This window comes from Marmota monax, unplaced genomic scaffold (genome assembly GCF_021218885.2).
Source record: "Marmota monax isolate L192 unplaced genomic scaffold, Marmota_monax_Labrador192_F-V1.1 WCK01_AAM20220418_F8-fsc01516, whole genome shotgun sequence".
NCBI lineage: Eukaryota > Metazoa > Chordata > Mammalia > Rodentia > Sciuridae > Marmota > Marmota monax.
The window spans coordinates 1-61,053 of record NW_026694823.1 but is presented as its reverse complement, the minus strand read 5'-3'; the positions used below and the strand labels follow the sequence as shown (position 1 = coordinate 61,053).

Sequence of the window (61,053 nt, the reverse complement as noted above, 5' to 3'; positions counted from 1 at the left end):
GAATGGAATTGCTAGATTATATGGTAAATCTACATTTTGCTTTTTGAGGAACTGCCAAACTGTTTCCCAAAGTGGTTGTCCCATTTTATAGTCATACCAACAATGCTAGGGTTGAAATTTCTCCTTATTCTTGATGAGACTTATCTGTTTTATTCTAGCCATTCTAATGAGTATGAAGTGGTATTTTCCATAATGACTAGCAGTGTTAAGCATCCTTTCATGTGCTTATTGGCTACACACACACACACACATACACACACACAAAAAAACACACACATTCAAATCCTATTCAAATCCTTTCCTCAGTTTTCAAAAGGCTGTATTTTTTTATATTTTTATTTTTTAGTTTTTTAGGTGGACACAATATCTTTATTTTTATGTGGCACTGAGGATTTAACCCAGTGCCTCATTCATGCTAGATGAGCTCTCTACCACTGAGCCACAACCCCAGCCCCACAATAGGTTGTAATTTTAATGTAAGTTTTTTTTTAATTCATTCTGGATACTAGACCATTATTAGATATATGATTGGCAAACATTCTGTTTTTATTTTGGCTTCATTTTCACTTCCTTGATAGTCCCCCTCTTTTGGGGGGGGGGGCACTCCATCACTGAGCCACATCCCCAGCCATATTTTTGTATTTTGTTTAGAGACAGGGTTTCACTGAATTGCTTAGTGCTCGCCATTGCTGAGGCTGGCTTTGAACTTGTAATCCTCCTGTTTCAGCCTCCAGAGCCACTTGAAACACACAAAAAAATTATTTTTGGTCAGGTTAGTGGTAAGAAAACTTTTCCACTTCCAACTGGGGTTTATTTGAATTTTCCACATCCAACTAGGGTACATTATGAATCTGCAAATTAATTGAGAGAATGTTTTCTATTGTGCTTTTGATGCCAATGAGACTGGGCTGTCTAACTTCATAGCAGCTAAATTTGCAGGAAGCTCTCTGGGAGATGTTGTGGTGTGAACTGATAAATACAACCAATAAGAGGGTAAATTATAAGTTATAGGTTAGTAAAAAATATAGATTATAGGTATAAGATTTTGATAAGTGAGATAAGACAATTATAAAGCAAAAACTGTTATAGACAGGCCTAAGACTCCATTTTGCTGCCTTCTGTAAAAATTGTTAGAAGAGCTGTTTCTGAGAAACTGAAATTAAAGCTGTTTTCTTATAAAAATTGTCTTTCTGTACTTTGTACCCTACAAATTGTACCCTACTCAGGATGCAGCGGTGGTCGGTAGTCATGGTGAGCTACATCCTGGGTGTGAATGCCCTTGTAGGTCTGCATGACTTTGCAATAGATTCTCACTCCTCCGACACCGCCTAAATTCAGGATGCAACTGTCTAGCACCTGATGAACCCAGGACTGTGGGCAACTGAACTGCAAAGCTAATGCTTTTTTTTTTTTTTTTTTAGCTTCTGGCTTGCTTGCTGACTGGAAAATTCCAGTCCTGCCTAGAGCCCACAGGTTCCACTTATTAATTTCTATGATTGGCTAACTCACATGGCGATAAGCAAGTCACTACTAAGTTGTGGTTTTGTCCTTATATTCTCTTTGGATGGACCAGGAAGCTGCTATCCTCCCACAGAGCTTGAGTCTCCAAGGTGGGTGACAGTCCCTGGCCAGGTAAATAAAGCTCTCTTTTGATTTGAAATTTGGACTTAAAAGTGCTGAGGCGTCTCCCCATAACATGAGAGTTAATGGTAATTGTATTTTCTGGTGACTGTTCTTTGGTCAGATAAAGGCATTTCATATATGATTTCCTTCTGCATTGTCTTTAGCTCAAATACTTTTATTTTAAAATAATCTTTATACCAACTCTAGGAGTTTTATCAGGTCTACATAAGTTTAACTTTTCTCCTCCCCCTTCTCCTTTTCTTTCTCTTCTTCTTTGGTTGGCATGCTTTGGGTTGATGTGTAAGAAACCATTACTTAATCCAAGTTCACAAAGATTTTTATCCATGCTTTCTTATAAAAATTTCCTAGTTTTAGTGCATACATTAAGTTGTTCCATTTATTTTGAGTTGATTTTTGCAAATGGTGTGAAGTAGGGGTCCAGCTTCATGCTTTTGCAAATGGGTACCTTGTACCAATACCATTTGTTGTAAAGGTGACTTCCATAATGAATTATTTTAGCACCACTGTTGAAAACCAATCAACCATTTGTGTTTTATTTCTAGACCCCTAATTCTAATCCTGGGTCCATAAGTCTATGAGATGACCAGGGGTGCAGGAAAGAGGGAGCCATAATTTTCAGACGCAACTGAGGCAGAAGATGACTGGATTGAACATCTGTCTCTGCCTCTCCAGTGACCCCAACAGCCTCCTTCCCTGTCTGGGCAAAGGGCCACATAGGTAGGCAGGGCCATTCCCCCTTACAGGGTGAGAACTCAGAGAGAAGCGTTTCAACATTGCCCTTCCCGCTCGCTGTTCTCAGAGGCAGGAACGTCAGATGCCCCAGCACCAATGCGCTTGTGGCGCGCGCACCTGCTCAGCCAAGTGCGCCTGCGTAGGTTTCGCTTGCGCCTGCGCATAACCCACTTTCTGTTTTTTTTTTTTTTTTCCTGAGGCGTGAAGGTTGGCTCTCGCAGACTGGGGTCTTTCGTCGACGGTTGACCGAGGCGGGGAAACTTGAGGGTTCAAGTTGTGTGTAATATTGTAGTGGGGGCGGTCAAGAAGGGGAAACCCTTGCGTTGGCTCTAGTTATAAACCGCTGCAGGTCCCCTGGGTGGGGCAGGAACCTCGCCGCCTCTCCCGGCAAGGAGAGGCCCAAACTTGCCCTTCTGGCTTCTACCTGAGGCAACGGTCTTTGGGGACGGAAGTGTACCACACAGCCGCTTCACTAAGCCACTCAGGTCCAACTGGAAGTAGGAATTGTGTGATCCAGGGGAGGATTTCTCACTTTAAAAATCAGTTTATTTTGATCGCGACACTTGAAGATGTAATGGCCCTTGTAGGCGCCCTTTTGTGTTTAGGATATAATTTGTATTGAGAAAAAGTGGCATGACTTCTGTTTTGGTTCCTAGAATAGAAGAACCCAGAGTATTTTCAGAAGGGTCTATTATATCTAGTTTCAAGTCAAGATAGAGAAACAAAGCAGAGGCAGTCCCTCACCTCATGTTTCCCAAGTTTTATTTTTACAATGATATTTGGAAGTTAATATTTACCTAAGTCCGATTTGCATCATTCCTTACTGGTGTTTATGTCTCTATGTATTATTGGGTAGGGAATTTGGAGCCGAAATGATCTTAATTTTAAGTTTGTATCTTTGCTTTTCACTCATGCAGTGGGCAAGTAGTTATTGAATTTGATTGAAATATATTAGGAGGCTATACTTGGAAAAATCACAAAAGCAAATACGTTGCAAAAGAAAAAAAATTACAGGAAAAAAAACCCTTTATTTCGTTTGTTGACATTGCAAAAACTGAGTGGAAATTTATCTTTATTTATTTATTTGAATATTAAGTGAGGAGTTAGTCTTTGATAGTCTCAAACTAATAGCCAAAGCATAGTGTCATGAAGTGCAACACAGACTATGGTCTCCTATGGCTAGTTCTGTACTTTATATTTCCTACCTGTGAGTTTGCCAATGCAGTAATCCATTTATCTGATTCAGAATTATGGTATGTCCTTAATTCTGAAGTAAATTGTATAGACAATATGAAAATATGCACATATTAGGAAGCAAGGTTATAATTATTTTGAACAGAGCTGGAAACATAAGTTTTGTTGCAAATACTTATTCAGAAGCAAAGGACTCCCTAAAATGTTTACATTATCAGATTTCAATGTAGCTTTCAAAGATAATTTTCATAATTAATATGCTGGGAATTTATTTTTGTTACAATATGAGTTACAGTGTTCTTTCTTTGAAGGTTTGGTCAAACATTCATTTTGTGAATGTAGAATGCAAAAGAAGATTATAGACTGATATAGAAAAAAATGAAGAGAAACTTAAATGAAAATTCAACTCGAAGTACAGCAGGTATTGAAAACTTCATTTTTGAAGCTTCTTTATTTTGTATATGCCATTTAAAGCTTGTGTAGTTTGTAGGTGAAACATTTTGGAAGGAACTTTAAGAAAGATGAAACATTGAGTCTTGCTTCTTTTTAGGTCCAAAGAGGTAAAGTAAAACTTACTCAACTAAAAGTATTTAGTGACAGAGGTGGGAGTAAAATAAAAACGTAGATTCACTCTGATTCTTCTGCAGATCCTATGTGCTTGAGTTGTTCTTTGCTTTTAAGATAAAAACAACTATATAGATCTATTTTTAGTTATATTTGTGACTGACTTGTTAAAAATATTTCCAGAAATACATATGTTTTCTAAGAGCTATTATTTCTATTTTCCTAACTTATTAGGTAATATAAGGACAGGACAAAAATGGTGAGAACCAGGTCAAAGAATCAATATGATGCACAATGAAGATAATAATAACTATTATTTATGGTGAACATTTTTAGACATTTAATTATTCATATTAATTTATTTAATTCCTCCACCAACCCTTTAAAAATAGATTATTATTATTGTCCCTGTTTTTCCTATAAGAAACCAAGACACAAAATGGTTAAACAAGAAATCTATTAAATGGTAGAACCAGGATGTAAACCTAAGAATGTGACTCTAGGGCTCATATCTTAATCATTATGTTATTCTCCATCTCAGTTTGTGTCATATTGGCACAAAGAGTTGAAGGAAATTGCCCATGTTTATACTTTGAAGTTGTAATCCAAATATATAATTATTACCTAGGTAGTCTCACTGAAGAGCTCACATAATTTAGTATTCCATTAGAAAGTTTTAGAGTCAGTATTCTGTAGTGTAGTGATCGCAGATAGCTAGATGATGGTCTAGTGGCCAGAGATCTGAACTAAGATTTAGGAAGCTTGGGTCCTATCTGGGTTCTTCCAGATAGTTTCTTGGAAGTGATAGGCAAACTTTTTGGACTTCTTTTCCTCTGAGTTTCCTTATAAGATTTAAAATCTATATATTGTGACTTGTGGCCTGACTTGAGATCCTATTTCTGCTACCTTAGTAAGTAGAGTTAGTTTTTTTTTCTTTTTTGTTTGGATTTGATAGTATCTCTCTCTAAGGCATTCTCAAAATTACATATAAAAATATCATTACAGACACTGGGGGTGCAGACTTTGGGTTCCAGACCAAATATGTTGAAATAAAATTTTATAAGAAAGGGTTTATGGTCTTAGTACTTGAGGTTAAGCAGAATTCTAGTTTAAATCTAAGTCAAACTAAACTGGAGAACCATACCCTAAAAGATGTGCTGGTATTATCCAAAGAGTGATTGGGGTTTTGAAAAACATGGTTCAGTGACCTCTGTTGTACACCATGGATTTTCTACAGTTGATAGGGTAATAGGTAAGCATATGAGAGAAATAAGGAAAACAGAAAGTGGAATGAGAGAAGAAATGGGAATAATTTCCAAACAGGAGGAGTTAAAGCAATGTTAAGATAGTACAAAAAAGTACTTTTTAGAGAGATAAATGAAGCTATTTAGGATTTCAAAAAGAATGTAAAAACCAATTCAAGGGCATAGAAATATGCCTATATTAAGTATATTAACATATGGAAGTAGACATTAAAATTGTGCATTATAAGTATTCTATAAGTAGATCTGATTATGTAGTAATTTATTTTCTGTTATGTACTAATTTATTGGTATATTCAATGTAGGCTGTTTGCCTGTACCATTGTTCAATCAAAAGAAGAGGAATAGACAGCCATTAACATCTAATCCACTTAAAAATGATCCAGGTATCAGTACTGCTTCTGACAGTTATGATTTCCCTCCAATACCAACAGGTAAGAAAAGGAGTAAGGTGAAATATTTCAGGAAACAAGAACTGGGATTGTAGAAAATTGCACGTTTTCTTTATAATGAGAGTAGAAAGATTTTTTTCTTCTTTTACTATCCAAATACAGAAATATCTTGGCTTTTCTTTATCATTCTGATACAGGAGTGTGAGTGTCTCTCTACAAGGGTTGCTTAGCATTTAAATGGAGTATCTTAGATTTGTTTTAATGAAGTAGTAAACTACATTGCAACATTTTTTCCTTTTTCAAACAGATATAGATTTTTGTGATCTGTACATTTGGTAATAAAGAATGGAGAAACTCAAGTTGCCTCAGGAACAGGGATAAGTATGCATGGAACACAGGAAAAAATTAGATTTTAGGAAGGGTAGAAGCCCAGGAATTTTTGGTGCTTGGTTCTGATTTCTTTTGTTTTTGCCTTTCTTAATTGCTGGTTCTTTACTTTCTGCTATGGTGTGAAAATTCATATATTGAAACTTAATCAACAATGTGATAGTAGTATTAAAGGATGGGGGTCTGTAGAAAGTGATTAAGTCATGAAGGTTTTGCCCTCATGCATGGGATTCGGGACACACACTGTGCATGTTTCTGAAGGAGCTTTTTACTTCTTCTATCATGTAAGAGGTGCCATCTGTCAGATACCTAATCTATTGGTGTTTGATATGGGATGTCCCAACCTCCATAACTGTTCAAAAGTAAGCTTCTATTATTTCTAAAATACCCAGTAAAGGTATTTTGTTTTAGCAACCTAAATGGACTAAGGCACTCCTATCCAGTTTGTTTTCTTATAGTTTCAACTAGCACATGAACCATGAACTAAGTTGCCATTGCTAGGAGTTTACATAATCTTTTAGTTCTAGCTTTTAGAGGTAATTGATTGACTGTCTTCTGTATCTCTTAATTAAGTCCTGGAGGCAGGGAAGGGAGGCTTTGGTTCATTTTATCATTTAAGCAAGACCACTAAAATCCTGGCTTAGCTTCTAAACCAGTTAGCTGTGGTGGTGAGTGCTGGGAGATATGTTTGCCAACTTTGTACTTCCCTCTGGATGAAGGCTTGGAAAGGCAGACATTTTAAGGTATATTTGGTGCAAGATGGCTGTATACATTTAAACTTGATAGATACTAAAAATTATTAATAGAATATTATGCAACTAGAATTTTTAAAGATCTTTATATACTTGTGTGAGTATATATACATGTGTATATATATATACATACTTGTATTGCATATATAATATATATATACTATATACTTGTATATGTAACATACAAGTATATATGTTATATATATTATATACATAAGTATATGTGTTATATATTACAAGTATATATAATACTATATATAATACAATATATCATAAATAATATATAATATATATTGTACAGAATATATATTATATATACTAATATTATGTATAAAATACATATTATATTACTAGAATTATACTATATTCAGTGTGTATATATGTATTATATGTTATATATAATATAATGTATTATATGTATAATTGTATTGTTAATTTATTATTTTCCCATAGACCTTAATGTAGCTCTAAAATGATTTTTTCTTTCATGTTAGAGGAATTCGAGGTATAAAGTTTCTATTATTCCCATTTTTATGTATAGAAAATTAGAAATTCACATGGTTAGACACAAGTCAGCATTTATCTAGTCATCCTCTATCATTTAAAAAAATTTCTACTATTCCTCTAAAGACTAGGAATGGAACCACCATTTCTTAGTATTTTTCCTTAAGAATTACAGTTACCATACTGTAGTGAGACATGTATAATCATGTTTATAGCAGCACAATTCACAATAGTCAAATTATGGAACCCACCTAGGTGTTCATCAGTGGATGAATGGATTAAGAAAATGTAATATATATATGCATGTATATATGCATGCAGTGAAGTTTTATTCATCCACAAAATAAAAATGAAGTTATGCCATTTGTAGGGAAATGGATGGAACTTCAGAACATTATGTTAAGCCAAATAAATCCAACCCAATTCAGTATGTCAAGGGTCATCTGTCTTTTCTCATGTGGAAGCTAGAGAGAAAAAAGGAAAATAATGTGTGGAATATGTGTATGTAGTGGGGGTGGAATCTCATGAAAATTAAAGGGAAATCAGTAGAGAAGAGGAAAGGGACCATGGAGGAGGAGGAAGAGTGGGAAAGGGGAAGTATTGGGGATTGATAGTAGCCAAATTATGTTGTTACATTGTATGTATTTATGAATATGTAACAATAAACCTCACCATTATGTACAACTATAATGTACCAATAAAAATATGGAAAAAATAAAAAAAGTTCACCACCACTTAAATTTTTTTCTAAGTAGCATGAATGTTGACCTTGAAAACTAATAAGTATGAACTACTTCATAAGGAAATGTTCATTTTACTGAATTCTGAACTCTTCAAGCTCTGACTGAGATTACTATTTGTCATAGAAAGATCTTACACTGGATAAGGAAAAGTACTACATCAGTGTTTTCCAAATTTTTGTCTTGCCTCAAGAGTTGGGCTGAGATATAACCAATCTGTAAAAAAAAGAAATAGAAACTAGAGTATAATAGAAAAGATCAGTGTGTGACATACATAATAAGGATAATATTTGATGGCGAAATTTTGTTATGTTCTCTTATCCTCTTTTTGTTTGCCTCTGTTCATCTCTCTTAACACACATTATGTATGTGTCTGTTATGGATTATGATGATGTATTTCTTGCTGTGGGGTGGAATAAAAAATTGGGATAGACTGCATTTATGTTATAGAGTATAAGAAACAATATTAGAATTTTTATGCTACAAAGTATAAGATTCTATATTAGAATTTATTATTTTTGCTTACAGTACAAGGGGGAGGAAAGATATCTATGAAAATCAATAAGGAAGGCTATTGGCAAATTCAACAATAAAGTGCTATTGAAAAGGATTCCTTTCTCTTAAAGTTTTTACATTTCCCAAGTTAAATAATAAATATGAATTAGTTATTTTGAACAATGTTACCTATTTTACTTTTGTTTGTGTTCTTATTGAGATTGGGCCTGGGAGGCTATGAATCAAGAGTGGGCTCCTTTAACAAAAACAATGAACACAAGGTATGTGGAGAAAAATAAAAGCTAATAAATGTGTGTCTGATGCCATTTTTCTGTGTGTGTTTTACATTTATTGATTTGAAAACAAATTATTTACATTTAACAAGACATATTTCCTTGAAAGCCAAATACCACCTTCAGTTTCTCATCCCCTGAGAAGTCAAGATTCTATTCCTAAATCAATTCAGTCAAATACTGCAAGAAGCCAAAGTGGTTGGAGGTGAGTCTACTTAAAATTTGTCTTCTATTCTTTTTGTCTTTTCTCTCTCCTCCTCTTTCCCCCCTCCTTTTACTTTTCCTAATTTTTTAGATAGAATTTCATTTAGGAGATTTCTATGTTAGTAACTATGGACATTCTCATTGTACTTTTAAATCATCTCTAGATTATATACAAAACTAATATAATATTAATTCTGTGTAAATAGTTGTCATACTATATTGTTTAAGAAATAATGACAAGGAAAAAGTCTGTATTTATTTAGTACAGATGTTATTTTTTCCAAATATTTTTGAGCTGTGGTTGGTTGAATCTGTAGATGTGGAGATCTATGAGTACAGATGGCTGACTGTTCTCTGCTTTTCTATACATATTTACCTTTGCCAGTGAGTTTCATATATGTAATCTCAAATTGCTTTTTAGCATCTTTCTGTTTCAACTTGAAGAACTCTAGTATTTCTTGTAATATATAACCTGTTGAGATCTTTCAGTTCCTTGGCAATTGCTGGTAATGTAACCTAAGCTTAATAAATACTTGTGAACCAGATGTTTCCACATTTACAGGCATTTGGTGAAGGGAGAAGAGAATTTTAGTTTCTTTCTCTTAAAACTAGCATGTTGTCTTTTATTTTGTATCAGTGTGCTTCTCTACTCCAGTAGCTTCCATTCTCTTTAATGATTTTGGCTTTGAACCTAAGTTCTAACTTCTCTAAGGTTTCTAGTCTCACTTCTCCAATAATTATGTCCAGCAATTTGCAGAATTTTCATAATTTTTAAATATGTTACACATATTCTCTTGGAGAATGTTAGAACAGTATGTATTATAAAATTTACAGTATAAATTTTAGAAAATGTTAAAATAATACACATGAATTTTTGGTTGATTTTTCATGATGTTTTATGGTAGTTTAAGGAGCTTTTATTTTCTGGCTACTCTGAATTGTGAGTGATTGAGTATAGTTCAGTAGGTTATTCAAAGTGTAGGAGGTTTATTTAGAATAGCAATCATCAAAAACACAAATAATAATAAATGTTGGCAAGGATATGGTGAAAAAGGAACTCTGTTGGTGGGATTGTAAATTAGTACAATCACCATGGAAATCAGTATGGAGTTTCCTCGAAAGACTGGGAATGAAACTACTATATGGACTGGGGTTTTGGCTCAGCGGTAGAGCACTCGCCTGGCAAGTGTGGGGCCCTGGGTTTGATCCTCAGCACCATATAAAAAATAAATAAATAAATAAAATAAAGGTATTGTGTACAACTACAACAAAAAATAAATATTAAAAAAAGAAACTACCATATTACCCAACTCTACCTTTCCTCAGTATTTATCGAAAAAACTAGAGTCAGCATACTGTAGTGATACATGCATACACATGTTCATAGCAGTGTAATTCACAATAGCCAAGTTATGGGAACTAGCTTAGGTATCTGTCACCAGAAGAATGGAAAAAGAAAATGTGGGATTTGTACACACTGGAGTTTTACTCAGCCATAAAGAAGAATGAAATTATATCATTTACAGGAAATGGATGGAACTTGGGAGCATTATGTTAATCAAAATAAATCATGCTCAGAAAGTCAAAGGGTCATGTTTTCTCTCATGTGTAAACTAGAGAGAAAAAAGGAAAAGAAAAACAAAAGGTAGAAGGAGCTCATGAAATTAAAAAGGAGATCAGTAGAGTAGAGAAAGGGGATCAGGGGGAGGGAGGAGGGAGGAAAATAGAGATACTGGGGAATTAAATTATGTTATGTGCATGTATAATATGCCACAAAGTATATCCCATTAGGGTCATCCACTATATTCTGATGATACATCTGGGGCTACAGGCCCTGGGTAGTGGGTGGCCAGTCCTACTTTTACATCCATATGGACTCAGCAACAGCTTGCTGTTGGGGATTTTGTTGACTATCTGGACCTATATTTTCTTCAACAAGAATGATTCAGGGGAGATGCTGCTACTTCCCTGCTTAGAAGCCCCTGCAACTTGGACTTTATGGTCTGGTTGGGGTGTTGAGGACATGGCTGAGTTGGATTGACTTCTGAGACACCATCTCTGTGTGGGCCCACTGCAAAGGTGAAAGGACTGTAGTTCTCTCAGGGATAGTTCCCAGGCTAGTAATATCTTAATGAGTAAAAATGTTGCTAATGTTAGATGTACTATTAAATAGTTGTGAAGCTAAAAGAAATCTTTCTAGACTATAAATAATAAAAATAATTTGAATAGCCATGAGAGAGGAAAGACAAAATTGTATTTCTGTACTCTCTACTGAAATAAAGTAACAAAATTGTTGTCATAGGAAAAGGAGGGGATCATTGTTGGAAAAAAGTCTTGAGTGTCAGGCAGTTAATAAATAATAATCCTAGTCATATTTTTCTTGGATATTATAATGTTTATGGTATAACTTAAATTTTTTAATTGTGATTTTTTTATTCCATCTTGTTCATATTTAATTTTGCACTTAATTTATTTAACTGTACTTTCCAAATTATTCAAGCTTCGGGTTCTAGAAAACCTAGATTTTTTTATATTACTAGAAAATCTAGACCTTCTTTTGGATTATTTTCTTAAACAAGAGATGGGTTGTATTGATTGTCTTCTTGTAATAATACTGGTGATATTTCCAGGAAAATTATTCAGAATTAAGAACTTGTGACTTGCACTAGCTTTTTCCTTTGGAACTTTAATGTTTAGAAAACACCCTTCTGATTTTAGCCTCATTAACAACATGTTCTGATCAACTGCTACAACTCCATTTAGATTAATGTAGTTAGTAAATACTATAACAGATTGATTAGTATGGCTTTTTAGATACACAGTAAAAGCACAAAATATCTAATTAGAGCTATCTACCCTGTGTATATTCATTTTGCTTGTGATTTAAAATCATTGATAAACCATGGCTTAACTTTAAAAATTTACTTTGTAGTAATTTAAAAATAAATGTATAAAGAATTAATAAGCAAAATCTTTCCACTTGGAGACAACCACTGTCACTTAAAGGCTGGCATAGTTTAAAAATATATGGTGTAGGTTTCTCTTGGTTCTAAACTTGTTAGTAACTTGATATATGACTTTGGGTACACTATTTCCTCACTAAGACTCTTTGTCCTCATCGGGAAAGAGAGGTAATTTATTGTAGAGTTGTCGCAATGATGTGTTTGGAATTTCAAACTAGTTAGTTACAAAGTAGTTTGTAAACTAGGAATTGCCATATAAATAAAATTTTTATGATTGTCTTTTAAAAAAGTATAAAGAAATAAATGTTTTTCCTTTTTCCCTTCTTTTTCTTTTTTCCTATTATATCTACAGAGATGACAACAAAAATACCAGCTTGAAAACTTGGGATAAAAATGACTTTAGACCTCAATGTAAAACAACAAAACTAGTGACAAATGATGGAAAAAATTCTTTTCCAGTGAATTTGGGAACTCAGATACCACAGAAACAATTAAGGGTATCTGAAACTCCTAATTTATCTTATCACAGAGAAACTGAGGTTCCCAGACAAATGTGTTCATCAAAAGTTTCTGGCTCCACAATAAAAGGCCCAGATAAAAACAGTGAATTACAGACATTTAAGCCCAATTTTCAACAAAATCAATTTAAGAAAAAAATGTTGGATGATATTCCAGAAGAAAACACTCTGAAGGTAAACATTTAAATATTAAAGAATGAATGAATGACTTATTTTTATTTTTAAAATGTGAAGTAAATAGCTATTTAGAAAGTTATAGAGGTAAGAATATTTGAAATCAGTCCCCTAGTATATGTTACTTGATTAGCATAAATATCCAGTTCCATTGGAGGGATGAATATTAGTTTGTAAAATATTTTCTTAGCAGGTAACTGCTCTTTTTCATAAATGCTTCAGAGTTTCCTAGTGGATTCGGTGTTTCACTGCTTACTGATTATTAGCATAACAATTTATTCTTTGCTTTCAGAAATTATCCAACTCTGTTTATCATTCTTACATATTTTTCCCCAACAGAGAACAGAAACATTTTTCTGTAAAGGGCCAAATAATAAGTATTTTTGGCTTCATGGGCCACACTATCTCTGTTGCAATTACACAACGATGTTACTCAACTCTGGCACAGCCATAGACAGTATTTAAATGAATGGGCATGTCAGTGTTCCAGTATAAGTGTAAAGAAACATCAAAGATTAGATTTGGAGTACAGGCCATTGTTTGCTGATTTTTGTTTTATCATCTGGACCTATTCTACTTTACCAACCTCAGTATTTCACATTCCGCTAATTCTTCAATGTGCTAGTCATTCCAAACTCTGCACAGTTCTCCAAACAAACATGGCATGCATTCTAATTAATCCCTGCTTTGGTTTGTATTCTCTATATCTGTACCTCAGCTTCATATTCTCTTTATGCACAGTATTCTACTTATTTTTATAAATGTCTTCTATATAGTGTGTGTGCTGGTTATTCTTCCCTTTCTCACTCCCCTGGCCCATTGGATTCTTTATCTCTTCTTCTCTGTACCTTAGAAGGCTGAATCATCTACATAGTACCTCATCCTGGGATTCTTTTACCTGCTGGCTTTTGCTAAAGATCGCCCAATGGGAGTCATTGGGAGGACATCAAAGGGTGGGTGGAGAGGTTGTGTTTTCCCATTTTTCTCCCTACTTAAATGTTGTACTGATGGAAGTGGCTGTGTCCCTACATGACATAGTCTTTTCAGGAGTCTAGCTTTCATGGATTGGATAATTTTATTTCTTTCCTTGTTCTTTCAGCCTGGGAGTGGTAATAATTTCATACTATTGTTAGTTTTGGGTGCTTAAGTTTGTTTTAGTCCATATATCTGTAAAAACAGTCTTTTCAGTAAGCCATCAGGGTAAATTCTGCTTTTCGAAAGAAAAGAGGCTCTCTGGAAACCAGTATAGCATGAGACCAATATAGCATGTTTTATAGTGATTCTCAACTTTGTGATTCCTTGTACATAAATGATATGACATAGTCAACTTAGTAACAGTGACATTAATCTTCAACTGTAGTTTTATTAGAATTGTTGTTAGGAGGAAGAAAAGGGGCAAAGTAATTGTATTTTTTTAAAAAGAGTCCCATCAGGTGTTCTTACAAAACTCATCCTGACAAAATTGTCCCCACCCCACCTGAGCTGGGAAGATGAGGTCCAGGAAGAAGCAGTCCATGGAGAGAGGTGCTGTCTGCTAGGAGATAGAACTCAGGAGGAGATGCAGCCATATGCAAGCTTTTGGAAGATAGTTTATTGGAATTAGGGTAATTCATGGCTTTGTATTTGCCAAATTCACATGAAAAGAACATTATGGAGAGAATTGTGGCCAGTGTTTTATCTCAGAAATAACTAGCGCCTTTTTTCATGATTTCTCTAGTCCCTGAGAAACTATGAGGGCTCAGCTGGTCTGTTAATCTATAGGACATTTTTATGACAATTAAAATATCACTCTAAGGAGGGTCTTTTGTTCCACTGTCAGGTTTTATTAGGCTAGTATAAGCTAATAAAACATAATAAAATTATACAGCTCATATTACATTTAAAACATAGATTTGTAACACTTAAGGCTATACCCAGAAAATATACTGGACTTTGGTGTCAACCAAACAAAATTAATCACACAGATCCTTAATATGTGATTATAATTTTTCCCTAAGTGTAAGTTTCTTTGTTTGAACCACTTAACAAGTTTCATCCTCCACAACATGATGAAAATTTTAACAGCAACTAAAATTCATTTTATATTCTTTTGTCAGACACTTGCAATGGTTGAATATAAGTAAATCTAACTCCTTTCAAAAAAAAATTGTCCCCACCCTTAAAAATTAGTATCTTACATTGTATTCTTAGTTTGATCTGTAAAAATGCTAAACACATTTCTACCTTAGGGTCTTTACACTTGCTATTCTCTCTGACCCACTTCACCATCCACTAAAAATAATAATCTCTCTCTTTGTCCTTTTATCTTGTTTTTAAAAAATACATAGAATATATCAATTCTTAATGTTCTGTTATGTATTTATTTATTGTATGAATCCCCTTTTAGATTATAAAATATGTGAAGGCTGATATCTTGTTAGTTTTGTTCATTATTGCTTCCTTAAAAGCTATGTTTGGCACATGGTAGGTGCCCAGTTAACACTTTTGAAGTGAATCAGTGAATGTGTCTGATTCACCTCCTTGTGTGGAGCACATTGGAGAAAGTGTTTTACTCACAGGTCTATCATAGGATGTGGCACATGATGCTTATTGAATGAATGAACAAATGAATGAGTGGATGAGTGCTGTATAAATGATTCTCTTCTTGATTGCCTCTGAGTGCATCCTGGTTTATCCTTCTATAATATACTAATGATGGTTTTAATTTGGGGAAGTAATTGTATTGAAACTTTTAGTAGTTCTTTTTACATATTTACTTATATAGACCTAGAATCTTTACATAGAAGGTAAAAGTATATGAAGAGAAATAGAAAGATTTTTCTAATGTTATGTTTTTATTTTTCAAAAGGAAGCCTCATGTCGGTTACAGTTTAAGGAAAAAAATAATTCTCTAAGAATTATTTCTGCAGTTATTGAAAGCATGAAGTATTGGTGTGAACATGCAAAGAAAACTGTACTTCTTTTTGAGGTGTTGGGTAAGTATAATACTTTAAAAATATGTCAGGTCATACTATCTGGACAAGTTTTTAATATTGATAGGAATATCTAAGGGATCTTGAAGAAAAAAATTTTGTGAAAGGAAAATATGTTTTATTAGAATTTTTTAAGTTCTTGATTGGGTGTGTCATTGATTTGTATGAGTTAAGTATTTGTGGCAGTATTCTTCTGATTTATAGTGTTATAATTGAAAAGACATTTGCATGTAATCTATCCTCTTGAGTTATATGAGGAAATTGGGCAAATAATTAAAATAGACTTGATTAAAATTATGAAGCTAGTTAGCAGCAGAAATTAGTCTAGAATCAAAAACAGCATACTAATGGAGCACAGCCACATCAGTGTTTATAGCAGCACAATTCACAATAGCTAAACTGTGGAACCAACCTAGATGCCCCTCAGTAGATGAGTATATAAAGAAAATGTGATATATATATATATATATATACATACACACACACACACACACACACACACACATATACACATACACACACACAATGGAACATTACTGAGCAACAAAAGAGAATAAAATCATGGCATTTGCAGATAAATGGATGGCCTTGGAGAAAATAATGCTAAGTGAAGTTAGCCAATCCAAAAAACCAAATGCTGAATGTTTTCTCTGATATAAGGAGGCTGATTCATAGTGGGGTTGGGGGGGGCATGGGAGGATTTGACGAACCCTAGATAGGGCAAAGAGGTGGAAGGGTAAGGGAGGGGTCATGGGAGTAAAAAAGATGGTGGAATGAGATGGATATCATTATCCTAAATACATGTATGAAGACACAAATGGTGTGAATATACTTTATTTACAACTAGAGATATGAGAAATTGTGTTGTATATGTGTAATATGAATTGTAATGCTTCTGCTATCATATATAACAAATTAGAATAAAAACAAATTTTAAAAAAAGAATCTAGAATCTGAATCTCCTTATTCTAAATCTAGCATTTGGAGCAAAGCTCATCCAAATATAAATTAAATCATATTTGAAATACCCTGAAAGAACATTAAGAATACTGATAAGAATAACCACCCTATAACTAATCTGTTTTCTAAATTAGCATTTAAAAGTAGGTGAGTTTTGTAGAATGTTTCTGGAACTTGATCTTACCTAGAATGAAGAGATAAACAAGTAAGATTTGAGATTCAAAACATATTTATTTCCATTATTTAAATTTAATAATAGTATTTATTTAAATTACAAAATAATCCAAACATATGGAAATGTACAGAGAATATAATAAATATCCATATGACCATGTCATAGGTATATTTGATGCCCCTGTATATTTGCCTCTCTAGAGAGAGCTACTGTAGTATCTTTTATGCCCATGATTTTTATCATTTTATAGTATACATTTGATTCCATAAGCTTATATTTTTGGTTTATGTATTACAGAAATACAAAGCTTGCATTTTCAGCCAGTATACTTTTTGAGATTTAGATATGGTGTTTCTTCATTGTTTTAACTTCTATCTTGGGTAGTTCTTTCCCTCTGAAATAAAAGTCTTATTTCTGCTGCTCCCTGAAGTATATTCAAAGAATTGCAGTTTTCATAATAGTAATGACAATTGCAGATTTAATAATATCTATGGTAGACAGACTGTTGGCACCTCAGATGTCTGTGTCCGAATTCCCAAAGCCTACGAATATTACCTTATGTGGTTGAGGGACTTGGATGATATGGTTAAATTAAGGATCTCAAAGTGGGAAGATTATCTTGGAAATCTTGGTGGGCCCGACATAGTTACAAGGGAAGCAGGAAGGTCAGAGTCAGGGAAAGATTGGAATATATTATCCTGCCAGCTTTGAGTTAGAGGAAAGAGTCATAATTCAAAGAATGCAGTGTCTAGAAGCTTTCAAAAGGAACACGACCTTGCCTGACCTGTTTTAGATTTACACCACATTGTCACATTTTTAGATGAATTTCTTTTGGTTGCTCTTTCCCAGAAATAAACTAATGGACTTTTGGGTATCATTATTTCTGAATGGTAACATACCCATCACTGAAACCCTGATCTGTGTATCTGGGGAATGGAATATGCTTTGGCTTAAGTCACAGGTCACCCCTGGATCTGTGGGTGAGAACAAAGCTCACCCACATCTAAAAACAGAATAGATGTGGTTTCCAATAGAGGTTTCCTAAAGGAAAATCTGGATCTTATTAGGATAAATGTAAGTGAACCTCAAAATATCAAATGCCTACTACTAGTACTTAGTAGATGTTTACTGAAGGAATAAACAATGTAATTTGATAAAAATTTCTGAAGATAAGCATGGATTAGTATTTGTATTTTACAGGTAAAGAAATAGCTTTGTAAAGAGGTTGAACAGTTTGCTCAAGGGGAAGGAAATGGGGAGATATAGGTAAAAGGGTACAGATTTTCAGTGTTGTAGGGTAAACTTAGAGATCTAATTAATGTATTCATGGAGGACTATAGTTAATATATTGTATGTTGAAAAATTGAAGAGAATAGATCTTAGGTGCTCTTTCCACATGAAAAAAGGTAACTATGGAAGGTGATGGATATGTTAATTTGCTTATCTGTACTAATTATTTCACATTTTCAGTACCGTATATGTATGTATCTTGTTATATACCCTAAATAATACATTAAAAATAAATTTAAAAACCAATTTCTTGAAGTTACAAAATATTAGTAAGTTGAAGAACTGGGACTGGAATGCATGACTTCTGATTATAATTCAGTGTTTTTACATTAAGCTGTCATGCTTATTATAATAATGTACTTATTATTATAATACAGTAGACTGGTCTGGGAATTTAACCACTATAGAGAACACGGTCTATGGAAAAAGTTTCAGATGGCCCACCATTGCCAATTGTACGAACTTGATATATAATCTGTTTCTAAATAAGAAAGGGCTCAAATATTTTCTTTTCCATAAAATTGTTTCAGAAATATCATTCCTTTTAAAAATGTCTTCTTTATTACTATAAATAGAACTTTAAGAGGTTGATGTGGGAGTTATTTAAACATAACTTTTTGTTACATTTTATTTTATTTATTTGCATTTCTAATGTTGATTTTCCCCCTTATTTCAATGTGGTTTAGCTGTACTCGATTCGGCTGTTACACCTGGCCCATATTATTCAAAGAATTTTCTTATGAGAGATGGGAAAAATACTCTGCCTTGTGTATTTTATGAAATCGTGAGTATTTTTTAAAGCATTCTTTGCAAAGACCATGCCAACAAAACAAAAAATGCAGGCTGTGATTTCAGTGTATTAGAAATTCAATTTGTTTAGTACTTGAAACATTTTGTTTGCTTGTAGTTCAGATATTAAAGTTATTTACTTAATCTGGAGAGCTTCCTATGTGTCAAGCACTGCATTGGGTGCAAAAGATATAATGTGAAATATAGTGATAAATGGCTCCTTCTCTTAAAGAATTTCTAATTTCAAATAGAAAGACAAATACATAAATGTTATAATGTTATATGATAGAGGTATAAGAAGGGTGCTACAGATGTAGATAAGAAGAGTGGGCCAGATCACAGAAGGATGTTCAAAGAGATCATCACCTGTATTATCTTAGATATTTAAGAACCCATAAGAGCCAAATAAGCCCAAGTGTTGGTAGGGCAATAGGTGGGGAAGATTCATTTTAAGGTGAGGGGGCAACATATGGCAAGACATGAAGCTAAGAGAAAGTCTGACTTGTTCAGGGAGCTGCAAGTAATATATAATTACTACAATGAGAAATTAGAAAGTGAAGGGGTTGGAGGTATGGGATTCTGAAGTTAAAGCAGGAGTGGCTTGGGATATAAGCAAAGGCTAGGTAACAAAGGCTAGAGATCCCAAAGGAGGCGGGAGACCTTTTAAGACCTACATGTTTTATGAAAGGTATTGATTTTAATTCTGAAATTGGCCTCAATTCTGAAATCACACTTGGATTCCAATGTTTAGTATACTTCAGTATTTACCAGCCTTATGACATAAGTAAGCTGCTCAAACTATTTGAGCTTCAGGTTTTTAAATATCTGCAAATGGGGAGATGAATTCCTGCTTTGAAAAGTTGTTGTGAGATGAAATGATAAAACAAATGCACAGTGCCTGACACACAGTAGGTGATCAAGAAATAGTAATTGTCATGTTAATTATTTTAATATCTTGGATGTTTATTTTTTCCAGTGTAAGTATTTTTTAAAACCGTTATTGAACTATAACATATACAGAAAAGTACACTATTTCTAACTGTATAGTGATATGAAGCATCAAAGTGAACACTTCCCAAGTTAAGAAGTAAAATGTTGTTGTCATCTCTGAAGCCCCATTGAACTTCTTCCCATAAATTGTATCATATGGTATATCTTTTGAAAAATGTGTGGTATCACTCAACACAATGTAGGATTCATCTATGTTATTGCATGCAGCTATAGTTCATTCATTTATGTTGCTACATATTTGGTTATGCAAATATTCCACAATTTGGAATTTTATTTTATTGTTGATGGACATTTGGGCTAGTTAAAGAGTTTTTTTGCCGTTATGAATAATAAGCATAATGAATATGAACTTTTTTGTATATATTTCTTGTGCATATGCATGCATTTCTGTTTGGTGTATCTGTAGAAGTAAAATTGCCACGTTATAGAGCTAATATAGTGGTTATTGCCAAAGGATTTTCCAAGGATTGTATCAGTTCATACACCAACAAGGAGTGTAGGAGAGTCATGGTTTCTCTGCATTCTGTTTTTTTGTGTGTGGTGCTGGGGATTGAACAAGGCAACACTATACCAACTGAGCTATATCCCCAACCCCTCTCTGCATTCTTATCAACAGTTAGTATTGTCTTTTTTATTGTAGCCTTTCTGAGCAAGTTAAATGTTCCCTCATTTCTCTGCCTGGTGACCAGTGTTGCTGAGCACGATTTCATATGTTTATTGGCCATTTAGATAACTTCTTTTGTAAAGTCTGTTAGGTCTCTTGCTTTTTTTCCAATTGAATTACTGGTCTTTTTCTTATTGATTTATGGGATTTTTTTGAAAAGCTGTTCTAGGCACAAACTTTTTGTTAATATTTACTTCAAATATTTTTCTCATATTCCATGGTTTGCTTTTTCACTTTTAATGGTGGCTTTAATGGAGGGAAATTCTTCATTTTATTGTAGTCCATTTTAAAAATCATCAAGTCTTTTCCTCTGTTTTAAGTCATAACCTTTTAGTGAAAGAAGTTTCTGAATGCTTTAGTTTTATTCATGATTGAGGGGGTTTAGAGATTTCTGGTCTTTTATTCTGATTAATTAGTTCCCTTAAATGTGTAGCTTTGTTTTGGTTCCAACCCTAAACCTGGGGTGGGGTGGGAGTGATTGCTAGAATCTCTTTTCTTGGGATCATCAGACTCCATTTTTTGTTTTCCCAGCTCTAAGACTGTTAAAAATCTCCGCTCACTTCTTAGATTCTAAATTACCTTTCTGTAATGGCAGATATCTTAAGGGAGAATGCATCCCCAAATCAGGCTTCATCTTGAACTTTCATGCTGTCCAGATGAGGTTTATATAACTCCTCACTGCTTTGATATGTCTGATGCCTATGCAGGGGATTTTAAACATTTTTTTTAGTACAGCTATTCTACTTCTCAGCTGGTAGTTAGTTGATATGAACCACCTTTTTTCTGCCATGTACTGAAAGTGGAACTCTTGACAGTCTGACAGAAGAATGGATAATTTATGTGCCATTACATTAAGAATTATTAAGTTATTTAATAAGCAGCATCTTGCTCTATCTTGTAAGAAGCCCTGTCCAAGTTCATGTCTTTACTCTGTGACAGGGCATCCATATATGACTAATTGTCATAGACTTTGTCAGCAGTGGGGCCCTGACTCAGGTGAGGAAAGTATAATATTTGGGGTGATTATTTCTAGTTGTTACATTATTTGTTAAAAAATTAAAATTTAGATGAAGTAACAAGTTTTAAAAAATATTTATGTTTTGAGAAACAGGATCGTGAACTTCCAAGACTGATTAGAGGCCGAGTTCATAGGTGTATTGGAAACTATGACCAGAAAAAGAACATTTTCAAATGTGTTTCTGTCAGACCAGCATCAGTTTCTGAACAAAAAACTTTCCAGACATTTGTTGAAATTGTAGATGCTGAGATGAGTTATTATACTAAAGTAATGAATGAAATTTAGATAGTATAAATTAAAGCATTTTCTGATATTGTTTAATTTATTGTTTGTATAGTTATGGAGCTACTGTGTTTCTGTGTTTTACTTCTTGAATTAAAATGTTTAAATCCTTTTAAAAACGTGGAAATAGTTTTTGAAAGATGGGATGTATTTACTAAAATTCAGTGACCATTTTAGATAAAAATGCCCACTATAATAAAAATAGATGGATACTTTCTCAACATGGGATAATAATATATCTGAGGCAGCCCAAAAGCCAGTGTCTCACTGAAGGGGGATCACTGAAGGCATTGTGACTATCAGTACCATTCTTCTTAAGTACTATTATTAAACATTGTTCTGGAACTGCTGGTTTGTGTGGTTCATTTAATTACTTCATTTTTTAAATTTCAAGAACAGCATTTTATTCTTCTGGTGTATAAAATACGAGGAAAAAGTTAAATCAAGGACTTAAAAGATGCTTGCTTAATATAGTTTTAAACTATAAAATTATTTCTCTGGAGGCAACTAACCTTACATAGCTTCAATCACAGTTCAACAGAGATACCAAGAAACACATCCTGTGTTCCTTTTCCTTGGTATCAATTTATTTCATTTCATTCTATTCCTTCTATTCTGTATCTTATATCACTTTCCTTTCTTCTTTCCCAACCCTCTTTCTGCCTTTTGGACAGGCTATTGCAGTCAGATCCCAGTTGGTGTCTTTCCTTGGTGTGTAGGATAGATGAAGAGATATGGACTAGTGATATCTCCTAAAACGTTTTTTTTATATTAGTTGTTCAAAACATTACATAGCTCTTGACATATCATATTTCATACATTTGATTCAAGTGGGTTATGAACTCCCATTTTTCCCCTGTATACAGATTGCAGAATCACATCGGTTACACATCCACGTATCTACATACTGCCATACTATTGTCTGTTGTATTCTGCTATCTTTCCTATCCTCTACTATCCCCCCTCCCCTCCCCTCCCATCTTCTCCCTCTACCCCATCTACTGTAATTCATTTCTCTCCTTGTTTTTTCCCCTTTCCCTTTACCTCCTCTTATATGTAATTTTGTATAACGATGAGGGTCTCCTTCCATTTACATGCAATTTCCTTTCTTTCTCCCTTTCCCTCACACCTCTCATCCCTGTTTAATGTTAATCTTCTTCTCATGCTCTTCCTCCCTGCTCTGTTCTTAGTTGCTCTCCTTATATCAAAGATGACATTTGGCATTTATTTTTTAGGGATTGGTTAGCTTCACTTAGCATAATCTGCTCTAGTGCCATCCATTTCCCTGCAAATTCCATGATTTTGTCATTTTTTAGTGCTGAGTAGTACTCCATTGTGTATAAATGCCACCTTTTTTTATCCATTCATCTATTGAAGGGCATCTAGGTTGGTTCCACAGTCTAGCTATTGTGAATTGTGCTGCTATGAACATCGATGTAGCAGTATCCCTATAGTCTGCTCTTTTAAGGTCTTTAGGGAATAGTCCAAGAAGGGGAATAGCTGGGTCAAATGGTGGTTCTATTCCCAGCTTTCCAAGGAATCTCCATACTGCTTTCCACATTGGCCGCACCAATTTGCAGTCCCATCAGCAATGAACAAGTGTACCCTTTTCCCCACATCCTCGCCAGCACTTATTGTTGTTTGACTTCATAATGGCTACCAATCTTACTGGGGTGAGATGGTATCTTAGGGAGGTTTTGATTTGCATTTCTCTGATTGCTAGAGATGGTGAGCATTTTTTCATGTACTTGTTGATTGATTGTATGTCCTCCTCTGAGAAGTGTCTGTTCAGGTCCTTGGCCCATTTGTTGATTGGGTTATTTGTTATCATATTGTTTAATTTTTTGAGTTCTTTGTATACTCTGGATATTAGGGCTCTATCTGAAGTGTGAGGAGGAAAAATTTGTTCCCAGGATGTAGGCTCCCTATTTACCTCTCTTATTGTTTCTCTTGCTGAGAAAAAACTTTTTAGTTTACGTTGTTTTTGTTGATTCTTGTTATTAACTCTTGTGCTATGGGTGTCCTATTAAGGAATTTGGAGCCCGACCCCACAATATGTAGATTGGAGCCAACTTTTTCTTCTATCAGACGCAGAGTCTCTGATTTGGTATCAAGCTCTTTGATCCATTTTGAGTTAAATTTGTGCATGGTGAGAGAAAGGGATTCAGTTTCATTTAGTTGCATATGGGTTTCCAGTTTTCCCAGCACCATTTGTTGAAGATGCTATCCTTCCTCCATTGCATGCTTTTAGCCCCTTTATCAAATATAAGATAGTTTTAACTTTGTGGATTAGTCTCTGTGTCCTCTATTCTGTACCATTGGTCCACCCGCCTGTTTTGGTACCAGTACCATGCTGTTTTTGTTACTATTGCTCTGTAGTATAGTTTGAAATCTGGTATCACTATGCCGCCTGATTCACACTTCCTGCTTAGAATTGCTTTTGCTATTCTGGGTCTTTTATTTTTCCATATGAATTTCATGATTGCTTTATCTATTTCTATAAGAAATGCCGTTGGGATTTTGATTGGCATTGAGTTAAACCTATAGAGAACTTTTGGTAATATCGCCATTTTGATGATGTTAGTTCTGCCTATCCATGAACAGGGTATATTTTTCCATCTTCTAAGATCTTCTTCTATTTCTCTCTTTAGGGTTTTGTAGTTTTCATTGTATAAATCTTTCGCCTCTTTTGTTAGGTTGATTCCCAAGTATTTTTTTTTTTTGAGGATATTGTGAATGGAGTGGTTGTCCTCATTTCCATTTCAGAAGATTTGCCGCTGATATACAGGAATGCCTTTGATTTATGTGTGTTGATTATATATCCTGCCACTTTGCTGAATTCATTTATTAGCTCTAGTAGTTTCTTTGTAGACCCTTTTGGGTCTGTTAGGTATAGAATCATGTCATCCCCAAATAGTGATAATTTAAGTTCCTCTTTTCCTATCTTTATGCCTTTAATTTCTTTTGTCTGTCTAATTGCTCTGGCTAGTATTTCGAGAACTAAATTGAATAGAAGTGGTGAGAGAGGGCATCCCTGTCTTGTTGCAGATTTTAGAGGGAATGCCTTCAGTTTTTCTCCATTTAGAATGATGCTAGCCTGAGGCTTAGCATATGTAGCTTTTACAATGTTGAGGTAAGTTCCTGTTATCCCTAGTTTTTCTAATGTTGTGAACATAAGGGGATGCTTTGTCAAATGCTTTCTCTGCCTCTATTGAGATGATCATGTGGTTCTTATCGTTAAGTCTATTGATGTGGTGAATAACATTTATTGATTTCCGTATATTGAACCAGCCTTGCATCCCATTGATGAATCCTATTTGATCTTGGTGTACAATTTTTTTGATATGCTTTTGTATTCGATTCGCCAGAATTTTATTGAGGATTTTTGCATCTAAGTTCATTAGTGATATTGGTCTGTAGTTTTCTTTCTTTGAAGTGTCTTTGTCTGGTTTCGGGATCAGGGTCATGTTGGCCTCATAGAATGAATTTGGAAGAGCTCCTTCTTTTTTTATTTCTTGAAATAACTTGAAAAGTATTGGTATTAATTCTTCTTTGAAGGTTTTGTAAAACTCTGCTGTATACCCATCCGGTCCAGGGCTTTTCTTGGTTCGTAGTCTTTTGATGGCTTCTTGTATTTCCTCCTTTGTTATTGGTCTGTTTAAATTGTGTGTATCTTTCTGACTCAATCTGGGCAAATCATATGAGTTATGAAATTTATCCATATCTTCACTATCTTCTATTTTATTGGAATATAGGATTTCAAAATAATTTCTAATTATCTTCTGTATTTCTGTAGTGTCCGTTGTGATATTGCCTTTTTCATCCCGTATGTTAGTAATTTGAGTTCTCTCTCTTCTTCTCTTCATTAGCATGGCTAAGGGTCTGTCAATCTTATCTATTTTTTCGAAGAACCAACTTTTAGTTTTATCAATTTTTCAATGGTTTTTTTGGTTTCAATTTCATTGATTTCCGCTCTGATTTTAATTATTTCTTGCCTTCTACTACATTTGCTGTTGTTTTGCTCTTCCTTTTCTAGGGTTTTGAGATGAAGTGTGAGCTCATTTATTTGTTGGTTTTTTCTTTTTTTGAGGAATGAACTCCAGGCAGTGAATTTCCCTCTTAAAACTGCTTTCATTGTGTCCCATAGATTCCGATATATTGTGTCTGTATTTTCATTTATCTCTAAGAATTTTTTGATTTCCTCCTTTATGTCTTCTGTAACCCATTGATCATTCAGTAACATATTGTTCATTTTCCAGGTGATGCAGGATTTTTCCTTTCTTCTTTTATCATTGATTTCCAGTTTCATTCCATTATGATCAGATAAGATGCATGGTATTATCTCCACACCTTTGTATTTACTAAGGGTTGCCCTATGGCATAATATATAGTCTATATTTGAGAAGGATCCGTGTGCTGCTGAGAAGAACGTGTATCCACTTGATGATGGTTGATATATTCTATATATGTCGGTTAAGTCTAGGTTATTGATTGTGTTATTGAGTTGTATAGTTTCTTTATTCAACTTTTGTCTGGAGGATCTGTCCAATGGAGAGAGCGGCTCGTTGAAGTCACCCATAATTATTGTGTTGTGGTCTATTTGACTCTTGAACTTGAGGAGAGTTTGTTTTATGAACGTTGTAGCACCATTATTTGGTGCATACATATTGATAATTGTTATGTCTTGTTGGTGAATGGTTCCTTTTAACAGTATATAGTGTCCTTCTTTATCCTTTTTGATTAAATTAGGTTTGAAGTTGATTTTATTCGATATGAGTATGGCCACTCCCTCTTGCTTCTGAGGACCATATGAGTGGTATTATTTTTCCCAACCTTTCACCTTCAGCCTGTGTATGTCTTTTCCTATCATATGAGTCTCCTGAAGGCAGCATATTGTTGGATCTGTTTTTTTAGTCCAGGTTACTAGCCTATGTCTCTTGATTGGTGAGTTTAAACCATTAATGTTTAGGGTTACTATTGATATATGGTTTGTACTTCCAGTCATGCTTATTTATTTATTTATTTTAATTTGGCTAGGTTTTCTTCTTTGGTTATTTTTTCCCCCTTTACTGAGTTACCTCCCACTGTTTGTTTTGGGTGCTGTTTTTCAATTCCTCTTCTTGTAGTGTTTTGCTCAAAATGCCTTACAGTGCTGGTTTTCTGGCTGTGAATTTTTTAAACTTTTGTTTGTCATGAAATATTTTAATTTCATTGTCAAACCTGAAGCTTAATTTTGCTGGATACAGTATTCTTGGTTGGAATCCATTATTTTTCAGCGTTTGAAATACATTGTTCCAGGATCTTCTTGCTTTCAGTGTCTGTGATGAAAAATCAGCCGTTAACCTAATTGGTTTACCCCTGAATATAATCTACCTCCTTTCTCTCGTAGCTTTTAATATTCTGTCCTTGTTCGGTATGTTGGATATCTTCATAATTATGTGTCTTGGAGTTGGTCTATTACGGTTTTGTATGTTTGGGGTCCTGTAGGCTTCCAGGATTTGGCAATCCATTCCATCTTTCATATCTGGAAAGTTTTCTAAGATTATTTCATTCAACAGATTGTTCATTCCTTTGGTTTGAACCTCTATACCTTCTTCTATCCCAGTGACTCTCAAGTTTGGTTTTTTTATGATATCCCATATCTCTTGGATGCCTTGCTCGTGATTTCTTACCATCCTTTCTGCATTGACTATATTCTTTTCGAGTTGATAAACTTTGTCTTCATTATCTGATGTTCTGACTTCTATTTGATCTAGTCTATTTGTAATATTCTCGTTTGAGTTTTTAGTTTGGTTTATGGTTTCCTGCATTTCTAGGATTACTGTTTGATTTTTTTTTAAAATCTCTATCTCCTGGTAGAGTTCATTTTTTGCTATTTGAATTTGCTTATGCAGTTCATTTTCAAAGTATTCTTTCATTGTTTGGCTTGCTGTCTAATGACTTCTCTAAGATTCCATTCCATCTGAGTCAGGTATGCCTTAAGTTCTTTCTCTGTCCATTTTTCTGATGCCTGTAGGTTCTCCTGTAAATTTAAGTTGTCCTGCATTGTTTGTAATCCTTTTTTTCCCTTGGTTTTTCATGGTGCTCACGTTACTTTCCAACTCTGTTTGACTGCTGTGTTTCTGTTTTCTCCTATAAATTTGTTTTGGTTTTTATAGCTCCAAGATCTCTCCTTTGTGTTGGGAGACAGTGTTTAGAGATGTTGGATTTAATTGTGATTTAAGGTAAATTCATTAGTTTCATTAAAGGCCTACAGATTTTGATGGCCTATAGAGAATTGAGGTTTGAACTTAGGATTTTATGTAAGGTCGGGCGATTTGATAGTATGGAGGTTAGTATATGTTAGCTTCTTTGGGGGGTTGCTCAAATGCAGGCAGATATTAACAAGAGAATCGACAGGAGTATTTGGGGGTAATTAAGGGCTTAGGCGGACTATAGACCGACTCGTAGTATTCATCTATTTGCATTTAGTAAATTATATGTAATCGGAGTGGTCATGCTTAAGAGGAAAGATAGGGAACAGGTAAGGAAGCAAACAGAGAAAGAGAGAGGGAGAAAAGAAAGAAAGAGAAAAAAAGAAATGATAAAAATAAAATACAGTAAAATAAAAATTACAATTAAAAAAATTAATTAAAAAATTAAATTTAAAAAATTAAAAAAAAAAAATTTTAAACAAGGGCACTGTTAGGCTTCTGTTTTCTTCACTTCCAGTAGGTGGTGCTGTACCTTCCGGGCCAAGATTTTGCCTTCCGGCTGTAGGAAACAATCCGTGTGAGGCCGCTCCCACCTCCCCCACCTGGTGTCTCTCCAAACCTGTTAGCTTAGGTTTATTCCTGGTCTCTAGTCTCCTCGCTTCTCCTGCCAGACAGGCCTTCCCCAGTGTGATACCTCTCTGCAGTTCAAGCTACACTCTGGGCCTGCAGTTTCCTGGATGTGGAGCAAGGCTATTGGGAACCGGCCCCCTGTTGTTTTGATTCCCTCCGATAGCCACTCTTCCGAGAGCTGGCGAGACATGTTTCATTTTCGCTGCTGGTGGGAGTTGGAGGTCAGGTGCCTTTACCTTTCCCCACGCCTCTATTCATGCTCACTCTGTTAATCACGCCCCTGGAAAGCCAGGGAGAGATTTTATGCAATTTCCCCGCTGTATGGGAGATGGGCTAAATGTCACACACCTGTTCTATCACTGAACTTGCTTCGATCTGTCGGAAACTGGCGATGGTGACGTCAGCTCTCTAAGATGGTGGCCGCTGGCTTCCTCAGTGGGCTGTCCGGTGTGAAGGACAGAACTGGACGGCTTCCTTCTCCTGTTTCAATCCCAGAACTCAGCCCGGAGCACAGTGAGGGCACAGCCGGCAGGACCCCACAGAATCAGCAGCACTGTTCCTCTGCGTTGCTGGCACGCCGTTTCTCAGTGTGCCGCAGTCTCTAGCAGCGGGGCGGGCCGTCGATCAATCAGCCTGAATCTCTGTGCGCACGGTTCAGTCGCGATTGAGCCCCAGTAACCGATCCTCGGGTAATGGAAACCCTTCCTCTAGGTTTTGGTGCACCCCAATTTTGCTGGAAATTCCTAACAAGATAGCTTTTGGCCGTTCTAACTCGTTATTCACCTGCGCAGTGACGCGGTACACGGCGGTGATGCACTCTATTTGCCGCCATCTCCCCCAGTCTGAATCTGAATGTATTAATGCGTCTCTCTGTCCCCGTGATTGAGGAGGTACTGAAAGTGCTGCCTCCCCGCCTGCCGCCATATTGGGTCTCCCCTAAAATGTTTTAACAACAAGTAACAAGGTACAAACTCTAGTGCTAGGTATTTGAGTTCTTTCCCACTAGTTACAATCTTCAGCTGTACTAACCTGCCTGCCGTTTCTCATTCTTAAATGCTTCTTTTTAAAATTTGTTTTAATTAGTTACACATGACAGTACAATGATCTTGACATATCATACATTTGAATCAGATGGGATATAATTTCTCATTTTTCTTGAAATGCTTCTTTTTCTTCCTTAAAACACAAACCTGTTTTTATATGTTAATGACATGTTTGTCTCTTAAGAAAGATATGGAACGCTTCATGCATTTTATCTTGGTGCGGAGGCTATGCTCATCCTCTCTTTATCATTTGGATTTTAGTACATTTGGATTTAAAGCACTACTTCAAATATTTATGAGAATCTACTCTATGTCCAATATTTTTTCAAGTTTGCTTGGAACAAAGTACTAAACAGAATAACAAAAATTAAGAGTACTAGAAAAGTCATTGTAGTCTCTTATTATAGATTATGACATGTACTTTGAACCAGAAACTCACATATGGTGCTGTTTTTCCTATAGACATGATTCACAGTTCTGGGAATCAAAGGGATGATAACAGGATGTCTTTCATTATTAAGCCAAATAACACACTCACAGAATTTTTGCTTCCCACCACTACAGTTGGGGCTTTGTTGGTTTAGAGATTATAGATTTTACTTTCTTTCATAGCCTGTTAATGCCCTTCCCCCCAAATTTTTTTTTAAAAGCAGAAATGTGATTGACATCATTATCCAAAGTACATGTCTGAAGACAGGAATGGGTATCAACATATTTTATATACAACCAGATATATGAAAAATTGTGCTATATATATTTAATAAGAATTGTAATGCATTCCTCAGTCATTTGTTTTTTAAAAAATCAATAAAGAGACTTGAGACAAAGTCTTAAGTGCAAGTTTGAGGATTGTATCTCATTGTGAGAAGTGAGAAATATAGGAATATTAAATAGTGAAGACGATATACCCAATACTAGGAAGGCTTGATGACTTGGCTCCATTAAGAGTGACTGAAGCCTGTATTCATCAGCATTTAGCACCTGTAAGAATTGATATTAACTCCTCTGCACTTACCAATTCTGCATGTGTGAGAGTTGAGCTGTTTTTTTCCATGATATTCCCTCCATGGAATCAGAGGGACCTAATGGCAGGACATAAGGAGCATATGGAACATGTCTGAGGTAATGCTGTCAAACTAACTACACAGGCTAGTGGTTGAAATCTGTGCAGAACTGCTTATTGCAGCCATGTCTTAAGTAAAAGATGATGGCTGAAAGAATTTGAAGTGGTACACAAGAAGTGTCTGCTATAATTCACAAGGAAGGAATGCTTCTACCAAGAATTCTTTAGTGGTTTCATTCTGTCAGTTTGCAATTTAGGGTTCTTTATGTCACTGAACAACAGACAAATAAGAGAGTTAGTATATTGCCTGCGGCAATCCAATCCCAGTTAATAAAGGAAATTTGCCTTTTTCTACATAATGAGGAAAGGAAGAGACCATTCTGATATCCAGGAGATTCTGGGGGAGGGTGTCAAAAGTAAACGTTAATGGGAAATTATTATAGTAACCCAATAAAGGGGGAAAAATACTGGGGATTCAGATTCCCTAGGAATGAAGGTTGAATGTAGCCAAAGTTATGAAAAAGGAAACATGGAAGAGGTTTTGAAGAAGGAGTTATAAATATCAATTATAGTTTCATGATCAATTGCAGGGTAAGGAAAAACTGGCTGCAAAATAATCTGACAGAGACTGGTTGGGAGCATGGTGGTGATGGGTGCTATTAAAATTTTCCTAAAGAGGTAAGGAGCTAGAATTAACTTAGTGGGATGCAAATTTGGATTTTCTTTTCTATTTTGGCCTGAGGAAAAATGGAACAAGATCTGTGAGAGTCCATCTTTTATCCCTGTCCTTCCTATATATCTACATGTCTTTGGGTTGTTGAATTCTAATCCCTGTAAAGAAGGCTTATTTCTCTCCTGTAGTGTGGTTATGAGGAGTTCAGTTGTAGTGAGAGATTCTTTTACTCTTGAAAAATTCTCGAAATATGTGTCTTTCATGGTGTTATTCAACTCAGAGATTACTTATAGCTTCTTGTCCAAAGGGTAAAACATCAACTCTTATACTCCTGAGATATTCACAGTCTGGCTTTTGCTTAATTTATGGTTTCTTCAAATACTATTCTTTATCTCCCAAAATATAGACTGCAGTTATACAAGACTACTCCACTCCTTAGGCCGGCAGTGAGAAAGCATGCGTCATGGAGCTTTTCTCCATCCCCACCTTTCCCCAAAGTATAGTCAGGTGTGATCAGTGGCTGTAATCAGTCAAAAATACAAGACTCTGAGAAAACTTGTCCTAGGGAGGTACTGCATAATTATTTTGTTTTTAATGAGTTCCTCCAGGATGTGGACTCCTCTGGGATGCAGAGCCCCTTAGGCCCAGGGATAAGTACATTGAGAAATGAAAGCAGGTGCGGGACAGACATGGGTGATGACTACAGAGGCTGTGACTTCATAGCCCATAATGAATGAAGGGGAGCAATATCTTGGCTCTGGGCCCTAGAGTCATCCTCAGACACTCTGGGTAAGTAGTCAGGAGGGTGAATGAGCTGGTGTCTTAGTGTCTGTCTGCCTGAGGCTCTTGATTCCCCAAGTTGTATGATATTCAGGATACTTTTCTTGTTTTAAAGATTAAAGAAGTTGATTATTGGGAGAAATGTGCGTGGCAGGGTCTCCACCCTCACTCTCTGCAACTCCCTTCAACCTTTCTAGTTGTGTATACATAGTGAGATTACAACTAGCAAGGCAAAGGTTTTTTAAATCTTATTTAAAAGAAGTGTGCACTTGTGCTATTTCAAACTAATATGAATTCTGATAAAGAGGTGGCTTCACAGATCAGTTGGCGAGTTCTCTTTTAAGTCAGATTTAAAAATCCAAAAATCCTTGAATATTTTAGTATAAGTCTATCTCACTTGATATAAATAACACACAACCCAAGAACTGGATTTGCAACACAATAAGATGATTTTGTGTATTTCCAAAGGGGTCACCTTTTGGTTTCTTCCAGTGAGTGACTCCCCTGTTTTGTTCACTAAGTGACTTCAAGTTTTCAGAAGTATGTGCACAGCATAAACCAAAGTACACTTGCGTTTTTATTAAAGGTGTCCCCAAAGCTTTTCAGTCATCACTCTTATCATTTTTCACAGCTGTCTTTTTTTATATTTATATATATGTAAAAATATTATATATTTATAGTATATTAGTAAAATATGTTAGTATATATTAGTAAAATTATATATGTATTAGTATACATATTCATATAGTATTAGTATACATTAGTATACATATACATATTAGTAAAAATATATTTTTACACACACACACACACACACACACATATATATATATATATTATATAAATTAAAATATGTGTATATTTTAGTTGTAGGTGGACACAATACCTTCATTATTTATTTATTTTTATGTGGTGCTGAGGATTGAACCCAGTGCCTCACAGATGCTAGGCAAGTGCTTTACCATTGAGCAACAACCTCAGCCCCACACAACTGTTTTCTTAAAGGAAAAAGTAAAACAAAATTCTCCTTCATCCATCAACATTGTCGACCATTCAACAGTAAATTCTTACCAGTAAGATTTTAAACACACTGGGCTCAGAGCCTGTGGGATTCCTGAAGCATAAGAGGCCTCACATCATTTTCCAGGGTAGATTTGTAAAAACAAAAGCAAGATAAAGTCCACAGTTGACTTAAACTGTATGATCCAGATATAAACAGGACCCTGCCCCAACTACAGGAGATATGAAACCAGGGTTGCTGGCACATGGAATCAAGAACCACCTTCTGTGTGTAGAGTACAAGGTAACCTGCTGTAAGCATCTTCCAGCTTCCTTGCAAAATAGCCAGCAAGAGCCAGGAACCAAGAGCCAAATAGGGAGACAGGGGGGGGGGGTCACAAACTGGCCGTCAACAAAGAGGGCTAAGCATTCGAGATGCTGAGAAGTAGGGAGAGTAGCTTGTTCTTTCCCACCCATGATAGTGATGACATGGGAGTTAGTGGCTCCAAGCACTTAGAATGGGCAAAGCTATTCCAAGTCCTTTCATGAACATGTACTCCTAATTCCTGTCACAGTTCCACGATAGTGATTATGATATGTCTTGAACACTCTTTAAGAACTGAGAACCCCAAAGATGGTTGTGTGTGTGTGTGTGTTTAGGTTATATCCATTGATATTTACATGGTGATCTGGCCACCACTGCCCCAGATCTGAAAGCACCCAGCTCACAGGCACCGAGGGCCAGAGCCAGAGCCAAGTGCAGGAGCTGCGCTGCTGACAGGTGAGGCCCTAGCCTCAGACCATGGCTACTTCTCACAATGCCCTTGAACAGAAAGTTTGCAGACTCTTCCTGAGCACAGCCACTACCCTCCCTTCCTGCTCTTCCCATTCTTCTCTTCAGGATACTTCTTCAGGTATGATAAATTCCTGTTTTCCATCAATTTTCCATGTTGTAAAAATATTCTGACTAAATTTTCCCACTTAACAATTTTTTTTTATTAATGATAGCATTCGTTAGTATTACTATGCAGTGTATTCTCTCAAGATTGTATCATTTAGCATACTGATGTGTCTATGAGGTAGGCATTTACAAAAGTTCTTTATCTTTGTCTGTATAATTGAATTATTCAAGGAGCTTTAAAAATGCCATAGTCCCCCTCAGAGAGATTTTGATCACATTTGATGGGGGATGGCAAAGAAATTGGTACTTTAAAAATAAATATTAACAATCCACAATAAAAAATTAAAAATTTACTTTAGTGTTAATTAAATCTTACATGAAAAAAATAAAAATGTTTGATGTTATTACTCAAAGTATAGTCTGTAGATCAGTAGAGTTAGCACCACCAAATGTGAAATTTTATCTTTTAAAATGTTGAATTTTAAGCAAGTCCCACACTAAAACTTTTAAATCCAAACCAAAATTTAACAACCATGTGCTTCATATGTTAGATTGCCATTTTGGAAGCACTATCTTTTGTGAGTCTTATATACAGTCTAGACTCAGAACTACAAATGTAGAGGTGAGAAAGATGAGAGGTGGCATTATGGGAGCAATAAAATGCTTATGACCAATCAGTGGCACCATCTGAGAGTGGTTCTGTACTTTGTGATTCCCAATTAAGACCCCTGAAGCCAAAGATGCATCCCACTCATTTTCCAGGGAAGCCACATTCTGAGGAATTATGTGTATAAAATTTCATTGATCACTTTCCTATCTGAAATACCTGTATATTATGGCAGATGTAAAAACCATTAATGTGACTACGTTAGACATCATCAGCAGGGTGAAAATTCCAGCAATTGGATTCAGTATGTCTGTTTAGGGAAGGAACTTCCCATGTACCTTAATGTCCCCCTTCATTTTCCTTATCTGTGAGGTACTCTGAGTATGGATATCTGGAGAGGAACTGGAGTGAGGTCTCAAAGGTAGAAAATATCTTCATTACTTTAATTCGCCCTAAATTACTAAACCTCTCTATTGGATTAACATTTTTCACACCGATATCAATGAGTCATGTGAATAACAACACAAGAAGCAAAATGTCAGTGTGGTCAGGATAAAGACTAATGTGATTGAGTTATCTAATATTCTCCATGGATCTTAAGTCATGTATTCTGTAATAAATGGTCAAAATCTAATGTACACAGTTCAAGCTAGTGAGTTCTTCTGGGAGGATGTAGGTAGGAGTAGTGATTCTAACCTCAAAGGGAATTTGTTGCCTTTGAACTTTTCCTGATTTTATTATTTATTATAAGCTTACAATCAAAATAGTATTTTAATGGATTCTTTTTAGTTATACATATATTAGGGTTCATTTTTGATATAATTACAAAAGCTTGGAATATAATTTGCCCTAATTGAGTCCCCAGTGCTTTCGTTTTTCTTCACCACTCTGACCCCTGTTCCCTTCCTATAAAGGAAACAAAAGGAAATGTTCAATGTGCAAGGCTGAATGGCAGAATGCCGCTTGTCCAAGCTGCCAGCTTTATTTATATCAATAGGTTACATTAGGTCACTGGCATCAGTAGTATATTATTGTTCATTATGTCATTAGGCAGGTTACAGAGTTAGCAACATTATGCAGCTTATTCCTCAGTTACATACTATAGTTGCAATGTTAGGAGCTTTGTGGAGCTCTCAAGAAAATTCATTGTTTAAAGTTACTGTTATGTGGACAGGTTCAGGTGCAGCAGAGCTTGGTGAAACATTGTGGTTGTTTAAAAGAGAGTTTCTTTATTTCTAGGAGCTGTGTGCCTGAGATCAAGGGTGAGGCTGATAAGACTCTAATATAGAGCCTTCTCATGCAGAGCATTGCTACAACAGCCAGGCATTTCCTAGCAGCCAGGCATTCAGTGCCATTGCACAGAAACTTCCTTAGCCATCAAGCATGCCACAGTCATGAAGCTGTCATCAGAGACCCTAATCCCAAACACAGAACTCTTACACCTTCCTTCTACTCTAATGATTTCTCTGCTATTAACATATAGTTGTTTGTTTTTCTTTTACATTTTTTTAGTCATAGATAGACACAATATTTTTATTTATTTATTTTTATGTGGTGCTGAGGATTGAACCCAGTGCCTTACACTTGGGAGGCAAGCACTCTACCACTGAGCCACACCCCTAGCCCTAATTGCTTGATTTTTAAATTAGTGCTTTGTGGATATACATAATGGTTAGATACACTGTGGTATATTCACATATGTACATAGGAAAGTTAGGTCAGATTCATTACAAAGCTTCTGTGAATTTTGCTGAATGTATATCTCAGCCTTAAGGACAGCCAACAAATATTCATGAAACACTGGCCATATTCTGGTACCATGCCTTATATTGGCTCTGTTGCTGTCATGAATGTAGACATGGTCTTTCCTGCATGGAGTTTATGCTCTGGTGGGAAGTCAGCTAAAAATAAGAGTTTGATGAGTAGGATAAGTGTGGTGGGGGGAGGTGAAAATAATTTTTCAGAAAGGAGTTTTAATTCATTATAAATTTTCATCAGTTTGCAAAGCCGAGGGAGAAAGAAACACTTCAGGAATGTATACAAGAGTATGGATGCAGAAGGAGCTAAGAGCTGCATCCTCCTAGAAGGAAGAGAAAACATTTTCCTAGTAAACTGCAGCATAACTTGGACCTTCAATAGGGGGAGTCTCCTCAGGGATATGTGCTATTTGGGGGGAACCAGAAGGCCTCTGGGAGGGACTAACCTGTGTTGAGTGGAGATGTCCCATCAGAGCCACCTACGGCATACAAGAACCCTCCCAACACGGCCACGGCCACGCCGAGTCTTCTGGTACTCATTGACGCTACCCGAGTCCACTTGTTCTCCTTTGGGTCATACCTATGGTGACAGAGACCAGGATGCTTTTTTCAATATCTATTGTATTATTGCCCTTTGCCATATCATGAAGTTCTATTTTGTTTTTTGAGCTCATACAGACCTAGGTTAATGTTTTGCTGATCAGTTCTATTTTTTGACTATAGAGTTTTTAAACATTGCAATGGAGATTTCACCTGTAAAAAGTTATAAGGCCTTTTACTATAATGTTATGTGTTGTATGTATTATATTATGTGTGCACACTTGTGTTTTGTGTTATATGTTTGAATGTACGTATGTCCATATATCATATAAGATGAGCGCTCATGATAAAATGGATCCAAATATTTTTTTTTCACGTGATTTATATGGTTTAATTTAAATTGGGTAAACAACTGTTGAGGATTGTTTTAATATGTAAACAAAAAAGAAGGTTAACAGATCTGTTTGTTTACTTTCACCTTTCCTTTTCATTATATTTAATAATTCTCTTAAAGATAATGTAAATTGTTAAGAAAATTGTTTTCTTTTAGTGCCTTCTGTAGTGTTACATAATTTTTTCTTTAGCCATTATTGCCAGAATTCCTATCTTCATCCCAGTGCCGGTGAAGACAATGTAAATTGTTAAGAAAATTGTTTTCTTTTAGTGCCTTCTGGAATGTTACATAATTGTTTCTGTAGCCATTATTGCCAGAATTCCTATCTTCATCCCAGTGCTGGTGAAGTCAAAGATAAAACCAATCTACAGCTTCTACAATAGCCATCACCGAACTGCTTGCAGAACTTGCCTGGACACATTGTGAGCTCACCTGTATGCATTGTGAACTATCTGTTGGTGCAGCGACTTGTGGTAGTGTTGGGGTATTTTTGCTGATGATGTCACCGGTGGTACAATTTTTCAAAGGAGCCCTCAATTGGCTTAATGTCATGGCATTGTGCATCCTCCTCTACTAGTGATGGTCTAAAATTTGGGGGCCAACAGAGGGGAGGCAAAGAACCTCACCCCCCCACAGGTGCAAAGGCCTATCCACAAGTATGGCTGTATGCTGGACCGGTAGTCAGTGACGGGTATGATCCAATTGCAGTGGTACCAACCTAAGACAGGAGGCTGACGCCTAGAGGTCAGTTCATCTGATGACGGGTAAGGACCATATGTTGAATTGGACTGCCTAACAGGCACGGTCCCTAAGCCACATGCTTGTTGTTTAAACAGAGAGGGGGAGATGTTGAGAGCCACAGCCAAAGGGGCCCCAGCAAACTTCCAGCTGCCAGCAAACTTCCAGCTGCTGGCTGATGATTGGCTCACAGCGGCCCCAGCAACATCTAGCTGATTGGCTCCTCGGCCCCAGCAACATCTAGCTGATTGGCTCCTCTGCGGTGATGCTCATTGGGCTGTTTCCCTGCCCTTTCAGACCACGGAGCTGCTCATTGGGGGACTTTTTTGGCTCCGCCCACGTGACCCAGCCAATCGGCCTCAAGAGCAGGAGGATTGTGGGAGGTGGGGAGAAGCTTGTGTGGGAGAGAGAGGCTTGTGGAAAGCCGGTGGTGGCAGTTGAGGCTCTGAGGGTTTTTCCTGAGAGACTATTTTGTTTGTCATGTGTGGTTCTAAAAATAAAGTTAGTTTCTTTTGACAAGTGGCTCCTGATTGTGCCCAGCCAGACTGCGGCATTTGGTGGCCCGTACGGGGAACGAACCCGCGACCTTGGCGTTATCAGCACCAAGGTTTGCTGGCAGCTGGAAGTTTGCTGGGGCCCCTTTGGCTGTGGCTCTCAACAGATAAGAGTGGGATGAAAGTGGGATGAGTTTTGAGGGAGAGAGAGCATGGAAGCAGGGAGATGAAACAATAGGCTGTTCTAAAGTCCAGACAAAGTATGTCCTCAGCCCAGTCCAGATGTGGCAGTTGGGATAAAAGGTAAATGAATTAGAGAATTAAGTGATATGCCGACTGCCTGGTCCAGCTTGTGGCACTTGGGATAGAGTAGATGAATTAGAGAATGAAGTGGCAGAATCTATAGGGCTTGCTAGGTGAGCTGTTGATGGAGAGGGAAATGAACAGATACAATACAGCTTTTGGGTGTCTGACTTGAGCCTGGATTCCTTTTATTGAGGTATGAGAGACTGGAGGAGTGGAAAGGGAGAGGGTAGAGTGCATCATGAGTTTCATTTTGGATCTGTTGAGCTGCAGATGGTTGTGGTATACCCATGGGAAGCTAATCAGTAAGCTGTTGGTGACAGGGAACTGAAGGTGATAGAGCTGTTCATCATCTGTTTAGATGGCAATCAATGCCATGAGATTAGGTGAGCATGTAAAGGTCTGTATCTACAGAATTATAAGAGAAGAGTATTTAGGGAAGAGCTCAGAAACAATGATATGCAAGACACTGTCAGAGAAGAAAGCAATCATAATTGTTGATAATAAATGTCCATGGAATATCAGAAGAACCAATATTATCACACAGAATCTAGTAGATGAGATTATATCAGAAGGGAGAGAAGAGTCAGCATTGTTACGTTCAATGATAAGTGAGGAACCTAAGTCTGAGAGATGGCTTGGATTGAATGGTGTGTCATAATCTCATTGTAGATGTGGTTTTGAATACTGAGTGCATGATCAATGAGATCAAATATGCAAAGAGACTGCACATCATAGAAATACGTTTGCTTATTATTTATATTTTAAAAGAACCCTATTATTTTCTCTTAAAGATACTGGAGATAGAGCATGATAGGAAGAAACCAATCTATCATCTCAGAATTCCTCCTCCTGGGCCTGCCCATCCAGCCAGAACACCAAAACCTATTCTATGCCTTATTCCTGGCCATGTATCTTACTACTGTCCTTGGGAATCTCATCATTATTGTCCTCATTTACCTGAACTCCCATCTCCACACTCCCATGTATTTGTTTCTCAGCAACTTGTCCTTCTCTGACCTCTGCTTTTCCTCTGTTACAATGCCCAAATTGCTACAGAACATGCAGAGTCAAGTTCCATCCATTCCCTATGCAGGCTGCCTGACCCAAATGTACTTCTTTCTGATTTCTGGAGACCTGGAGAGCTTCCTTCTAGTGGCCATGGCCTATGACCGCTATGTGGCCATCTGCTTTCCCCTACATTACACCACCATCATGGGCCCCAAGCTCTGTCTCTCCCTGGTGGTACTGTCCTGGGTGCTGACCGTGTTCCATGCCATGCTCCATACCCTGCTTATGGCCAGATTGTGTTTCTGTGCAGAGAATGTGATTCCCCATTTTTTCTGTGATATGTCTGCCCTTCTGAAGCTGTCCTGCTCCGACACTCATGTCAATGAGTTGGTGATATTCATCACAGCAGGCCTCATTCTTCTCATTCCATTTGTCCTCATTCTTCTTTCCTATGGGCGCATCGTGTCCTCCATTCTCAAGGTCCCTTCTGCTCGAGGTATCCATAAGGCCTTCTCCACCTGTGGCTCCCACTTGACTGTGGTGTTGCTGTTCTATGGGACGGTCATTGGACTCTATTTATGTCCATCAACTAATAACTCTACTGTGAAAGATACTGTCATGGCTTTGATGTACACGGTGGTGACTCCCATGCTGAACCCCTTCATCTACAGCTTGAGGAACAGAGACATGAAGGTAGCGATGGGAAGAATCTTTAAGAAAATTCCCTTTAGCTTATGATGGTAATGCTTGGGAACATTGCATCATTTTCTGTTGCAAATGAAGATATTGATATATTGATATTGATATTTGAATGTTATTCCAGACCTTTCTTCCTATAAGTTACTATTTAAACATAATACAGCATAATTATCCAGTAAATAAGACAAGTATAGTTGATGTGTATTTTATATAAAAGGTTCTCAGAATCTTCTAGTAAGACTTTTCTATTTGTTAAATCTAGCTGAGGGTAAGGAGGCATAAGGTAAAAAAACCTTTTAATTGAAATTTCTCTCTGTAACTGTTAAGCCACTAATTAACTTGTGTTGTTTTTTATAAGCACTGTCTTGAAAAGCCATATCGGTTATAAGCCATATTTGCTTCAAATGATATTCTCTCCTTTCATGCTAATACTAAATCTCAATATGTGTACTATTCCTTATTTTAAATTTGACTTTCATTATTGAATAAAAAATTTCTTTCTTTCTTTCTTAGAAGTGTTCACATCCTTGTTTCTCTTAATCTTTTTAAAAAAGCTTCCTTATTTTCATGCCTTTTTTAACCTGATCTTAACCTTAAGTGAACTTTCAGTTTGCTCTGTTATAATAGTTTTGTTTGAATTTATCTGAGAACTCTGTAATGTCTGGGATCCTGAACATCATTCCTTCAAGCATGGAAGGAATATTTGAAGAATGTTTAAGAAATTCAGAGTTTGCTTATCAACCTCACTCTTTGATGATCTCTTTTTCCTCCTTGGTATTTTAAAAATCTATCATTAAACTTTACATCTGTCATGTTATTTTACTATTGTGAAGATTTAAGCATGGAAAGGAAACTATTACTGTTAAAGACTGAAAAATGTGGAATTTGAACTTGCCAAGGTTCCAGTGTGGCAATGAATTATCCAGTTTTAATTTGTTATTTAATACTGATTACTGACTTATTTTAATATTCTCAACGTGTTGCTAAAGCTACGCTAATTGCTATAATGGATAGGCTCTCAAAATTCAGTTAGTACTGAAAAGTGGGAGGCACATGTTTCATGCTATCCAGCTGATGAAGGCACTGTCATCTTCAACATATGGTTTCCATATTCAATTAAAAAAAGATAATGGGTAGAGGATTACGTAGAAGAGTTTTATAAGCCAAGCCTAGAAGTTGCATATATCATTCTGATCTACATTTTTCTCTTCAGAATTCAGCCATATTCCTCAACTGAGATGCAGTTTTGGGAGGTAGTGAGAGATTTTTTTTTCACCTGAATTCTATTCAGAGAGTCAAGATTTTTTATGGTCCATTTTTTTCCCATTAAAAAATAATAATTATACAGAATAGGGGGATTCTTTGTGGAACATTTGTATAAGCACATAACAAAATTTGATCAGTTTTATTCCCCAGCATAGCCTCTTCCCTTCTCTTTTTCCATCTCTCTGATTTTTTCCCTCTAGCCTAGTAATGTCCCTTGTATTTTCATGATGTCCTTTCTTTTTTTATGTAAAAAATGAGGTCAAATACTAAAAAGAGACTTTTTAATTTATATATGACAGCAGAATGCATTACTATTCCTATTACATATACAGAGCACAATTTTTCGTATCTCTGGTTATATACACAGTATATTCACACCAATTTGTGTCTTCATACATGTACTTTGGATAGTAATGATCATCACATTTCACCATCATTAATTACCCCATGCCCCTCCCTTCCCCTCCAACCCCTCTGCCCTATCTAGGGTTCATCTATTCCTCCCAAGCTCCTGCTCCCTATCCCACTATGAATCAGCTTCCTTATACCAAAGAAAACATTTGGCATTTAGTTTTTTGGGATTGGCTAACTTCACTTAGCATTATCTTCTCTACTTTATCCATTTACCTGCAAATGCCATGATTTTATTCTCTTTTATTGCTGAGTAATATTCCATTGTTTATATAGGTCACATGTTTTTTATATCCATTCATCTATTGAAGGGCATCATGATGTCCTTTCTTACTCCTTATTTTTTTATACCTTTATTTATTTATTTATTTATTTATGAGGATTGAATCCAGCGCTTCGTATGTGCTAGGCGAGCGCTCTACCACTGAGCCACAACCGTAGCCCCATCTTACCTCTTATTTTCTGTCTTCTGCATGTGAGAGAAAACATGATCCTTGACTTTTTGAGTCTGACTTAATTCACTCAACATGATGCTCGCATTTTCCTGCCAATGTAGGAACCATGAACTTTTGCCCTATGTTTAGGTGTCTTGCTATATTAACTCAGGGAAGTTATATGAAATAACTATAAAGTCCAGAAAGGAAGACTAAAGGGAGTCACTAAACTATGTACATTTGGCTAAAGATACCATATGATTTATTGTCAAAATGTATATATTTCTAAAATTTTTATTGTATAATTATAGAATTGCAACTTTAAGACAAATCACCAAAATGTCATTGGTACCTCTCCCAGATTACCCTAATGGTATAATTTTACACACTAGAATACATTATCAAAACAAACAAATTGATGTTTGGTGAAAGGTAATTAACTGGACCACAGAATATACTTGGATTCCACCAGATTTTTATGCATCATTTTACAATGTGGAGTTCATGGTATTTATCTCATGTATGGATTCATATAACTCTCCCCACAATCAGAAGCTTGGGTTGAATAGTGTACAACTGGCTATGAGGGTGAATTCATGGTTGATATTACATGTCAGAATGAGGATCTTGTGGATAAGTGAGCACAAAATAAAAAGGCATTTTTATTTTTGGTATAGATTTATTAGAATTCTTAAAATGAAATATAAGTTTTAAAATTGTTTATGTTTAACTTAAATGTTTAACTGATGCCTTAAAGCATAAAAATTGTACATAATAGCCTGGGGTGGTGATACATGCCTGTCATCTCAGCTACTTGGGAGCCTGAGGCAGAAGGATCACAAGTTTGAAGCCAGGCTCATAATTTAATCAAGACCCTGTGTCAAAATTAAAAAGAAAGGGCTGGGGAGTGTCTCAGTGGAAAAGTGCCCTTGGGTTCAAACCCCAGTACAAAAAAATATTTATGGTGTATCATGTAATGTTTGGATACATATATTTATTGTGTAATATTTAAATAATGTCAAGGGGCTGGGGTTGTCACAGTGCAAGGGTGGGTTCGAGTCTCAGCACCGCATATAAATGAATAAAACAAAAGTCTATCAACAACTAAAAAAATTTTTAAAAAAAGTCAAACTGAATCCTCAAATATTCATCATTTCTTTATGGTAAAAATATTCAGAATTCTTTTTCTGTTTTTTTTTTTTTAAATTTACAGCACATTATGGTTATCTATAGTCACCAGAGCATCTTACTCCTAACTGTAATTTAGTACCTATTGATCAATCTCTCCTCTTCTGGCCCTATTTACTCCTGTCCCTTGCCTCTATTGATAAATGATTTTATATAATTATGGGTTACAGTGTGAAGCTTATAAATATAGTCATACTGCACATGATGACTTTAAGTCAATGATGGGCTAAACATACAAGCGTGGTTCCATAAGTCTATATTATTGAATGACATCATAGTTGTGTTATTGTAAGTATATTCAGTGATGTTTATCATTGTTAGCACAATGATAAAGTTGCTAACAACACACTACAAAGAACATGACCCAGCAAAGCTGTCTTTAAGAATTCAGAATTTATGGGAAAATATGAACTTTACTAAGTAAACAAATACTAGACCTGCCCTATAGAAAATACTAAGGAAAATTCATTAAATGGAAACAAAAGTCTACCAGTTAGTAGCATAAAACTCAAAGGAGTTTAAAACCCAATGGTATAAGTAATACTGAGAAATATTCAGAATACTCTGAGACTGTGAAAGCAGTTAAGTAATTTTATACCTAGTACAAGGGGCAAATAACAAATTATTAATTGCAGCAATCATTGAAATAAACTGTCAAAAGATATATATTACAAAATGATGTAAATTCAGACATTAAAAACTCAAAATACAAGAGTTTCAGTGTAAAGTTGTTATTTTCAGTCCAAGTTAAGTTGCTGTCCATTTGGAATCAGCTATTACAAATGTAAGATCTTTTCTGTACCCCCAGTGGGAACAGTAAGGGAAAGATCTCTATGAGACACACAAAGAAAAATAAACAAAAGAAAAATAAAAAACATTCAAAACGTACCACTCCAGAAAACCATCAAATCACTAAGGAAGGCAACAAGAGTGGAAGAAGCATAATATCTACAAAAACACTAAGCAAATACCAAAACAATAATAGTAGTGAGTCCATATCCATCAATAATAACCTTGAATAAAGAAAATAGATTAAATTATTAAATAAAAAAGACATTGAGTGAATGTACAAGACAAAAAACAAACACACAAACAAAAAACCAAGACTCACCTCTAAGCTTCCTATAAGAGACACTTCACTTTTGAAGACACACTGAGATTGAAAGTGAAAAGATAGAAAAAGATATTCTATACAAATATTTATGCAAAAAAGAGGAGAGGGAGCAATATGTTTATCTGACAAAATAAACATTAAATAGAAACTATCAAAAGAGACAAAGGACATTATGTACTAATGAAATGATCAAGTTGTCAAGAAGATATAACAATTTTAAGTATATATGGAATTAACAATGGGACACCTAACAATGTGAAGCAAATCCTTTTAGGCCGTTTAATAGGGAATCTCAGCACAGCACTTTCAGTATTGGACAGTATCCAGACAGAAAATCAATAAGGAAAACTGGACTTCAACAACATTTTAGATAAAATGGAGCTATTGGACATACAGAGAACATTTCATCCAACAGCAACAGAAGAGATGTTCTTCTCAAATGCACATGGAACATTCTCCATATCATATGTTAGGCTAAAACACATCTTAGCAAACTTAAGAAGACTGAAACCATACAAAAGGCCTTTTCTGAATTCAATGCTCTGAAACTAGAACTCAATAATGAGCAATTTCAGAAAATTCACAATTACATGGCAATTAAGCAACATGATTCTGTGCAACTAGTGGGTCAGTGAAGAAATTAAAAGGGGAATTTAAAAATATCTTGAGGCAATGAAAACAATATCTTGAGGCAATGAAAAAATTATGGGATGTAGCAAGAAGAACAGTTGTAAGATAACAGTTCGTTGCAATAAACACCTATATCCAGGAAGAAGTAAAATAAACTACTTTATACTTCAGGAAAATAGGAAAAGAACAACAAATCTTAGTTTGTTAGCAAAGCAAGGGTATAATAAATATCAGATTGAAATAAATGAAATAGAGGCTAGGAAAACAATACAGTGAAACAATATCTATGAAACAGAGTTTGTTTTTTGAAAAAATAAAATTAACAATTAGCAGTCTAGACTGATGGAAGGAAAATGAAGTGAATCAAATAAAATCAGCAATGAAAAAATAAACCTTATAACTGCCTCCTCAGAAGTACAAAGGATCATGAGATGGTTATGAACAATTATATGCCCCAAATTGGATACCCCAGAGGAAGTGGATAAATTGCTAGACCCAAAGAACCTACTAAGATCAAATCACAAAGAAGCAAACAAATTTGAAAAGACAAATAATGAAGAGAAGAGATGGAGTTGGTTAAAAAAAGTCCCATCAAAGGAAGGCCTAGGACCTGAGGGTTCCACTGTTGAATTCTACAAAACATATTAAGACCTAATATAAATTCTCCACAACTCTTCAAAAAATTGGAAGAGGGAGAAATATTTCCAATTTTTACAAAACCAGAGTTACCATGAAATTATAGTCTGACAGGAACTTCCTGACAAAAGAAAACTATAGGCTAATATGCTTGATGAACACGGATGCAGAATACTCAGGTGAGTTCCACAGCACATTAAAAAAAAATTATTCATCATGACCAAGTGGGATTTATCTCTGAGATGGAAGGATGGCTCAGCATTTGCAAATCATAAAAGGGATACACTTCATTAACAAAACAAAGGACAAAAAAATCATGTGATCATCCCATTAGATGCAGGGAAAACATGAGAAAATTCAACATCTTTTCATGATAAAAATCACAACTAGTTAGGTATAGGAGGAATGTATCTCAACACAATAATGGTAAAGATATGGGAAACCCACAGTGAGCTTCATAATTGAACAAGGAAAAGTTCAAGAGTGTTTATTCTAAGATCTATAATAAGACAAAGATGTCCATTTTCACCACTCTTGCTCAAGATAGCACTGGACCATGCAAATGACAGGAGAAAGAAAAATGAGGCATCCAGATTGGGAAGGAAGAAGTAAAATGATCTCCATTTGCATATGATATGATCTTTTGTATTGGCATATACTAATTTATAGAAAAATGGGTTTCAGTTTAGAATATTTGTACATGCATATAGCACTTGATTATTTTCTGTTGCTCTCCCTTTACTCACTCCTCTGATCCCCTTCCTCTTTTCTAATAGTCTCTCTTTTCCTTTCATGCCATCATTTTTATTTTTTCTAGATTTCACATATGAGAGAAAGCATGTGATACTTAACCTTTTTTAGTCTGGCTTATTTTGCTTAATATGAAACTCTTCAGTTCCATCTATTTTCTTGCAAGTGACATGATTTCACTTTTCTTTGTGGCTGAAAGAAAAATAAAATTATGTCATTTGTGTATGTGTACTACATTTTATTTACCACTTCATCTATTGACAGGCACCTAGACTAATTCCACAACTTGGAAATTGTGAATTGTGTCACAATACACATTGCTATATGTGTATCCCTCAAGCACTGACTTAAAACTTTTTTTGGTAAATGCTAAGGAGTGGGATAGCTGAATCATGTAGTATTTTGATTTTTAGGTTTTTGAGGAATCTCCAAACTGATTTTCATAAGGGCCATACTAGTTTATATTCCCACCAACAGAGTATAAAAATCCCTTTTCTCTCAACTTATTACCAGCATTTACTGTTATTTTTGTTCTTGATGAATGTCATTTTGTCTGGAGTGAGATGGAACTCATTGTAGTTTTGATTTGCATTTCTTAGATGCTAAAGATATATAAATGCTGGCCAGTTTACTACTCCTCCTCCTCCTCCTCCTCCTCCTACTACTACTACTACTCCTCCTCCTCCTACTACTACTACCACCGCTACTACCACCCCTCCTCCTCCTCCTCCTCCTCCTCTTCTTTTTCTTCTGTCCTTCCTTCCTTCCTTCCTTCCTTCCTTCCTTCTTTCCTTTTTTGATAAGTATATTTTTAGTTCATTTTCCCCCTTCTTGATTAGGGTTTTTGTTAAATGTTGTTTTTTGTATACTTGATATATTCTGCATATTTATCCTCTGTCAAAAGAAAGGCTGGAAAAGATGTTTTCTCTTTTTTTAAATTGGTTGTTCAAAACATTACAAAGCTCTTGACATATCATATTTCATACATTAGATTCAAGTGGGTTATGAACTCCCATTTTTACCCCAAATACAGATTGCAGAATCACATCGGTTACACATCCACATTTTTACATAATGCCCTATTAGTAACTGTTGTATTCTGCTACCTTTCCTATCCTCTACTATACCCCCTCCCCTCCCCTCCCATCTTCTCCCTCTACCCCATCTACTGTAATTCATTTCTCTCCTTGTTTATTTTCCCATTCCCTCACAACCTCTTATATGTAATTTTGTATAACAATGAGGGTCTCCCTCCATTTCCATGCAATTTCCCTTTTCTCTCCCTTTCCCTCCCACCTCATGTCTCTGTTTAATGTTAATCTTTTCTTCCTGCTCTTCCTCCCTGCTCTGTTCTTAGTTGCTCTCATTATATCAAAGAAGACATTTGGTATTTGTTTTTTAGGGATTGGCTAGCTTCACTAAGCATAATCTGCTCTAGTGCCATCCATTTCCCTGCAAATTCCATGATTTTGTCATTTTTTAGTGCTGAGTAGTACTCCATTGTGTATAAATGCCACCTTTTTTTATCCATTCATCTATTGAAGGGCATCTAGGTTGGTTCCACAGTCTAGCTATTGTGAATTGTGCTGCTATGAACATCGATGTAGCAGTATCCCTATAGTCCGCTCTTTTAAGGTCTTTAGGGAATAGTCCAAGAAGGGGAATAGCTGGGTCAAATGGTGGTTCTATTCCCAGCTTTCCCAGGAATCTCCATACTGCTTTCCACATTGGCCGCACCAATTTGCAGTCCCATCAGCAGTGAACAAGTGTACCCTTTTCCCCACATCCTCGCCAGCACTTATTGTTGTTTGACTTCATAATGGCTGCCAATCTTACTGGGGTGAGATGGTATCTTAGGGAGGTTTTGATTTGCATTTCTCTGATTGCTAGAGATGGTGAGCATTTTTTCATGTACTTGTTGATTGATTGTATGTCCTCCTCTGAGAAGTGTCTGTTCAGGTCCTTGGCCCATTTGTTGATTGGGTTATTTGTTATCTTATTGTTTAATTTTTTGAGTTCTTTGTATACTCTGGATATTAGGGCTCTATCTGAAGTGTGAGGAGTAAAAATTTGTTCCCATGATGTAGGCTCCCTATTTACCTCTCTTATTGTTTCTTTTGCTGAGAAAAAACTTTTTAGTTTAAGTAAGTCCCATTTGTTGATTCTTGATATTAACTCTTGTGCTATGGGTGTCCTATTAAGGAATTTGGAGCCCGACCCCACAATATGTAGATCGGAGCCAACTTTTTCTTCTATCAGACGCAGAGTCTCTGATTTGATATCAAGCTCCTTGATCCATTTTGAGTTAACTTTTGTGCATGGCGAGAGGAGGGGATTCAGTTTCATTTTGTTGCATATGGATTTCCAGTTTTCCCAACACCATTTGTTGAAGATGGTATCCTTCCTCCATTGCATGCTTTTAGCCCCTTTATCAAATATAAGATAGTTTTAACTTTGTGGATTAGTCTCTGTGTCCTCTATTCTGTACCATTGGTCCACCCACCTGTTTTGGTACCAGTACCATGCTGTTTTTGTTACTATTGCTCTGTAGTATAGTTTGAAATCTGGTATCGCTATACCGCCTGATTCACACTTCCTGCTTAGAATTGCTTTTGCTATTCTGGGTCTTTTATTTTTCCATATGAATTTCATGATTGCTTTATCTATTTCTACAAGAAATGCCGTTGGGATTTTGATTGGCATTGCATTAAACCTATAGAGAACTTTTGGTAATATCGCCATTTTGATGATGTTAGTTCTGCCTATCCATGAACAGGGTATATTTTTCCATCTTCTAAGATCTTCTTCTACTTCTCTCTTTAGGGTTCTGTAGTTTTCATTGTATAAATCTTTCACCTCTTTTGTTAGGTTGATTCCCAAGTATTTTATTTTTTTTGAGGATATTGTGAATGGAGTGTTTTTCCTCATTTCCGTTTCAGAGGTTTTGTCGCTGATATACAGAAATGCCTTTGATTTATGCGTGTTGATTTTATATCCTGCCACTTTGCTGAATTCATTTATTAGTTCTAGTAGTTTTTTTGTAGACCCTTTTGGGTCTTCTATGTATAGAATCATGTCATCCCCAAATAGTGATAATTTAAGTTCTTCTTTTCCTATTTTTATGCCTTTAATTTCTTTCGTCTGTCTAATTGCTCTGGCCAGTGTTTCGAGAACTATATTGAATAGAAGTGGTGATAGAGGGCATCCCTGTCTTGTTCCAGATTTTAGAGGGAATGCCTTCAATTTTTCTCCATTCAGAATGATGCTAGCCTGAGGCTTAGCATAGATAGCTTTTACAGTGTTGAGGTAAGTTCCTGTTATCCCTAGTTTTTCTAATGTTTTGAACATAAAGGGATGCTGTACTTTGTCGAATGCTTTTTCTGCGTCTATCGAGATGATCATATGGTTCTTATCTTTAAGTCTATTGATGTGGTGAATAACATTTATTGATTTCCGTATATTGAACCATCCTTGCATCCCAGGGATGAATCCTACTTGATAATGGTGCACAATTTTTTTGATGTGCCTTTGTATCTGATTCGCCAGAATTTTATTGAGGATTTTTGCGTCTAGGTTTATCAGAGATATTGGTCTGTAGTTTTCTTATTTTGAGGTGTCTTTGTCTGGTTTCGGAATCAGGGTGATGTTGGCCTCATAGAATGAATTTGGAAGAGCTCCCTCTTTTTCTATTTCCTGAAATAACTTGAAAAGTATTGGTATTAATTCTTCTTTAAAGGTTTTGTAAAACTCCGCTGTATACCCATCCGGTCCTGGGCTTTTCTTGGTTGGTAGTCTTTTGATTGCTTCTTCTATTTCATCCATTGATATTGGTCTGTTCAAATTGTGTGTATCCTCCTGACTCAGTCTGGGCAAATCATATGACTTAAGAAATTTATTGATGTCTTCACTATCTTCTATTTTATTGGAATATAGGTTTTCAAAATAATTTCTAATTGTCTTCTGTATTTCTGTAGCATCTGTTGTGATATTGCCTTTTTCATCACGTATGTTAGTAATTTGAGTTCTCTCTCTTCTTCTGTTCGTTAGCATGGCTAAGGGTCTGTCGATCTTATTTATTTTTTCGAAGAACCAACTTTTAGTTTTGTTAATTTTTTCAATAGTTTCTTTTGTTTCAATTTCGTTGATTTCCGCTCTGATTTTAATTATTTCTTGCCTTCTGCTACATTTGCTGTTGTTTTGCTCTTCCTTTTCTAGGGCTTTGAGATGAAGTGTGAGCTCATTTATTTGTTGGTTTTTCCTTTTTTTGAGGAATGACCTCCAGGCGATAAATTTCCCTCTTAAAACTGCTTTCATTGTGTCCCATAGATTCCGATATGTTGTGTCTGTATTTTCATTTATCTCTAAGAATTTTTTGATTTCCTCCTTTATGTCTTCTGTAACCCATTGATCATTCAGTAACATATTGTTCATTTTCCATGTGATGTAGGATTTTTCCTTCCTTCTTTTATCATTGATTTCCAGTTTCATTCCATTATGATCAGATAAAATGCATGGTATTATCTCCACCCCTTTATATTTCCTGAGGGTTGCCCTATGGCATAATATATGGTCTATTTTTGAGAAGGATCCATGTGCTGCTGAGAAAAAAGTATATCCACATGATGATGGTTGATATATTCTATATATGTCAGTTAAGTCTAGGTTATTGATTGTGATATTGAGTTCTATAGTTTCTTTATTCAACTTTTGTTTGGAGGATCTGTCCAATGGTGAGAGAGGTGTGTTGAAGTCACCCATAATTATTGTGTTGTGGTCTATTTGATTCTTGAACTTGAGGAGAATTTGTTTTATGAACGTCGCAGCACCATTATTTGGTGAAAGATGTTTTCTCATCCTGTAGTTTATCTGTTCACACTGTTGTTTCCTTTGCTTGTAGATGCTTTTTAATTTCATGCCATCTCATTTAATATACATCAATAAAAATAATGAATTTTAAATGATAAAGCTCTGTATAGTAAATAAAAGAAACTTGATTCCTACCTAGACAGACTTTTACAGAAATTGTTTTTCATTTAGAGTAACTATACAACACAGTCAACTGGCAACTTAACCAATAGATTATAACAAATAGTCTTTGTTCTAAAAGTTTATTTGCATAATCTTATTATTTAGAAATTGGAATACACCACTGTAATAAGATGTCTCTAATTAATCAGGGTGAATATCGAGAAGAGATATAGCTGGGTCATATGCTGGTTCCATGCATAGTGTTTTGATGAATCTCTATACAGATTTCCATAGAGGTTGTATGAAATTAGAGTCCCACCAACAAGTGGGACTATCTACATCTTCTCTAGCATTCATTATGTATTTGTGTTCTTGATGACTGAAATTTTGACTGAGGTGAGATGCAATCTCAGTGTAGTTTTGATTTGTATTTCTCTAATTACTAATGATTTTGAACGTTTTTTCATGTACTTGCTGGCCATTTTGTATTTCTTCTTTCTTGAGAAGTGTCTGTTTAGTTCATTAAACCATTTATTAATTGGTTATTTGATTTGGGGGTATAAAATGTTTGAGTTTTTTTTATATTGTAGATATTAATCCTCTATCAGAAGAGGAGCTGGGAAAGATTTTATTCCATTCTATGGGTTCTCTCTTCACATTTCTAATTGTTTCCTTTGCTGTGTTTTAATTTGATGCTGTTTCATTTTTTAACTCTTGGCATTATTTCCTGAGCTTTAAGGGATTCTATAGAGAAAGTCATTGCTTATGTCTAAAAGCCTGAGTGTTGACCCTGTATTTCCTTCTAGGAGATACATAGTTTGAGGACTAATTCCTATGTCTATGATCCATTTTGAGTTAATTTTTTGCACAGGGCGAGAGATAAGGGTCTCGTTTTTTTTTTTTTTTTTTCCTGCCACTTACAGATAACCAGTTTGCCTTTCTTTTAAAGGCTGTCTTTTCTCCAATGTGTATTTTTGGCACCTTTGTCAAGGATCAGATGACTATATCTGTGTGGGTTTGTCTCTGTGCCTTCTATTCTGCACCATTGGTCTATGTGTCTGTTTTTGTGCCTGTACCATGCAGTTTTTGTTACTATAGTTCTGTATTCTAATTTGAAGTCAAGTAGATGCTAAAGATGTATAAATGCTGGCCATGACTCCAGCATTGATTTTTTTTTGTCTTAAAATGACTTTGAATATTCTGGGTCTTTTATTCTTCCAAATGAATTTTAGGACTATTTTTTTCTAGTTCTGTGAAGAATGCCATTGGTATTTTGTTTGGAATTGCACTGAATTTGTATATTGCTATTGGTAGTATGGCCATTTATCAATGTTTATTATCCATATCCATGAAAATGGGAGGTCTTTCTATCATTTGAGGTCTTCTTCAATTTCTTTCTTCAGTGTTTTTATAGTTTTTATTGTAGAGGTATTTTACCTCCTTTGTTGTTATTTATTCCTAGGTATCTTATTTTTTTAGGCTATTGTGAATGGAATTGGAAAAACATTCTGTTGATGATGAACCCAAAGATATTGTTTTGTTGTGTAGTGTTCACCTTAATTCCAAAAGGACTTCATAGTGTATTTTCCCTGTGCTTTCCTTGGCTGAGATTAGTGGGATTGATGCTGTGCATACAGTGTTGGAGCCCGAGAGGTCTGATTACTCTGTAGGTTTTGCAAGACTGGGGTCCTTCTTGTTGTTCAGTCAGTATGTTGTAGAGAGTGAAGTATTTGGGGTGCACTTTCTCCAGTTTTGGAGGTTACTCCTCCAATTTTGTCAGTGATGTGCATTCTGAAAGGGTGTAGGAGTGACCTGTGATGAGGTTTTTCATAGGTGCTACGTCCTTTACTGTTAATTCTTTCTACCATTGCTAATGGCATGAATGTCCAGAAGTGGGACTTTAGGCCCCTCTAGCTTTGTCCACTTGGAGCTGGGTCATCGGTTGATGGTTATCTCCTCTACTATTTAAGTTGAATATCCACCAGGGTTCAATTAGGGTTAGGTTGTGGTTGGAGTAAGGCATAGTTTCTCTCAACTGAACTCAGAGAGAAAGCAAACAGCCACACAATGTGTTTGAAGTCTTAGGATTTATCTGAGTAGCACTCAGGATAAAACAAGCAACAGTAACAACAACATAAAAACAAATAACATAAAGGCCAATGAATATCAACAGTAAGTACAATGTCAATAACAATAGAAATGAAAGGGGAAAAATAATCTAGCACACAATGAACAATTCAAAATGAATAAGAATAAAATTAATAATAAATTGGGAATGAAAAAAGAAAGACTTAAAAAAACAAACAAAAGAAATGAGAAAAGATAGAGATTAAATTGTATTAATCCAATTAAATTACTAAAACAATAAAATTAATTAAAAGTAAGAAAAGAATGAGAGGACAAAAAGAAAAAGAAATTTAAGGGAAAAAGAAAAAGGAAAACAAAGGGAAACTTCCTTGTAGCCAGGGTACTGAGAGTGGAGAACTTCTTTCAGGAGCCCCTAATATTGTAATCTGCCAGATATGGGGTGAGTAGTGGTCATAGCTAAGGGAAATTGTAATTTCTCTCTGCTTTCACTAAACAGGTCAGTGCTATATGTAGGGAGAACCCTGCCCAGAGTCTTCCCTCAAAGCTGGTTAAGTTAATATTGTCTGTGGCAGCCCTGTATACACTCCAGAGGCATTTTGTATGCATACCAATCATGTGGTGTAAGTGGGAGCTGTCTGTAAGCCTTTTTTCCTGATTGTTCTTCCAAAATTTTGTAGACTGGCCAAGTGGGTATTCAAACTCACTCTGTACTCACTGCTGAGAGCTTAGGGAGATGGCAAATGTTTGAACCACAGCATATTCCCAAATGCCTTGGTGTGCTAAAGCAAATAGACCACCATGTCACTGTGTTCTACCAGAGAGGGGCCCACAGTTACCAGGACAATGAAGGGCAGATAATTGACAATTATGCATTAAGAAAATCCATGAGTCCAAAAGAGACCACTAGGAGTCTTATCAGGCAGGCAAGGATCTGGAAAATGGAATCCAGAATGTCCAACCTTTCCCAGGCCTAGGTAACTATAATACCTTAAGGGAACTATTATTTAAAAACTTGGGAAATCTTATTGAAGCTGATAAGCTTCATGAAAATGGGACTTGACATATCATAATGCCCTCCAGCCATAGTTAATTACAATCTCTGAAGGGAACTACTATTTCCAGTAGTAATTGCACTTTCTGTGACCAGGTTGCCATGACCTTCCTTCATCACTGAAACTCATTCATAATTACCCAACCAATCCTTGTTATCGGGACATCGAGAACCTCACAAAGTATACTGAGGGCTATTCACAGAGGGTAGTAAACCAATAAAGGGGATATGTGAAATCAACCCAGGGACAGGGGACTCAAAACCCTTAAAAACCCAACTTTGTTAGGGCCATTTTGACCTCCCAGAGGTGGCCCTAGTCAGACTGTCATAGTCATTTTTACCTCCATCTTTCCTAATGAACTCTGGCATGTTACTCTGTGTGACTCACTTGAAGTTCTTCCTACAATATTGCAAGAACTAGTGGCTAGAACCCCCATGGCTGTTTGGGTTCCTTGGGTTAATCTTCTCTGTAACAATAGGAGCCATCTGAATATGATTCTGGTTATAGCACTCTGAGAGATGGTCAGACATATAAGAGATTGTTCTGTAAAGCTAGTTTGTTATGCAGGAGGAGTCACATTCAGTTCAAACCCTAGTACTGGATTTAAAGCTTATAAGAACCATGGGTTTTTCCCTAGGGCTAGGATTGCCTGTCTACTATTATCATCAATGTTGGCTGCCCTCTCCAGCTTATCTGATGCTTAGCCTGAGGTTCTTCTCCCCTGCTGTGGAGATGTGTTTGAAGTTTCAGATTGCTTTGTATTATATCTGAGTTTCCTTTCTGTTTCTCTGTTTAGTGTTCCCATCACCTATTTGTTGGTATCCAGAGCTCTTCTCTTTTTTTGCTTCAAAATACAGTTTCTCTTTAGTTGCCCTGACACTTCTTACTTGCAGAGTCACACAGAAAATACTTCTATTCCTCCATCTTACCTCAGAAGTCCCCTTGTGAGGGCTGATTATGTATCTCATTGGGAGAGGGCTTGCCTTGTATGCACCAGACCCTGGGTTCAATCCCCAGCACCAGAAAAAAATAATAAAAAGTCTATGATGCTTGAATGTGAGTGGCATCTTATAGACATGTTTTCTCTTTCAATTCTGAGCAATTGATGTCCCCTCTCTTTAATTTTTAGCCTGGCTGTAGGATTTTCAGTTTTATTTATCTTTTCAGAGATCTGGCTTTTGGTTTCATTGCTCTTCTCTACTGATTTTCCTCTTTTTAAAAATTTTTTAATACTTATTTATTAGTTTTCGGCGGACACAACATCTTTGTTTGTATGTGGTGCTGAGGATCGAACCCGGGCCGCACGCACGCCAGGCGAGTGCGCTACGGCTTGAGCCACATACCAGCCCCTGATTTTCCTCTTTTCAATCATAAGTTTCTTTTCTCGATTAATTCCCTCTTGTTTCTAGGTTCCCAAGATAGAAATGTGTATGACTGATTTCAGATTGTTCCTTTAAAAATATATATCTATTCAATTTTATAAATCTCTTTCCAAGCACTGCTTTTGCTGCATCCCTCTAGTTTTCATAAGTTGTGTTTTCATTTTCATTTAGGTCAAAATATATTTAGGGATTATTGTCTTATTGTAAAATTGACCTCTTTGCTACTATATAGTGGGAAAGGCCAAGAAAAAGAACTCAAACGTATACTTATTGAAAAGAAAGAAATAAACAATTTCTATTAAAAAATAACATGTTTGAATATGAAGAATCTCTAGGAATCTAAAACAATGTGCTAAAACTAATAAGTGAGTTCAATAAGGACATAAGATATGAGGTTAGCCTATTAAAATGTTGTATTTTTTGTATATGAATATATAATATTAGTAAATTAAAGTTATATCAAATAGCAATGGACAGAAATTGGGGAAAAAATACCTAAAACAATTAAACATTAAAATAAGACTAAGTTCTTTAACATTTAAGTACAAATCTTACACTATCCATGTCTCCTCCTTTATCTATAGGTGATACATTCCAAGACCCCCAGTGGTTACTGAAATTATAGATAGTATTGAATTGTATACATACTGTTATCTTGTACTATACATATATGAAATTTAATTTATAAATTAGGCATAGGAAGAATTCCCAAAATAACTAAGAATAAAATAGAACAATTGTAATAATATACTGGAAGAAGAGTTATGTGAATGTGATCTGTCCCTCTCTAAAAATATGTTAACTGTAGTGTACTCATTGTTCTATTTGTGATGTGATGATGCAATGCCTCTCCATTGAGATGAAGTGAGGTGAATGATGAAGGCATGAAAAATTAGGTTACTATATGAAGTTTACTTGAAAACAGGCCCTGGGAAACCGCCACATCAAACTGATACCTGAGATGGCTACTGAGTGACATAAGTGTTTAGCAGTTACAGTGTGGATATACCAGACAGAGGATGATTCATATCCCTGGCAGGATACAGTGGGACAACAAAGATTTCATCATGCTACTCAGAATGGCATGTGTAAATATAAAACTTATGAATTGTTAATTTTTAGAATATTCCATGTAATTTTTTTTAACCATGGTTGTATACAGGTGACTAAAGCCATGGAAAATGGAAACACAAAGGGGGAACTTCTGTATGTATAAGATCTATATCTTTAAAAATATGAAACACTGATTTAAGACATTAAGACTTTAGAAATGGATATACTATTTTTCTGAAGTAGAAGACTCAGTATTTGTTAGATGTTGATACCTCAAAAATTCATGCCAATCATGAATCCAATAGGAATTTTTGTGTTTAAATTGAATATAACATTTATGTGTAAATAACATTTATGTGTAAAGCAAACAAACTAAGAATCAAAATCAATTTTGTAAGAGAGGAACCAAGAGGGAGAACTCATACTGATTGGCTTCCAGTCTATTAAGTGACAATAATCAGGGAAGTATGATATTAGAAAAAAATCAAATATACATCAGTATGGAGAATACAGATACCACAGAGAATAGATCTACTCTTATATTCTTCACTGATATTTGAGAAAGTGCTAAGGCAATTCAATGGAAAGTATCTTTTACTACAAATGGAAAAAATAAGATTTTCATATGCAAAAACAAAATTTAAAAAGTTAACCTCACTCTGCCCTTCTTACTCTATAAAATAACTCAAAATGGGTCACAGACCTGGGCTGGTGTTGTGGCTCAGTGGCAGAGCACTTGCCTAGCACATGTGAGGCACTGGGTTCCATCCTCAACACCACATAAAAATAAATAAATAAAATAAAGGTATTGTGTCCATCTACAACCAAATTAAAAATAATGGATCGTAGATCTTAAGGTTCATGTGAATATTGAGGTGATTTCCTATGACATCTTTCTCTGGAGTCAGAGAAATCCCAGAGCAAAAAAATTAGAAGCAGGTGGAGAAGGATTGAAGTGAGGTGTTGTCAAGTTGCATTTACTAAAGCTGGTTGATTATAGTGCAGAGTTGGATACTGCAGCTGTGACTTAAGTAAAAGATGAGACTGATGCACCTAAAATGGTGTACCACAGTATGTAGTTCTCAAAGTTTGGTTCTTTTACCAGGATATGTAGCAACTGTTTCACTGAATTGGAAATTGAGCCCACCATGCATCCATTTTTTTTGTTCTTATGGAAAACAATATACCAAAAGCAGAGGTGTCATTCTATCTGGGATGACTGATACTCACAGCATGAGAAATCCTGTTAGCTCTACATACCTGGAACAAGGAGGACTGTGTCTGAAATCTTGGGGCATTTCTTGGGTATCACATACTATTTTCATGTCCAAAAATAAATGTTAATATAATCTATAACAACCCCCCAAAGAAAAGATGAATGAGGATGAAAAGGATAATTTTGAGGAGGACAATTCATATTATGAATCTAAGTAAACAAACAAACAAACAAAAAACCTCATGCAGCTGGTGATTTATACAAGGGAAACCTGGAACAAGTAGTGAAGAGGGAATAAATGTCAGCTATAGCCTTGTGATCAATTGCAGGGACATAGAACATAGTATTAGGAGGTCATTTGACACATAGGGAGAGTGACTGGGATGATGGTGGGTACTATTAATGTTTTTTCAGAGGTAAGGAGGCATAAGTGACTGAATAGGGTGGGAATCTGGGCCTATCTTTATCTATCTTGACCTAAGGAACAGTTGAATATGATCTGGTGGAGTTCATTTTTTTCTCTTATACCTGCCTTTTCCATATATTGAAATACATGGAAAATGGGGTCATGGAAGTCTGATCCTTGTTAGCATTGTAATCCCATTACCTAGGGCTGTTTGATGTGAATCATGTTGTATTTTGAGACCGCCATTGGGGAATCTTTCCCTAGCAGTTGTCTTTCTTAGTGGTATTAGGATTCAAATCCTTGCTAACTAGAGTTCATCTATTTCTCCCATGCTCCCCCTCCCTACCCCACTATAAATCAGCCTCCTTATATCAGAGAAAACATTCAGCATTTTTTTTGGATTAGCTAACTTCATTTAGCATTATCTTCTCCAATGCCATCCATTTACCTGCAAATGCCATGATTTTAATCTCTTTTATTGCTGAGTAAAATTCCATTGTGTATATATGCCACAATTTTTTTTATCCATTCATCCACTAAAGGGCATCTAGATTGGTTCCATAGTTTAGCTATTGTGAATTGTGCTGTTATAAACATTGATGTGGCTATGTCCCTGTAGTATGCTGATTTTTAAGTCCTTTGGGTATAGACCTAGGAGAGGGATAGCTGGGTCAAATGGTGGTTCCATTCCTGGTTTTCCAAGGAATCTACATACTGCTTTCTATATTGGCTGCACCAATTTGCAGTCCTACCAGCAATGTATGAGTGTGCCTTTTCCCCCATATCCTCACCAACATTTATTGTTGTTTGTCTTCATAATAGCTGCCATTCTGACTGGAGTGAGATGATATCTTAGAGTAGTTTTGATCCAAAGTACATGTATGAAGATACGAATTGGTGTCAACATACTTTATATCAACTAGAGATATGAAAAATTGTGCTGTATATGGGTAGTAAGAATTGTAATGCTGACATTTTTAAAAAAATCAATAAAAAAGGATTCAAATCCACTGATGGCTTCTTATGTAAACTCTAAATCTTCTAAGATATTTAAAATCATCTGCAGTCTGGCTTTTGACATCTTTTGTGGCTTCTGCAAAAACTGTTCTTCACCTCCCAAAATATAGGCTCCAGTTACACAAAACACTCCATTCCTTAGATGGGAAAAGTTTAAGCTTGCATCCCTGACCTTCCCTCCATCCTACCTTTTCCCTAGAGTATAGACAGGTGTGATCGGTGACTGTAATCAGTCATCACTACAGGACTCTGAGAGAATTTGTCTTGGTGAGGTACAGGGTAATTATTTTGACTTTAATGAGCTCCTCCAGGATGTGGACTCCTCTGGGACACAGAGCCCCTTAGGCCCAGGGATGAGTAGAAAGGGATATGAGCAGGGACAATGCTTACATAGGTGATGACTACAGAGGCTATGACTTCATATGCCCATAATGAATAAAGGGGGGCAAGATCTTGGTCTGGGCTCTAGAGTTACCTTCAGACACTGGGTAATTTGTCAGGGTCATGAAGAAGACTGAGTGTCCTTCCACCCTGAGAGTTTTGATTTCCCAGTTTGTATGATGTTCTGCAGGATATATTTTCAGGTATGCTATTTTTCTCCTTTTCCATATCATTATCTCCCAAGACTTTTCTTTTA

At 35.8% G+C, this 61,053-nt stretch overlaps 2 protein-coding genes across 2 annotated transcripts; both read left to right on the top strand.

Moving 5' to 3' along the window:
- Positions 1-3,525: 3,525 nt before the first annotated feature.
- LOC124080238 (spermatogenesis-associated protein 22-like) lies at positions 3,526-21,982 on the top strand. Its single transcript, XM_046426094.2, has 8 exons — positions 3,526-3,991; positions 5,702-5,830; positions 8,887-8,947; positions 9,069-9,164; positions 12,473-12,818; positions 15,667-15,793; positions 18,902-18,999; positions 21,791-21,982. The coding sequence occupies exons 1-8, from the start codon at positions 3,949-3,951 to the stop codon at positions 21,980-21,982; spliced, it is 1,092 nt and encodes a 363-aa protein (XP_046282050.1). The 5' UTR covers positions 3,526-3,948.
- A 17,921-nt stretch (positions 21,983-39,903) lies between these two features.
- LOC124080237 (olfactory receptor 1468-like) lies at positions 39,904-40,844 on the top strand. The gene has a single exon (XM_046426093.2). It carries the CDS (start codon positions 39,906-39,908, stop codon positions 40,842-40,844), a length of 939 nt encoding a protein of 312 aa, XP_046282049.1. The 5' UTR covers positions 39,904-39,905.
- The last annotated feature ends 20,209 nt before the right edge of the window (positions 40,845-61,053 follow it).

What these genes read in the sequence shown, in the direction of transcription:
- LOC124080238 (XM_046426094.2), top strand. Translation starts at nt 3,949, where the DNA reads ATGAAGAGAAACTTAAATGAAAATTCAACTCGAAGTACAGCAG. An exon ending in AGAAGCCAAAGTGGTTGGAG is followed by an intron (nt 9,165 to 12,472) that starts GTGAGTCTACTT and finishes TTCCTATTATAT; the next exon opens with CTACAGAGATGACAACAAAA. An exon ending in CAGAAGAAAACACTCTGAAG is followed by an intron (nt 12,819 to 15,666) that starts GTAAACATTTAA and finishes ATTTTTCAAAAG; the next exon opens with GAAGCCTCATGTCGGTTACA.
- LOC124080237 (XM_046426093.2), top strand. Translation starts at nt 39,906, where the DNA reads ATGATAGGAAGAAACCAATCTATCATCTCAGAATTCCTCCTCCTGGGC.